General features: G+C 35.7%; 1 protein-coding gene and 1 long non-coding RNA gene across 2 annotated transcripts; one reads left to right on the plus strand and one right to left on the minus strand.

Moving 5' to 3' along the window:
• Positions 1 to 17,334: 17,334 nt before the first annotated feature.
• Positions 17,335 to 32,692, minus strand: LOC141378288 (uncharacterized). Its single transcript, XR_015478602.1, has 3 exons — positions 32,564 to 32,692; positions 32,255 to 32,433; positions 17,335 to 20,461 (listed from the first exon to the last, which is right to left on the minus strand). It is a non-coding gene; the product is annotated as an uncharacterized LOC141378288 (long non-coding RNA).
• A 241-nt stretch (positions 32,693 to 32,933) lies between these two features.
• cdh18a (cadherin 18, type 2a) lies at positions 32,934 to 46,412 on the plus strand. Its single transcript, NM_001076735.1, is given in 2 exon segments — positions 32,934 to 32,981; positions 44,900 to 46,412. A coding segment is annotated over 1 exon segment (327 nt). The 5' UTR covers positions 32,934 to 32,981; positions 44,900 to 45,154; the 3' UTR covers positions 45,482 to 46,412.
• The last annotated feature ends 25,677 nt before the right edge of the window (positions 46,413 to 72,089 follow it).

Genomic DNA, 72,089 nt, shown 5'->3' on the forward strand with positions numbered 1-72,089 from the left:
GCAAGTGGTTTCACTTTCTGGCATATATATATTTGAAATAACGAACTGCTTGAGCTGATGAAGTGCTTCTGACATCCTTACAGAAATGAACAAGCGCGAGAGTGACGGGCGAAAAAGCAAAGGGGAAGCCGGAAAAAAACAAAGGAGCAAATGATCTTTTTAGCAACTAAAAGATGAACAAGCTGCCATGTTTAACTATTATCATCACCTTTTGGACTATTATGAACTTGGAATGACGAAATTACTTTCTAACAGAGTTTACATATGTTGGTGAAGATTAAAGATGCAGATAAGAGGTTTGCGCTGACTGTGGGCTATATGTTGCGTGCTGTTTTTGAACCTAAATAAGAAATAAATGTATGTTGTGTGTAAAAAAATAAATAAAAATAATAGTTTTTTTCTGTAATTTGTAACTGTTTGGAGACTATAAGGGTCTGCATCTAGTTATTTTACATAATTGCAGATGATAAACACTCAAAAAATATTGTGGAGTGTTGAGATCTCAGGACCATGTGATTTTCCTGAGTGGATTCACCTGTGGACTGATTATGATAAGACTCTTTAAAAGAGGTGTGCGGGAAAGAGACGCAAGCTCCGAGGTGGTGAGTTGTGGGTTCCGCTGGGCTGTCACTCGGAGGCAATATGCCCTCCAGAGATGAAGATAGTTAAACAGGGCTTCCTATGTAAGATAGTCGAGTTGGGGGTGGGGGGTAATAAATTATTAGTTGACCACTACCTTGGCCAAAGCCAATCTTCTTACCAAGTCATGTGTTGTGGTGAGTCGTAGAGTCCAGCTCCGTCTTCTCTCCACATTTTATGAATGAACGGAGTATCCTCCTGGCTATCCTCCATACTGCAGACAGACGAATCCTATAGCCGGCCTGTGGGAAGTCTTTTTGAACCTTTATTTGTGTGTATGCCGGTTGTATGTTGAGCGCAAGGCAGAGATATGTTTATAGGTGATGCCTCTTAATTAAAATGAGCGGAAACAACACAATTCTTGAGATTTCATTGGGACAGCTCAATTTTTTATGTTCAAACACATACATTTGTGGAAATTGTTAAGTTGACTTAATCGATTTGTGTTGTAACAAGATGAATGAATTGTGTGGAGCCCTGTATTTTTTACAATGCAGTAGGCTTTCATTGATCTCCAGTTAAAATCAAATATTGTTTATAGAAAGGTTAATAATGAACAATTATACACAAGTATTTATGTGTATAAAGCATGTTTTGTGAGAAGTGCTTCTCAAATGATATGTGAACGACCCGTACAGCTCTACTTTGACATTTCCTCGAGCGAGCGAGTGCATTGGTACCCTTGGTACCCTTTTAGTAGAAACGCCAGCCTGCTAAAAGGTGACCCATACCTTACCATACAGTATACTCTCAGAAATAAAGGTATGCAAGCTGTCACTGGGGTGGTACCTTTTCAAAAGGTACATATTTGTACTTAAATGGTCCATATTGGTACCTCAAAAGTATACATTAGTACCAAAAAAATTTAAGAGGAACACTTTTTTTTGTACTTTTTAGGTACTAATATGTATCCTTGAGGTATTGATATGGACCTTTTAGGTACAAATTTGTACCTTTTAAAAAGGTACCACCTCAGTGACGACTTGCTTACCTTTATTTCTGAGAGTGTGCCACGAAATGGGACACAAAATAGTAAACTCTGAGTGTTTTTTTTTTTTTTTTTTTTTTAAGGCTGTTAGAGAACTTACCAAATCAAAGCCAGTGAGTACATTACCTAGGTTGACAGCCGCACCGGAAACCCGATTACTGCTATTAAAAATGGAAATGATGAGATTTTAATGATATGTCCCCCCTTTAAATGTAGAAATGTGCTTTCTTGTCTTGTGAACTGAAAAGGCATTGGCTGATTGGCAGGCAGCTATAAACAGCTCCATCAATGCCCTTCATGATAAAATACATTTAGAAAGTCTGTCAGTTTAACAGTGACATATCTGTTTTCACACTTAATTTCTAATGGCAACCATAGTGTACTGGGCGGCACTTGACTCTGTTTGATTTGCATGAGGCCTTTCAAGGACCGAAGAAAGAGTGAGAGCAAACGCTGCCAGCCGTCTACCAGTGTGCCAAAGACATTGATCACTGACCTGTCTTGTTACGGTGACATAAACCTGCTGCCGCAGCCAGGGCTTAGCCTCTAGCCCAGATCAAAAAGCTCTCAGGCTGAACGCGCAGGTGATTAATGCCTTCTGTAACAGCGGACACTCTGGTCACTATGTCACTCACATGGACAGACACTTTGTCATAAAGTTAGAAATCCTTTGCTGAGGCACAATCTATAGAATGAATTAGGGTTGTAATCAGAGTTATTATAGGTAACAATATAAATAAAGCATTAATTTAACTGTTATCTTTACTACAAATTGAAGCCTGTTTCTACCAAAAAAAATGTACTAAAAATACTAATGAAATAATGTAATTTTATCTTTCAATTCTGAGTTTGTATCTCACATGTTTTATTAAATGCAATGGAAAATAAGCAATATATGAGCAATATCAAACAAGTAGCAGTGTGATATGGCTGTACAGTATATTGGCACTAGTGGGAAGCATGCATTGTCTCACCAGTAATGATTTACAACCATATTGCACTGCTGCGAGGTTGATATTGCATTTAAACAACAGTTTGACATTATATTCATGTATATAAAAAAGAAAATCGAACATGGAGATCTAAAAATCATTTTGTATAAGGAATTACTTTTTTTCTGCCACATTTACATCTGCAGCTGACAACAAAACAGCAGAAACTTACTAATTCACAAGCGTCTCTTTAGAGCTAGTATTTGAATGATTCTCTACTGTAATGTCTAAAGCAGATGACAAAACAGGTGACTTTGCTCACATTTTATGATTAAAAGTATGAACCGCATGAAATGTCATTAGTCTAGAGACATTTCCCAGTATTTCTCTGCTTCTATCAAGATATCACAATAATTAACCCTGAAAAAGCCAAAGCAAACACTAGCAGATTACTATGGTATAAATACAGCACAACATACAAAAGAGAGAGATCGACTTAGAATGTCATTTACCTGTTTAATAATGATTTGATCAGCTGTAGTTTGAAATTACGCTGAGTCTGTCTCTTCTAAGGGCTTATTATGTAGTCTCTGTTGCCATCTTGTGGCAGAATGTCAACCTGGATGCCAAAGCGCTGTATCTCCAAAATTATAAATATTTAAAATAGGCATGATCCTTATAAATAAACAAACTGCAGTTTATATAGTTGCAATCTAACAACTACATTCTTGCTTAAAAAGCCTCAAAAATACATTATGTTGTCCAACAGCTGCAATATTTGTCAAACTGTAGTGAGTTTATTGATCTGCTGTCACTCTATTTGGATGGAGTACAGAATGTTGAGGAGGGTGTACAAGTGCTGTTATTGCAGAATAATGCATGGCTTAAAGCAATCAGATTCAAGAACCCGACAGAACTGTTGTATAAACAGTATGTGCATATATATATATATATATATATATATATATATATATATATATATATATATATATATATATATATATATATATATATATATATATATATATATATATATATATAAGGAATAGACACTACAACTAAATCAGAATCTAGTTCCTTCTTAATTGTAAAATGCTAAACAAGTGCAACCAATTAGGACTGCTTGAAGAAAGTTTCGCAGAATTCCTTGTTAAAATATTCATATTACACAGTTACTGAGATGTGCAAGCTTATGGTGACCCATTTCTAAAGTATGCAAAACAGCTATGTTTATTTAGATGTGGTAGCATACAATATGTGCCCATTCATACATAAAATATATTGTTGTACAAATATTGTAGGTGAAGCAAATTATGTTTTTATCTTTCACAAAAAAATAAAGGATTCAAATGTAAAAGATTATTATTGTCTACATAAATATATAACTGCAACTTCATCCCATGCCTTCTTCAACTCAGAGGGCTTTAGTGGAATTGTTCCATAGATGGTCTGCTCGCACTCACTAGCTGGTTTGTTTTCTCACTAGGGAAGCATCCAGTTTTTCCTCTTACAAAGTTTGCCATATAACAAATCAGCCATGGTGTGACTGCATCTCTATCTTAAAGGGACTGGGTGATAAGTCTGTGGTTTAATGCATGTTACAACCAAAAACACATTCATTAAGATAATGCCAAACCTTTCAAATGATGCACTGGGCATGACAACGGTTTTTCCCCTCCTTAAAATAGCAAAAGTGGATTCAGACATGCGCAAAGTTTGATGTGCGCTTTAGACAATTCACTTAGATTGTTAAAATATAGCCCTTTATCCGAACTGTCTTGTCTTATCCTAACATCTGTTTGCCAGCTAATTGACCAGTCAGTTTGTCCTCCCTATTGTACTTTTTTTTTAGCATTTTATAAAAACAGGAGTTCAATCTCACTAAATGCAGTTACTGTATCTAAAGCATGAACATAAAGTATATCAATAGTTAGACCAGCCATAGATACTGCATATCACATCTCATACAATAACACTACAAAAAGCGACTTGTATTTTTTATTTTTTATTTTTTCCCGCTCTATCCAGTATCTGACAGTATTGCTTTATTATCCTCTAAGCATCGTCCCACAGACATCACACACTCCTCTGACATTTGGCCTGTGACAGGAGCAGAGATGAGGGCAGAGGAAATATTAACATTCTCCTCCACCTCTCCATCTCCTACACATCTGACAACAGCGCTGTGGGTTAAGACAAAGTGGAGTGACAGCGGGTCGAAATAGCAATTCTCAGACAAGGGAAAAAGCCACGCTGCTAAACAGGGAATGAAGAAAAGGGAAACGTTTGATGCACTGACTGAATGCAAGGTCTCCCTCAGGATTGGCATTCACAACAGCTTACTATTGCTTTGAAGCTCGTGTTGTTGGGGCAGACGGTGTGAGGACATTAGCGGGGAAGAAAGGCAGAGGGAGAGATTGTGATGGAAACTCTCAGTGAAATAATCAGCACATGTTCCACGCTGCCAGCAATGGAGCAAGAGAGCAGAGAGAACAAAGCTTCGGTTCACACGGGGCAGGAGAGTATGGAGGAAATGGAGTGGAAGGGAGGTCACTGTTGGCGTTTTCTTTTTCAGAACTGAACATCCAGTGAATAGTCTCATCTATGCTGTTTAAACACAGTAACATGATTTGGGTTTAAGTGTAGTGAAAGTCACAGCACGTCTGCCATTGATTTCCAGGAAACAACATTAAATACACAGTTGCTTTTTGAGTTTCAGATTAAAAACAACTATTTGGATCCTAATTCTAGTTCTAACATTATTGTATGTGTTAGTTTGGTTTTGCTTTTTCGAGGCAACTGAAATAGTCCTGTATTGACCAACTCAAGGCGTGTCTAAAGTTATTTTTCCTTTATTTAATTTAAAGATCACATTAGTGAAAGGCTGGTCCAAAATGTGCATATAGGTTGCTTATTATCAGCATAGGCTCATTCTGAAAATGTAGCCCTATATTTGTTTCTGGAGATCGCAAATTATTTAGCCAAAGCTACGTATGGCTGCATTTGTTTTTAAAATGAACCCTACAGGGCAGTATGATGCTGTTCCTTTTGCCGCTAACCAGCTGGCTGCTTACCTGCATGTGGATGGCTTTTCCACTGTTACCAGTTTGTCCGATGACCGTAATGACCAGGTTTGAGTCCGGTGAAGAACGGCTCCAAAAAGCTGGCAAGACAAAAGCAAAAGCCAAAAAACAAAATAAAGAAGTAAATAACAGGGTGAGAACATGGTAAAATCTGAAAACATTGCAAAAATCAGGCGAAGGCTTTTCTTTTTTTGGATTGCTGTTTAAAACACTATGGTTGGGTTTAGGGATCGCTTGGGGGGCATCGGTTGGTTGGTCTGTCAGTAAGTCATTTAGTAAACCGCAGCTTCTTGTGGATTTACGTGAGAAGAGCAATCTCGAATGGCACTTGTGAGAGATATTTGAGATCTCAAAAAGAATAAACAGCGGCCGCTGGTGGATTTGTGAAAACAAAAACTGCAAAAAAACATACCTCCTGGGATGTATTTTGCTCCCTCCAGAAATGTATATGAGGGTGAGTAATCAGAATGAGCCTGGGTTGCTTATTACACATACAAGGACGCATAGCACACACACACAGCTTACACCCAGAGGAGAGCATAGAGGAAATTAAGTGAAAGAGAGTTCACTGTTGGCGTTTTCTTTTTCAGAACTGAACATCAAGTGAATAGCCTCACGTTTGGATGCTGTTTAAACACAGTAACATGATTTGGGTTTGAGTATAGTGAAAGGCACAGCACATCTGCCATTGATTTTGAGGAAACAACATTAAACACACAGTTGCTTTTTGAGTTTCAGATTAAAAACAACTCTTTGGAACGTTCTTCTAGTTCTTACATTATTGTATGTATTAGTTTGGTGGCTTGCTTGAGACTATTGAGGCACAATTCCATAAGTCTGATATTATCATACAAAAGTGCAGGTAATGCAGCATTGGCATCGATCTAGATTCTAAGCATGTCATAACCACTTGCTATCTTGAATATGCCTACTTATATGCCAAAGGATTCTCATATTACCACTTGAATTGATTTGGGTCATTTGGGCAATATGACATTTAGCTGGTGATATTGAATCAGTGGCTCTTTAAACACTACAATTACTGTGTCCACATTTCTTTAGGACTCATGGCTGTGAACACTGTTTTTATGGAAGTAAACCAACACCAGTAGGGAACACGTTTTTTTTTTATTTTTTTTTTATTGTTATTATTATTAAAAAACCTGCAATTGAAACATATTTTCCCACATTTTAGGTCACTTCATGCAAAAGTCAAATGCATGATTACATGATAATTTCTTAAATATTTGACCCCTGTATGTGTTTATTTGTAGAAACTGCCCACACTGGTAATGACAACGCAGGACCTTTTTATTAAAAATATGGCTTCAGCATATTTGAATCTACCACATGCTACACTCTCAGAAATAAAGGTACAAGTGCTGTCACTGGGGCAGTAGCTTTTCAAAAGGAACAAATTTGCACCTGAAGAGTCCATAATTGTACCTCAAAGGTACATGTTAGGTAAATTTGGGTACTAATATGTACATTTAAGGTAACACTGTGGACTCATCTTTTTGAAAAGGTACTGCCTTTATTTCTGAGAGTGTATAGATTTTTGTTTCACTCACATTTTGGCTCTTGATTTCTATAAAAAAAAATGTGTGATCATCATTATATAATGCAAACTAACTAACTAACTAACTAACTAACTAACTAACTAACTAACTAACTAACTAACTAACTAACTAACTAACTCACTCACTCACTCTCTCACTCTCTTATAATATGTGTCTTAATTAAAATAATGTGTCACAGTCAAAGTATTGTAATAAATCCTTTTATGAGTCATGATTGCTATTTCAGCCAGCTGATTGTGCTCCGTCCCTTACATATTAATGTGTATATACTGTATATTTTCTAAGACTATCAAACATTTGCTCTGGTTTAAATAGGAGTTGTCACTGAAACTTAAATTTAAAAGCAAGTGCATCTGCCATAAGGTGGCATGTTTATGAAATATGTCTTACAAATATGACATAAATGTATCTGTAGCTTCATGTTGGGATTAAATTATGTAATTCCACTAGATCTGAGTGAGCAAGATAAAGTTTGGATGAGACTAGCAGACCACCCATTCACTTTGATCAAGAGTGTTACCCTTGGAAAACAAGCAGGCTGTACAGAAATAAAGTCCTCCTTCGATCCCTGTCACAGCCGCTGACATTAGAATCCATCACTGTCAGCAAAATGAGTGTCTGCATCAACACCATCCAAGGTTTAAGCTCAAAATAAACAGGGTATTTCAGTATTTCGAGATAATACCAAGACAGAAGAAATGCTTTCTTCTAAATGCTGAATACTACCAGGCAGTTTACCAGGGAGGTTTCATCCACAGTCATCTTTAACTCACTATTTGTTAAAACATAACATCACAGTATTATTATTATGCTTTATTTCCATGATAAGATGACAAAAAGTCATTAAACATTAAGTGTGACTATATCATGACTTAATATTGTTAACCTGTTAGCCGCAGCAATCACTTTTGGGGATTTATACCTACCTAATTTTAAATAGTAACAGTTCTTCACCCCAGTGAGCTTCAAACATAAAATATGTGTCATTGGAAAGAAGACACTTTGAACTTTACAATGGTCCATCTAGAAAGTTTCACGCTAAACATATGAAAAGTTCTACGTTATGAAGTTATGAGAAAGAAAAATTGTACTGTGTTCAATAATTATTTTTTTAATATACAAACACAAGACAAGATTATTGTAATAACAAATTGAAAGTCAAGTGTCTCATGAGTTTATATGGTCACACTTTATTTTGATGGTCCGTTTGTTGAAATAAGTTATATTGTATCTACATGCCAACTATTTCTCATTAGATCATAAGTAGACTGTTAGGTTGGGGTTAGGGTTAATGTAAGTTGAAATGTACATGCAAAGTTTCTTATAGTCAGTTAAATGTGTTGAAGTAGCAGTATCAACAGATATTAAGCAGACAGTCTACTAATACTCAAAGGTACAATCAAAATAAAGTGTTACTATTTATATTTTAAATTTGATGAAGACAGCATGTAAAATGAGATTTCAAAAGGTTTTCGCAGACTATATCGGTGTCCTTCTTTTCCTTACGGTCAGAGGCACTTTCTTAAAAAATGACCTTGCCGAACTAAAAAAGTAACAGTTGCTGAATAATTTGGTCTATATTCACAGCATGTATCTTTGAAAAGAAGACACTTTAGACTTCATTATCCATCTTATAGACTTTATAAAGCTCAAAATAATAAAAAAAAGTTATAGATGCTTAAGTAATGTAAAAAACTCATGATACTAGAGCATGTACATATTTAGGCTAAAAGACTGCTTTATTTATTTGTTTAATCCTACTTTTTTGTTCTGAATGTTTGTGCTTTAATTTTTTTGTCTTTTATTTCTTCAATTCTACTTTCCAAAATGAATCCTCATTGCCTTTAAAAACTTTACAATGATAATAAAGCGTCTTAACAAATTTTTTATGATTAATGAAGGAATCATAATGCTTTGTTTTATCGTTCATCTTCATTTACAAGTACAGTAGCATATTTACAGCTGCTGTACAGGCTATTTCTGTCCCTTTGCATCCCGTCCCTATGTGCCCCCTGGCGGCATTATCACAAATAGTGATCATAAATTTAAAACACGTTCTTACCTATTTAGAGTGGCGGCGGTACAGGCCACGGCGGCAATGGCCACATTGAACTCTCACCTACTCTACACTATTGCACACTCTTCAAAACATTGCTTTACATCTCCCAACAGACTAAAGATACATAAATGTGTAAATGCATTTCAAGTTGTACTTGTAGCAAAATTAGCTCACAGGAAAATATGAATAAATCATAATTATATGTAATCAGCTAGAAGTAATAAATTGATGTTAAAGAATTAAGTTTACAACTAGTTTACCAGGGAAAATTCAGCATTTATTCTATTAATTCTTAGAATGTTATTTATAGTGGCCTATGAATAATAACTTATCTTCATCAAAAGCTCAAGCTTAGAGAATGCAGCAAAAAACCAGAATCCTTACAGAATCCTTACAGCGACTTTGATGCAAGCATTTATAGACTAAACATTCATGTGAAATGCAAACAAATGTTTTATTATGCTAAGGTGATGAACAATGACTAAACAAATAGATACACAGTATCAAATATCCATTATAAAGAAAAGAATGTAAAAAATGGTTGAATGTAACTAAAATAAAGCAGCGAAATTAATGAAATAGTCACAAACCTTTTTTGAAAGGGCCTATAAGCTTAATCGAAACCTCTGTTGTGCAATACATGCCTTGATGGTTTTTGAACCTCTTTTTGGTTGAATAAGGAACGGCTTCATTGATGTTATTCTGACTCGATGGAAGAAGGGTGAGACCTGGCTGAAACACATGCCATTCACATGGTCACGGGCCAGCGCATATGACTTTTCATCCTGTGTTGTCTTTCTTTGTGCATCTCAACTCAAATCTTTGAAACTGCATAGAAGGTAAGGTTGTGCTGGGTAAAAGTACACTATATCCAATCTAAATAGTAAAAGTACCTTTGTTTGACTTTTGGCATGTTTGCGTAGTCAAAAATAAAGTCTTGAGTGTGTAAACTAACCATACTAGCATTGTTATACAATCTAGGCATAGGTGAAACACCAATGTACACAAGATCCCGAAAGGATTGTTTTAAATGTCTAACATACTGGCTCAGTGGTTAGCACTGTTGCCTCACAGCAAGAATGTCGTTGGTTTGAGTCCTAGCTGTGCCTTTTGGTATTTCTGTGTAGAGTTTGTATATTCCTTCTGAGATTGAGAGGGTTTCCTCTTGGTGCCCTGGTTTCCACCAAAGTCTGAAGACATGCACTATAGGTGAATTGAATAAACTAAACTAACGGTTCATTGCGATGTGGTGACTGCTAATGAATAAAGGGACTAAGCCGAAGGAAAATAAATTAATAAAATGAATGAATGAATAAACGAACGAACACAACAGGGACGAAAATACATTTTGTTGAATGTATTGGTTAATTCACATATGGGTCTGTCTATAAATAAAACAAATCCTGTTTATGGGAAGTGTGTTCCTCAATCATTCTTTCTGTGGACTGTTTATAAGAGTTTGAAGACAAATTTATTTAGGGCCATAAACTCTTGATCTTGATCTTTTCACATGGATCTTTCCATGGACCTAAACCACACTTTGTCTGGCAAGCGGTAGAACACCACACTACAATGAACAGGTTGCTTGTGAAATTTTTGAAAGACAGGTCTAAAGTAAAGTTATGTGTCTGTTATCAAAAAGTTATGCTTTTGTCAATATAAGGTTGCTAGGAAACAGAGCCATGCATATTGAAAGGCACAGGAAACAGTAGTCTACGTAGACATACATGTGTTCAATTTGACTACAGTATTATTGTCTTTCAAGGCAGAAATACTCAAAAATCTTCAGGGTACAATAGTTTTATGAATTTTATTGAAGGTGCAGTAGGTAAGTGATTGTCTTCAGAAACATTTTTTGTTGTGCTGGTTGAAAGTCTCTTCACATTTGAATAGTAATGATTAAAGTAAATGATCTAAATGTATTACTACGTATTTTTAAATTCTGGGTTACTCCTGCATGCTGGAGAAAGGATGACACCATATTTCGTTTAGATTAAATTATTTTGGTCACTGATGTAGATTTTGTTGTTTTACGAATGGGTTATATGCACAGAAGTGTTGTTCAGCCTCTGAAATCTTCAAGCACAAGATTGATGTGACATTTTTTTAAGTTTCATAAAGGACCTTTTACAGCATCGATAATTATTTGATTTATTGATTTTATTTGACAATTTTAACAAAAATCAGACATCCCAAGTCTCCCAGAAGTTGCGCAAATGAATGATTATCTCCTGGAAATCGCACGTCTCCCGCCCGGTTCTTTAATACGTTGCATACCCCTCTCCACCGCATCCCTCCTAGCTCTTCAGGTACGTCACACGCAACTCATCCCCACCACTCTTCAGGTACGTTGCGCGCAACTCACCCCCACCGCTCTTCAGGTAAGTTGTGCGCATAAAATAAATTTAGTTTAACCCAAATGTAAGGACAATTTATTAAGGCAAAACCATTTAGAGATTTACTTAATTTGTCTACTTATTTCATTGTCAATAAATTCCCTCCTCTCATGAGACACTATTATTGCTGCATCATCTACATATAACAAAAGCTTATTTGAACAAGCCATTTACATTTTCAGTTTAACAACAAAACATAAGTAAATAGCGCTATTCCGCTTAACCTGCTTTACTGAGGTGAAGTTGGTTTAAATTTACATTGGTTTATTTTTGAACAGTGACAACCTGTGACATGCTCCTATATTGTTTACCATGCTACTCTGAATATTTGATCTGAAATAGCATGCAAGTATGGCTTAGTAATAAGTCTAATTCCTGCATTATGCCGGCCAAGCACTAAGCATACAGTAGTCGCTTTAGGACAAAGCGCATGAGAGAGTGAGACCAGCGATCCTTGCATGCATGAAAAGCCGCACATTATGAAAAAGTATTGCTTGCTACACAGCTGAAAATGTGCTAGATATAATACAGTTTTTCGTTGGGAATTGTAGTATTATAAAGTACTGTAAAGTTTTTTAACTGGCGAATGACATGATCTAGTGCAGGGGTGTCCAAACTCGGTCCAGTAGGGCTGGTGTCCTGCATAGTTTAGCTCCAACTTCCTTCAACACACCTGCCTGCTTTCTAGTATACTTAGAAAGAGCTTGATTAGCTGGTTCAGGTGTGTTAAATTGGAGTTGAAACTAAAATATGCAGGACACCGGCCCTCCAGGACCAAGTTTGGGCACCCCTGATCTAGTGGGTCTCTATCATCTTTAATGAGTGTTCAATACATCAACCGAATCTGTTAGGCATCTACTTTTTTTGTGTACACTCACAATAACAACAAAAGTGTGTGCTTTTGCAAAAAAAGAAAAACTTACTAACCATGCATAATATATATAAATAAAAAAAACTCATGTACATCAATATTTCTCACATATTATTGTAGCACAGTTTGTGCTGAATACAAAAAAATACATGTTTGCCAATACTATGCAATAAGTAGCTGAAATAAGCACAAATGTCAGGGGATGTCAAAACATCTTAGGGGCCCCAAAATCACCTTAGACCCCTGAGGGATAAGTCAGTATTATATAATATTATTAAGAGAAAACTATGCTTAACTACATGTTGAGAGCTGTAGTTCCCACCACAAGTTTGCAAATGTTTGTTGGAACAATAGATTCATAAAACCCCAAACTATATTAGCAGAACTATATTAGTAATGACTGAACTGGTGACCACCGTTAGCTCGCCCCACTCTGGCTGTTTATGTGTGGAGCCTTTAGGTTTAGCAGAACTACTGATAGTTTGCACATTTAATGAGCCAGAATTAAAAAGTATAATGTTCTTCTCTTGGTCCAGCCCAAATGAACCAAGAAACAAACACACCCTATAGGGTTCACATTGAGACCAATTTGGCGAAAAAGACAAAATCCAAACATAATTCAGGAACAGCTTGTTGCTGTACTTGGAGTAAATTCAGTGGTGTGGTTTAATAGAGCTGTCGTTGTTCTCTGCATTGAGCCGTAGAGAACGTTCATTAGCGAAGTAACCATTTGCAACATTGAACTGGGCATTCCCCGAGTTCATTTCTAAAAGAGGATGGGTAATAAAGGATAAAGAAGCTTATGTAGGATGAAAGATGTCACGGCTGCTAACAGAACACCCAGCATCAAAAGCAATATCCTTTTGTGTCGACTGTGAATATAAGCAACATCCAGTAATACTCCAGCAGGGACTTGAGGTGCTTTCCTCTCTAGAAGCACAGGTCTAAACCACCACATGTGCCTACAGAAGAGCTTTCATTGCTCAGTGGTTTTGAATTCACTCCTCAGCCGTCTGAATGAATGAAAGGATTTCTTGAATGAATGGATTAGGTTTACTAAGTACTGCACCTTAGTTCAGTTGTATGCTTGCCTATTAATTGCATTACCAGTTCATAAAATGGTAAAATGCACTGAAAGCCCTTTAGAAAGAGCCCCACACATATATTTTTTTTTTTTTGTCAAATCCTTGAATTGCAACTATAATACCTTCACATTTTCTAAACATTTTACTATGACCATTTTTTGAATGAACTTCAATCCTGACCTTGTAACTTAAATGGCCACCAGAGTGACAGTGTCCAGATTAATGCTTCTTCTTTAGTGATCTCGCCTCTCAGAGCGGTTGCCCTGGCCATGAAAATAAATTACAAGTTGCCGCATCCATCCATCATGTTTAACTAATGCCAAAGTGTAGAATTTCAATGTGACACTTATCCCCAAATTCAAAAGATATGAGATGTGCGGTCTCCCATCTCATTATAAAAGCTCAGGAGAACAGCGGCCATAAACATACAACGGCATTTTCTTTCAACATTGACATTCAATCAATGTCTGAGGGGTGTACTTAGGACAAAAACCTGATTAAAAATAAACACAAGCATAAGCTGCCAAGCAAATTAAAAAACATTGTGCTGTCGCGTACTGTACATCATTTGTTTGGTCATTGAGAACATTTACTGGCCTGGTAGATACACTTATTTATAATATAAATGCATTTGTTTATCCATATCCCTTAAACACGTGAAATCTCAAGTATTTAAAAGATACTTTATTTTTTTACTTTAATAGTTTGATTTTAAACTTAGAAGAAATATCACAGTACTTAGAAAAAAACATACAATGAAACAAATGGCCCGTTTCCCCTGAGTCGTACAGTACTGTGTGGTATGGGTCTCCTTTTTCAGGCTTGCATTTTCACTGCCAAAAGGGTACCAATGATCCCTTTTGGTAGGCAAAGAGTACAACATAAAGTTTCAGTCTACCTCATTCTCACTTGAGGAAATGTCGTTCAGATATCATATTAAAAGCATTTCTCACAAAACAGATGCTTTACACATAAATACTTACTTGTAAAAATGTTCATTACTAACCTTTCTATGAACATGATTTGATTATAACTGCAGATCAATGATGGTCAATGAGTGCAAAACAGCCTACTGTAACGTCTGCAATTATATAAAATAAATAAATAAATAAATGCAACATATATGAACATACAGTCTCCGATATGCTACCAAATACCAAACACTTACAGTCTCCGATATGCTACCAAATACAAAAAAACTACACACAGCCTACATTTAGTCTTTATTTGGGCTCAAAAACAACATGCAACATAGCCCACAGTTAGAGCAACCCGCTCATCTGTATGTTTAAATTTCACCAGCACATGTAACCTCTTGTTAGAAAGAAATTCCGTCATTCTGAGTTCATAATAGTTCAAAAGGTGATGATAATGGTTAAACATGGCATTCTCATGGCAGTCGATCATGACTTGTTATTATATGTATATATTATTACGGTGTAATGTCTCGACTGTGTATTTAAAAACGGCGCTTCCTTGTTTTCATTTACTTTTTGGTACCTTTTGACAGTGGAAATAGCCATTAAAGCATAACAAACCGTACTCTACCGCTCAGAGGAAACGGTCAAAAAGTGCAAAGAAATAAAGAAACAAAAAAATTATATCTTTAGTAAAGCACATAATAACAAATCATTAATACAAAGAAAAGGCAGCACGGTGGCGCAGTGGGTAGCACAGCAAGAGTTATTTATTTATTAATAATTATTATTGGTAGTAGGAGTATTAGGACTATTATTATAAGCCTTTTGTCACCAGTTATGTTCATAATTTTTATGGAGAGAATTTCTATGCGCAGCATCGGGCCGGAGGAGGTGCAGTTTGGAGACCAGGATTTCATCTCTGTTGTTCGCTGACAATGTTTTTCTGTTGGCTTCATTGAATATGGACCTTCAGCATGCACTGGGGTGGTTTGCTGGCGAGTGTGATGCGGCTGGGATGCGAATCAGCACCTCGAAATCCAAGACCATGGTGTTCCACCAGAAAAAACGTGTTTTGCCATCTCCAGGTGGGAGTAAAGTCCTTACTCCAGGGAAGGATAGAACGTGATATTGACAGGCGGATTGGTGCAGCGACAGCAGTAACGCAGTCAATGTAATGGTCTATTGTAATAAAGAAGAAACTGAGCCAAAATAACACTAATTCTTACAAAAAACAAAATCCTTACATTTATATAGCACTTTTCTGGGCACTCAAAGCACTTTACACAATGGGAGGAATCTCCTCTCCCACCAACACTGTGCAGCATCCACCTGCATGACGCGACGGCAGCCATTTTGTGCCAGACCGCACAACACACACCAGCTGATTGGTGGAGAGGTGACAGAGTGATGAAGACTATTACGATTTGGGGAGGGTTATGAGGCCATGATGGACAGAGGCCAGTTGGAAAATTTGGCCTGGATACCAAGGCAATACCCCTACTCTTTTTCGAAGGACATTCTAGGATTTTCAACGACCACAGAGAGTCAGGACCTTGGTTTAACGTCTCATGCGGAAGACGTCGCTCACTGAGCAGTATAGAGTCCTTGTCACTATACTGAGGCATTAGCACCCACACAGACCACAGGTTGGATGCCCCCTGCTGGCCTCACTAACACCACTTCCGATAGCAACCTAGCTTTTTCATGCAGTCTCACATCCAGGTACTGACGGGGCGCAGCCCTGCTTAGCTTCAGTGGGTGACCATGTAAGAGCTGCAGAGAGCTAGCTGCAAATCTCTTAATTTACCGGTCAACCTACCTTCATACTCTCAACATATAATCATGTGCTTTGGGTCATGACAGAAAAGACAAGATCTCGGACACAAGCAGCCAAAATTAGTTTCCTTCACAAAGTGGCAGGGTGCACCCTTATAGGATGAGGAGCTCTATCACCCGGGAGGAGCTCGGAGTAGAAATGCTGCTCCTCCACATCGAGAGAAGTCAGCTGAGGTGGCTCTGGCATCTGTTTTGGATGCCTCCTGGATGCCTACCTAGTGAGGTGTTTCAGGCATGTCCCACCGGGAGGAGCCCTTGTGGAAGACCCAGAACATGCTGGAGGGACCCCAGGTATGTCTCTCGGCTAGCCTGGGAACACCTTGAGATCCCCCTGGAATAGCTGTCTAAGGAGAGAGAAGTTTGGGGTTCTCTCTCTTGAGACTGCTGCCGCTGCAACACAGGACCGGAATAACAGATGAAAATGAATAAATAAATAAATTGTTATACGCAAAACTTAATGATTTTCATATACCAGGGTGCCCAAACTTTTTCTTATAAAGGGCTAAAAACCAAACTTGGTTGTGGGCTGAAGATAGATATAGTTACCAAGGGTAAATTACCCATTTATTTTTAATAATATTTAAAAATAAATAGAAAACATTGCATTATATTAATTTATGCAGTATGTACATTTTTTTACATTTTATATTAAACTTATTACAGTAAAAACAAAAACGATCTCTTTTATAACAGAATGGAGTTACACTATCTATCTATCAAACAAATTGTATACAAATTGTCACTTTATTTTTCCCAAAATGTATCTGAAACACTTAATTAGATACTTTATTTGCATTTAATATGCTTTACATAAAAACACTTTTGTTAATTTTATTTGATGCAATAACCAATATAAAACATCTAAATTTTATGCCAAAGATGTTTCAGTTTCAGGATTGGAATAAAAACAGGTTTTAATACATAAATAAAAAGGAAAAAGTGTTACAATTTCCCCATCTCTTCCCAACTCTGTTTATTAGAGAACATGGCAGCTGCACTGCTATTTGACTATTCATTTTACATGCATTAAAACATAAAATGACATAAACCAATTTCTCTCTGCAACAGCAAAACACATCACCTTCTCCAGGTTTCTGAATTATAGCTTATATACTTATACCCTCCAGAAACAGATTCGTGATTTGTCTCCATATGCCATGTGATAAATGCTTAATGATGCTATTCAGTGTCTCTCAAAGAGGAAAGCGGAAGGGAATTTTCCCTTTTGCTTAACTGCAAACAGATCCTCTTCTCATCTTTTGGCTGTGAAAATGATGTTCATTTATTGGACTCATTCTAAAATGACATTAATGTTGCAAAGAAGCCAAGCTACTGACCGAGGCAAGGTAGAAGGTAGAAGTTAAAGGTAGAAGATAATCTGCTGAAGCATATAGACATGTATAAATATATACAAATACAGACAGACACACTGTGGATGAAATGAAAGCTCCATATCAGGATAAAAATGTTGATTTGTTTGTGAACACGGCATGATAAAAATCGTCTTTTTCTCAGTCATATATACACACCAATGTGTTCACGTATACAAGATGGGCATCGGCAGGAAATGAGAGGCTATCATGTTTTCCACTGTGAGGCTTTTCTCCATTTCAGCGCAGTGTAACACACACTGTTGTGATTGTCTCGGCAGAGCTTGTGTTTTGTCACAGCAGTATAGAAGGCCGCCAGTATGTTGTAGCGCCGAGTGCCCCCCTGAATGTCAATAAGGTAGTGGCCTCTGACTAGCCCACTGTCTAATGGACCATTACCGGCTGTGATGAATTCTGTGTCTATGTCAACACTTTGACCCTGCACACTTGCTGTCTTGCTGTGGCTTTTCACACTGTGTGGACTTTATCACATTCAAGAGTAGCAATTGTATGCAGTATTGTCAACAGCATGCATATTTAACAATTAGCATTAGCCTAGTAGACATGCTATAGTATACCTGCTGTTATTCTGAATAACGTATAACACAGAATACTATGGTAACAATTAAACAGTATTGAGTTACTTACATTTTAGTTCAGTCCATTTTTTATGTCAAAGAAACTATTTTAAACATTTAGTTCCAAACAAGTGTTCTCTTAGTGATACATATTATACCTGTAGCCCCAGACTAACATTTCAGAGCAGTAGCATTTATTATAATATTAAAGCTACCAAATCATCAGTAGAACAAATTGGCACTAACAACTGATTTGGAAGTTTTAATATTATTCTTATTTGAGGGACAATGTGGTGGCTCAGTGGTAGCTCACAGCAGGATGGTTGCAGGTTCGATCTCAGGCATTTGGCATTTCTGTTTGGAATTTGCATGTTTTCCCCTATGTTGGCGTGGGTTTCCTATGGGTGCTGCGTTTTCCCCCACAGACCAAAGACATGCGCTAGTAATTAAATAAGCTAAATTGGCCATAGTGTATGAGTGTCTGTGTGAATGAGTGTGTATGGGTGTTTCCCAGTACTGGGTGGTGGCTGTAAGGGCATCTGCTGCGTAAAACATATGCTGGATAGGTGGGTGGTACATTCCACTGTGGCAACTTTGATTAATAAAAGGACTAAGCCAAAAAGAAAATGAATGAAGGAATGAATTCTTATTTGAAGTCGGTCCCACTTTATATTAGGTGGCCCTAATTAATATGTACTTTTAATACAATTAATAAAACTAATAATTTTACAATGTAGGTATTGTGTAAATACACATTTTACAATTGATTAAACCTTTGTAGTAACATATGTAATAAATTCCTGCAATTACATTTGTAATTACACTGTTGACCAGCCCTTACATCTACCCATACCACTAAACTGTCCCTAACCCACTTCCAATATCCCACTTCAAGAGCACCAGAATTGTCCTGCAACACATTATGATCACAGTTGTATTTCATTTTTGAAGCAAGTACATAGTAGTTAGGGCCACCTAATATAAAATGGGACTAATATGGTAATAATATTACATAATACCTTAAGTAAATTGAATATACACTGTGTGCACAATTATAAGGCAAGTTGTATGTTTGAGTAGTAATTTTGATAGTGTACAACTACAGTGCTCAGTCAATCCTAAATGGTAAGAAACCCTCATATCTGAACAGAAACCTGAAGTTTGTCTTTCTTAAGAGAATATCTACATGCACACCATTATTGAGCAACTTTTGGTGTGCAGAATTATTTTGCAAGTGAAAAACAAAGATTTTCACATTTCACTTGTTCATTTTCACCTGTTAAAGTGAGAATAATAAACAAACTCAGAATTTATAAATAAACATTTCTGAAATTTCCAAAAACAAAACAAAAAAAAAACTCAATGATCAATAGTCACCCTTCTTTTCGATAACATTCACAAGTCTTCTTAATCTGTTTGGAATCAACTTTTTGTGCAAAAGCAACCACAGCTTCCCAGACACTGTTCAGAGAGGTGTACTGTTTACCTTGACTGTACATGTGCTGCTTAAGAAGGGCCCAAAAGTTCTCAATAGGGTTTAAGCCAGATGAAGAAGGGGGCCATGTCATAAGATTTTCATCTTAAAGGCTTTTACTGGCCAGTCATGCAGTGGAGTACTTTGACACATGAGATGGAGCGTTGTCTTGCATAAAAAAGTCTTTTTAAAAGATGCAGACTTGTTCCTGTACCACTGCTTGAACAAACTGTCTTCAAAAATTAGCAGTAGGTCTGAGAGTTGATTTTGAGTCAATTTCAACCCGAAAAGGTCAAACTAGCTCATTTTTAATGATCCAACCATGGGCCCATCTATCTGGTCCATCAAGAGTCACTCTTATCCAATCAGTCCACAAAACCTTTGAAGAATCTGTCTTAAGATATTTCTCGGCCCATTCTTGATGCTTCAACTTATGTGTCTTGTTCAGAGGTGGTCGTGTTTCAGCCTTTCTCACGATGGCCATGTCTCTAAAAACTGAACACCTCGTACTTCTTCACACTCCAGGTAGGCTGCAGTTGTGGAAGATGGCACTGGGGAATAATGGGTTCTTGGAAGCTTCATGTTTGATTCTTCTCAAATCTTTGGTTGGTGAATTAGCATCTTTTCTTCTCAACACATTTCTTGCAACCCTGTTGACAAAACATTGGATGGTTCTGTGATCACGCCCCAATTTCTTAGATATTTCAAAAGTGCTGCATCCCAGAGAAAGACTTTTTAAAATTTTTGACTTATCAGAGTCAGTTAATTTTTTTTTTTTGGCCCATTTTTTCTGAGGAGAAGAAACTGCCTAGTTCTGCGCACCTTGATATAAGGCGTTGATCTCCTTAGGCCACACCCTCCCTCGTTACACAAATACACATCACCTGATATGCATTAACACCAATAAGCATTAAAGTTTATACAACTTGGAGTTGAAAATTGTGATTAAAATGATGATATGGTCAAAACAATCACGTGTGCACTACTAATTGTGCACTCAGTGTATAATACATTAATTACATAACTCTATATGACTATGCCACATTTCTTTGTGGTTCCTTTTAATGCTGCTACAAGCAAAATCATAATAGTAGTTAATTTGTGGAAGTAAAAATCTGATCCTTTCATTTAGCTGTCAACTTAATTTGAATTTGTGTTATGTATCAAGAGATCTTGTCACAGCTCTGTTTAATGGCCATGTAAACCAATGTGCAGAGGAATCCGTTCAGTTTCTCATTCAGCGATACGTCTCATTTGAAGTAGACTGTTATTGGTTATTCCTGCAAAGCAGTAGTGGCACTAGCATATCCAAATCCAGAACTGGCAGAAAACTTATCATAGTTATTCATAAAAGGTCAAGTCATTGTCAAGTCTTTCACCTAAGAGTCAAGTCTCAAGTGTCACTTTTAAGTCACCTAAAGTCTTAATTTAATCAAACAAGTCACAAGTCATCAATTTTGTCATGTGAGTCATGTGACTTGAGTCCAATATTAAAATCCTTAGGCTATCACTTAATATGAATTAAAACACCTAAGCTAGAAATTAACAGTAAGCATCTGTTTTCTTTATCAAGAAAAATGAACACAGATTAATAAATCCTGTAACAAATGAATAGCTCATTGTTTGTTAATGATATATTACGCAAAAATTACATCACTATTGTAAGAACTGTCACTCTTTGAAGAACACAAACAGACAGGATCTAAAACAGACAGTGGCAATTCCTAGTGCTGCGTGTCTATGCATGAACACAGCCAGCCAAATTTAAGAAGAGGAAGTAGCTGTGGTATAATTAATTATAATTAGTTCCTTTTCAAATATTTTATTGCAATTTACCTCTATCTTCAAACAAAAATGTAATAGGCAATTATACACGGTTTTATTTAAAAAAAATCCTGCCACTGATTTTATACTGCTTGAAAACAAGTTTATTTTTTATATTTTGGATTTGCTTCGAGGATAAATGCTCTCTGACACTGTGTAACACAGATGCCAGATTAAGAGATCGGATAATGGGCCCCTGTCAAATCTGCTCATTTTAAGTCATCGCTATGGCTGGAGGGTCTGGTTTAACTTCGCTTGGAAAGTATTGGGATGTCAGATCCCTTTATATTTAGCCTAAAACATACTCCGATCATGCAGCCAAATGTATTTATCATTACAGACCACAAACTGCAGACAGCGTCGGTTACAATGTAATCAGTCACAAAACACTAAACTTCTGCAATTACATTCATCTTTGAAATTAATCAAGTTCTGTAATTGTAAAAGTTCTAACAAATGACATGATAATGGACCATTAAATAATGTTGAGATCTGAAAGTGTATTGCTTAGTTTTTGTCCTTAAAATGCTTTTGCGTGTTGGACTGGCAAAATATCAGAATTTGTTAAATACTGTAAAAAGTCGGAAGTGAAAGTTCATTATTACAGTAGATTCCTGTAGTGTAAACATACTATATTTCATGAATCATATTTGAGATATGTTTGAATTTAATGCTGGTTCAAGCCCTGCAATTACGACAAGTGACAAAGGTTTTCGATTTTTCTTGCAGAAAAAAAATAAAAAACATTACCAATACAGAGAGCTGTTGAGTGTTTGTGGGAAACAGCTCAGATAATACACTGAAAGGTCTAACCTCAGGGTCTGTGAAGTGATTTATGTGGCTCTTGGTGCCACTGTCTCACACTACTACTGTAATAGGAAAGAATATAGTAATTAGAGCCACAAGGCCACATGACCCTGCTGAAAATGTATTCACAACAGACTGAGATTGAAATTGAGTCAAGAATCTGACTGCTGCAGAAATGAGGTTCCTCGCTGTGCAAAATGGAAATGATGTCCATTTGCAGAATACATTTACAGCAGAGATGTGTCGATAGACGGCTTGAAGATGGCTAAAAGCTGTTTGCATAGATGGCCCATAATTGTAATAGATTATACACACACATCTTTAAAAATAGGAGGCCAGTTTTATTGCTCTATTCTATCACACAATTCATTCATGTTGTCCCAACACTTTTTGATTAAGTTAACTTAACACTTTTAACAAGTTTATGTGGATTGAAATGTATGTGGGCAGCATAAAATATATGTTGTCCTAACAAAATCTCAAGAATTGTGTTGTTTCAGCTCATTTTAAATAAGTAGTTTTAAATAATATTTTTGGAGTGTTTTTTTTCTTTCTGTCTTTCCTGTTTAGATATAAATGGACATGAATTCTACATTAACATTTTGGAGCTGAATTCTAAGTTCATTCCTGTGAAGGATTTTGATTTCTACCTTCCAGTCCTTCTCAGCATGGATCAACGTTTATCCTTTTCTCATTATCATGTTTCGCTTTATTTTTTATTAAAGATGATTATTGAATAATGAATGAAAGTTAACACATTGCTTAATATAAGAATGTTCAGTGCATATGCCTTTCTCTTTGTAACTATTTTCAGGAGCCACCAACTAGGTCAGAGGTGAGACCTCGAGTGGAACTGAAGGGCTGAGAACTTGAAACAAGTTCAGTTTCTACTGTTATTTCGAGTTAATACTATCTAAAATGTCTTAAGTGATTTAGCTATTTTTTGAGGTAATTATTTTAAAGTGATTTTACTTTTTATTCAGGAGAGACTTTGTGTAGTAAGGATATAACTGCCTGAATGTAGATTATACCGGTTTTTAACCAGTTTTGATAAAGAAGGCTGAGAGTACACTCAGCCTTGGCTAAGAAACAGATTGTACTTTAAGCGTGTGTGTGTGTGTGTGTGTGTGTACTATTTAATTGTGGATCCTTTTCATAGGTCTCAAGTCAGCTCTAAACAGTCTAGTGGGTGTCTGATGTTTATATGCTTATGATATTGTTCAGAATTGTACGCACATCATCCACGTGGAAATTACACCTATATGTAAGATGCTGTTAATGACGATATGAAAGAGTATTATTGATGTTGATTTGTGATTGTAAGTGGAGCGGCCTGTAGGAACCCATTGCGAGTGTTGAAGCTGGCTTCTGCTGATGAAACTGCAAACTATCTTCAGTAAACTTTATTTATTTATTTGAATATCTGACTCCAGCTCTTTTTCATCTGACAGACTGGTCATTCTTTGGGTTAAAACTGTAAATAATCCATACACCTGCAAAAAAAGCATACAAGCAAGGCTCTTGTATATGAATAAAACACGACTTAAGAAAACCTGAATCTGAATCAAATGCAGATAGAGATGTTTTGACTGATGAAACCTGAAGAGAAATCAACACAAAAGTATTTATCTGTGTTCAACCTATCTTGGGTATTTTACAGTTTTTTACAATGGCTATGACAGTTTTTTCAATACATTTAGCAAGTTTGCTAAACTCTTAACGCACCAACACACCTAAAACACACAATTGACAAAACAGTTAATTTCATGCTCAAAATCACACATTGTAAACTAAACCTCTAAACTACTTTTCAAAATACAATAATAAACAAACACACTACACTATGTCTAACAATACACTACAAACATGTTTCAAAATGACATAATTGTTCAAAACACTAACACATGTTCTCTTCCAACAGACACATTCAGTCAATCAGAAAACACTGACAATAAAAACACTAGCATCAGTTAAATTTACAGAAACTGCATTAGTTTATGTGTCAGCTTTGCCCCTATATTTTAAGACTCTCTACATTTTCATTTTGTTGGGTTTAGTAAATGCATTTTCTTTTTTTTACTGCAAAAGTTCAATACAAAAATAAAGAAAAAAATTGCTTTATAAAATTTACAGTTGATGTTAAAAAATACAGACACAGAATTGCTGCAATAGACTTTATTTGCAAAAGGAAATCACTGCAAGATATACAAACAGAAAAAGCATCACAATTATAATAAAAAACTAAATAATTTTCTATACTGCCTGGTCTTCTGCATTTGCCCGACTTCTTCTCTGGCCCGGCATGGTAACGATGGCACTTTGGCCTATTATGTTTCTCTTACGTAAATATAATATATACATGTATGTGTGTGTGTCTATATATATATATATATATATATATATATATATATATATATATATATATATATATATATATATATATATATATATACATACAGGGAATATATTTGTGTTTCAGTTGACAATATGAACAGCTGTTTACTTTAGTTCTAGCCTATTTAGGTTCTGTTTAGAACATGATGTTATCTGTTCTGACATACTTTGTGAAAGCATTGGTAAATTGGACTGTGAAATTACATAGTTTTGGTTTTGGTTGAGTTTGTGTGTAAAAGAAGTTCAAGCATTTTAAATTTGTGTTAACTGGATGCATTTTTTGTCAAAGCAACAAGAAATGTGTTAATTGTATAGCCCACGAAGACGGATGTTGTGCTAACCGTGTTAAGAGTTTAGGAAACTTGTTAAATGTATTGAAAAAAGTGTCATAGCAATTGTAAAAAACTGTAAACTCATCTTGGGTATCATAAATATAATTTATTTACTATTAATAATATATACTCTTAACCCCAAATCAGATAAAGTTGGGACAGTCTAGAAATTCCAAACAGAAAAGGAAAGTAGTGATTTCCTAATTTACTTGTATTTCATTGCAACAATATAAACACAAAATAATTCATGTTTTGTCTGGTCAACTTCATTTTATGTCAACTCCTTTCCTGACACTCAGACCCGCAACACAAAGAAAGTTGGGACAGAAGCAATTTAGGACTAATAATCAGGTAAATTGGTTAAAGGATGCAATTTGAAAATGGTGATGTCAAGAAGTGATTGTAATTATGAATTGATACCAAGGCATCCAAAAGGTCTAATCCTTTAGGAGCAAAGATGAGCTGAGGATTGCCAACAAATATGTGAGATACAGTAATTATTGAATTATTTAAAAACAATGTTCCTCAAATAAAGATAGGGAGACAGTTGCATATTTCACCTTCAACAGTGCATAAAAATTAAAAGATTCAAGGAATCTGTAGGAATTTCAGTGCATAAAGGACAAGAGTGCAAGCCTAAGGTGGACAACTGTAAACAACTGTAAACTCAAATCCCTCACTGCATCAAGTATCATCATTTATCTACAAGCCATATCACCACATGGACTAAGTTAGCAAACCTTGTCAAGTATCACAAGTTACATCTAAAAATGCCAGTTAAAACTGTACTGTGCTAAAAGGAAACCCTATGTTAACAGTGTCCAGAAGTGCCGTCAACTTCTCTGGGCTCTTAGACATCTGGGATACACTATCAAACTCTGATAATATGTACTGCGGCCAGATACATGAGTATTTCAGGTATTTTTATGAGAGAAATGGACACATGTGCTCTGGACCAAAGAAGAAAAGAATCATCCAGACTGTTACCAGTAACAAGTCCAAAAAGCAGGGTCTATCCTAGTATGGGATTGTGTAAGTGCCCTTGGTAACTTGTGTCAGTGTCCTTGGTAACTTGCACTTTTTTGTTAGCACCATTAATGCTGAAAAAAAACATAGAAATTTTGGAGTACAATATGCTGCCTTCTTTTCCAGAGATACACACAATAACAAACATAGAAAACATTTTTTTATTTATAAAAAAAAAAAAAACTCAATAAAAACCACGAAATTGCATATTAATTAATTTTTGTTGCATTGTCTGTAATTAAATACAAGTCAAAGTAAATTTATAAATCACTGCTCCTACTACTACTACTAATAATAATAATATTATTATTTATTAATATAATAATAAAATAAAAATAACCAGTATAAGTATAAGTATTAGTTTACAGAACATTTATACTTATGCATGAATAACTTATTTTATTGTTGTTTTTAATTTTGCAGACTCTTTGTCAACATAAAAATAATAATACAAAAAGAACAATTAATATTTATTTATTTTTGTACAAAGGGTTTGCTAAGCACACTAAGAATGAACGAACTGACTAAGTGCTTAATCTGCTATGGAGCTAATGGCTTCTCACTGCTGTCTACTGACTGCGCGGGTCATTAACCAGCTACCTGTTTAATGGATTTATTGTATGTAACACTTGCTGTGACAAGTGTAGCATTGCTTTAGCATTTTTATGCGTTTTCAATTTGTATTAGTTCACTGAAAAGTAGCACAGTTGTTGGTGTGGTCAAATATAAGGGTTTATTTTGTTACAGAATCTTCAGACAGAGTTCATTTCCAGTTGAGGACTCAAAATAAATGGTCTTTAGTGCTTTTTAAAGCATCTCTTAGAATAGTATCAGGTCACTAAACTTGCACTTAATGCATTTACCTTTACTGCCATTACCACACTGACACAGTTATTACTCAGAGTTGGTTACCCCAATATAACACATCCTGTTTTTCATCTGGATGTTCAAATAGATAAAAAGGAACAAGGGATGTAACTGAAATCTTAATAGCCATTTTCATTAAGTTGAATGAATGAAGTGTAGAGACCATAGATAATTCTTTCAAGAATAATAGAAAAAGAGGCAGTCCATCAGTCTTGAAAATGAGGAGCCACCGGAACCTTCGTGACAAAATATAGTCCTTTGTTAGCAAGTCATTTTCATGTTGTGTGTCATATTCATTGCAAAGAATCTCACTCACTGCTTCTCATTGTTGCCAATGCAAACCTTTTTAAACAAGTACAGTAAGGCAATGAGGAAGCAATGTGGGTTTTTGTTTTGCTAGTCCTTGTTTGGTTTTTCAGGCTTTATAAGGTGACATGTGAAAGCATGTGAGGACAGACTCCAGAATAAATCCTCTATCCCAACACAATTAAACATTCATCTCAATCAAGCCTTGAATGGAGAGAAGGCATTTCAGATATTGGATTGCGATGTTTATATCATATTTTGTAAGCAGAAGCATAAAATCTGCTTTTCTCTCTCTGGAATGTGGCTTGCGTTTGATGCCATTTGCACAGTGAATTAAGATGCTATTTTTTTTTAAATCATAATGCTCTTGCAGGTTGCAGGCATCTCCATTCTCAAATACTGTCAACAGGTTATAATTCAAATAGAATCCAGATTTTTTTTACTAATCCTCTTTTTGTAAACAGAGTTCAACAGTTCTGTTATGTTCTTAGATTTGATTGGCTAATAGCCGTGAGATATTCTGCAAAATCAGAACTCGTACAGCCTCTTCACCCTTGTGTATTACACCACCCACATGACAACCAGAGGAATGAACTCAATACGGTTTAAGAAACACTGCAGCTGTTGGACAACATAATGTACTTTTGAGGCTTTTTTAGGTGAGAATGTAGTTGTTTAGATTGCAACTATGCAGTTTATTTATAAGGATAGAGGATAGGCCTAATTTTAAATATTTATAAGTAGCCTGTCATTGAGTAGAGCATAAAGGGTTGACATTCTGCCACACAATGGCAAATGACTGCATAAGTGCTTAGGGGAGGAAAAACTGCATAAATTTTAAACTACAGCTGATCGAATCAGTATAAAACTGGTAAGTGACACTTTAAGCCGATCTTTCTCTCTCTTTTGTATGTCGTAGTGCTGTATTTATACCATAGTAATCTGGTAGTGTTTGCTGTGCTTTGGCTTTTTTAGGGTTAATTGTTGTGATCTCTGAATTGCAAGAGAGAAATAATGGGAAATCTAGACTGATGGCATTTCAAACCATTCAGCTTTATAATCTTAAAATGTGAGCAAAACTGACCTGCTTTGTCATCACTCCAGACATTACACTAAAAAATCATTCAAATACTAGCTCTAAAGTGACATTGGTGAAGTAGCAACAGTTTCTGCTGACATCAGCTGCAGATGTGAAAGAATGGTGGAAGAAAGTAGTTGCTCGTTCAAAAAGACTTTTGAGACTCTCCATGTTTGATTTTCGTTTTTATATACACAATTATGCCGTCGAACTGTTGTATAAATGTAATATCACACTTGCAATATCATATTATGTAAGCAGATGCATATATATATATATATATATATATATATATATATATATATATATATATATATATATATATATATATATATATATATATATATATATATATAATATAAATGAGCAATATCACATGAGAAGCCGTGGGATATTTGTATATTGGCACTGGTGGGAGGCGTGCGTTGGCACGGGGCTTTTAATCTTGTGAAAAACATTTTTAGGCCAATTTTTTTAGCCCTCTTAAGCATTTTTTCCCGATTGTCTACAGAATAAACCACTGTTATACAACACACCTTGCCTAATTACCCTAACTTGCTTAGTCAACCTATAGTTAGCCTTTAAATAGCACTTTAGCTGAATACTAGTATCTTGAAAACATCTAATAAAATATTATGTACTGACATCATGGCAAAGATAAAATAAATCACAAATTTGTTATCAAAACTATTATGTTTAGAAATGTGTTGAAAAAAAAAATTGAGGAATAAAATAAACAGTTGGGCTACTAATTTGCCCTAAAATGTAAATCAACTGATTTTAATTAAACGTTTCTTACATTTGCATTTATATTTAGTCATTTATCAGACACTTTTGACCAAACCGACTTACAAATGATAAACACATAAGCGACTCATCATACAAATGCTATTCACACAAGAAGTGCTACTTACTACTGGTACCGATATTGTTTAGAAAAATGTACTCAAGTGCTTGTGGAAGAGATGAGTTTTCAATAGCCGTTTGAATGTAAGCATGAATCAGAGTGAGATTGGGAAGATCGTGCCAACGAGAAACAGTTTTGGAAATGGTTCTGGAAGGTGATTTAGAGGCTGGAATAGTATCATGAGATAGTGCTCACTTACCGACAGAATACTCTGTAAGTGTCTTGTTATGTGCAATGTTTAAAGATTACTAAAATGGTAATTCAAGTTCATGGAAATTTGTTGTTTAACTGAAATGGGTAAATTGTATCTATATGCATATTCAAACTGTGTAACGTCTGTGAATACCGTTGAATGTAATATACAGTATTTGAAAAAAATAAATAAATTCAATATACGTACAAGGGAAATAAGAAGTGAAAAGGGAGCCCAACTGAAATCTGTGAGTGAATGTGGTCATTTATCAGCACTCCTGACACGCACTCAGGCTGAAACTCCTAAGAGTTTGACAAAAGATTCATCCAAGTGCATAATCTATTTTTTCCCACAATTTGCTGAGCAATGATCTGCTCTATTCAATATCCAATCTCCAGTTTGCTGTCTTATGCATGTCTTCACAAACAGCATTAATGCCCATACTGTAATAGTTAGTCAGCTGTTGGACTGTCAATGTGATGTGTGTGTATGTGTGTGTGTGTGTGTGTGTGTGTGTGTGTCTGCATTATTATCTCATAACACTTACAAATATGACTAGTTTTACATACAGTATGTTTCCTATGTTTTGCACCTTTTCTGGCAAAACTGGGTTTATTGTAGCATTTCACACAAGGTCATTAAGTTTTAGTTTTAGTTATGTCATGTTTGCAAAATAATAGTTTTGTATGTTCTTCTCGTGTTCGCGTTGGTTTTTTCTTGGGTGCTCCGGTTTCAAAAGTTTCAAAGTTTAAAGACATGTGCTATAGGTGAACTGGGTAAGAGTAAAATAGTCCATGCTGTATGTGTATGAATGAGTGTGTATGGGTGTTTCCCAGTTATGTGTTGCAGTTGGAAGGGCATCCGCTGCTTAAATGCACTGGATAAGTTGGCGGTTCATTCCGCTGTGGCGAACCCAGATTAATAAAGGGACTAAGCTGAAAAGAAAATGAATGAATGAATGAATGAATGAATTATATTATATTAAATTATATTATATTATATTATATTATATTATATTATATTATATTATATTATATTATATTATATTAATTATATTATATTATAGTAAAGCTAGGTGACACGGTTAGCACTGTCGCCTCACAGCAAGAGGGTTGCTAATTCGAGCCTCTGCTGGGTCAGTTGGCGTTTCTGTGTGGAGATCTGTGCATGTTCTCCCCGTGTTGGCATGGGTTTCCTTCCTTCCCTCTGGTTTCCCCCCTCAGTCTAAAGACTTGCAGTACTGGGTTGCAGCTAGAAGGGCATCCATTGTGTAAAACATATGCTGGATAAGTTGGCGGTTCATTCCGTTGTGGCGACCCCAGATTAATAAAGGCACTAAGCCAAAGAAAATTGAATGAATATTGAAGCTAATAAAAACGAAATAAATACATTTAAAACAAAAATTATATATATATATATATATATATATATATATATATATATATATATATATATATATATATATATATATATATATATATATATATATTGTAAGTAATTGTAGTTTGTAATAGTTTTTTCCTGAATTTTTATGCACTATCTTTCTGTTTCTAAAGATGTTTAGTATTTTAAATGAATAAAAAATATAAATATTCTATATATATATATTGTGTGTGTTTGTGTGCACGTGTTTTATTGTATGTGTGTTGATGAGTACACTGTAAAACCCAACAGTTAGCTTAATCAAATGAAATGAGTGTAGTTGACTCAATTTACATAACGTTAATTCTACTCATTTGGAAACAGTTTTGAACTCAGTATTGAAGGTAGTTAATTTAATACCTCATTACTTCAACTTAAATGGATTAAGTTCACAGTACTCATTAGATTTTTTTTTTAACTCAAGTGTTTTGTATCTGTTTCCTTAAATGGTTTGAGTTGCCTAAACTTATTTGGTTTTACAGTACTCAGATGGTTTAAGTTCTCTTCAGTTATTGGGTTTTACCATGCTCAAATTGCTTCGTTTACTCAAATGGATTAAGTTCAGTTTACAGTACTCATAAGGATTAGTTTTTTAACTTAAATGGTTTGTTGCAATCAGTTTCCTCGAATGGTTTGAGTTACCTTAATTTATTGGTTTTACAGTGTATACATACATAGTTACAATTCTCATAGCAAAAGGTTTGCTGGTTTTAGCCCCGACTGGGTCAGCTGGCATATCTTTGTGGAGTTTGCATGTTCTCACCATGTTGGCGTGAGTTTTCTCCAGTTGCTCTGGTTCCCCCACAGTCCATAGACATGCGGTACAGATAAATTAACTAAATTGGCCGTAGTGTGTATGTGTGTGAGAATGTGAGACTGCATGGGTGTTTCCCCGTGATGGGTTGCAGCTGGAAAGGCATCCTTTGTGTAAAACACATGCTGGATTCATTCTGCTGTGGCGACCCCTGTCGAAGGAAAATTAATGAGCAAATGATAATGCATATTATAATTATTGCGTTCAAGGTCATACTTTTAATCAATTTAAACTACAGTTATAATATAGTGGAGTATTACAAATTATGTTGTATTACAAAACAGATTAAATTCAATTTGTGTACTTAAATTTACGATGAGTATACTTAAAAAACTGCATTTGCATAAGCCCATCCTCAAGCCCACCTGCACGAAAACGTCGGTAGGGGAGAAGGTAAATAAATAAACACAGTCGAAAAGATAAATCATCAACCTGCGCTGAGGCAGAAAAGAAAGAAAGAAAAGAGGGGAGACCTGGAGGTAAATGATGGATGGCCTCCGAGAGCGAGCTGAGAGTTTGATGACTTGGAGTTGCGGTACATAAAGCTCCTTCTTCTCCCTCAAGGCCTTCGTTTTATCACATTTTCATTTTACCTTTCCACCCGATCCTGAAGCCCTCTGTTATGGTGGGAGAAGACAGGGTAGCCTTCCTCCTAAAAAAACAACAAAAACGGGGTAGTCTTGAGGGGCTTCACATACTTCACATCTCTCTTGCTTCCCGCCTTATTATTAATTAGGTTTCCTTCTGCCACATCATTGCCTAAAACCAAACCCAGCTCTCACCAGTGAGAACGCGCGCGGCTCTCCTGTCTGCAGAAAGGAGGAGGAAAGAGAGAGACTTAAAGAAAAAGTGAGAGAGCAAGGCAGAGTCACAGATGTAAAGCAAAAGAAAGAGAGGGAGTGAGCTCGAACGGATAGGAAATGTGAGAAGAAAAAACCGGCTGAGTTTCTGTGCGCGGGCGCGAGTTTGTGCGTATGTCTGTGTGTGTGTGGATATGACAGCGTGCGCGGCCGGCCAATCAGCGTGCTCCTCCTGAGCTGCAGCAGGCTGGCAGATTTGGGAGCTCTAGCGGTTCTGTTCTGGACTGGATTGAGCTGCTGCACACATTACTCTCTTGGTGGCTTTAAAAATGTGGAGGAACATTTGGAGCCCACCGATGTATTCCAAAGCCTTGTCATCTTTTAAGGAGAGATTGAGAAGGTAAGAAGCACTCTCTCTGTGTGTTTTTTTCTGTTTACTCATTACTCACTGCTGATTGAAGCTTAAGTGCTGCCTCTGTTTGTCTGGTTCGCGGTGAGGCGGAAAGTCTGAGAGTTGGTCTAGTGTGTACATGTGGTCGTAGACAAACAACGGAGCAGCGGGATGAGGGAAGGAAAGCAGCGTCTGTCCATTGATCTGCGCCTCTTTCATTACCCCGGCACTTTATCGTGGCCGCGTTCAATGCTTCAAAAGCTCCGTCTCACTTTCCAATGAACAAACAGCACAGCAAGTGAAGCTCTTGAAAAGCCCTTGTGTTTGATTCCCCTGTGCTTCTTGATTGGCATGAGAAAAAAAAAAACATCTCGCTTCCCTTTTTTCTTATTACAACATTATTGATGTATTTGTTTGTTTATGTTTTTGATTTTTTTATGCTTTACGAACAAATTCTTTTTAGCCTATATATAAATTTTTTAAACATTTTTAAACAAACCTCACTCTCTAAAACTCTTGATGGCGAGCTTGAATATAAAAAATTATTATAAAAGCATGTGTGTGCATGCATATATATATATATATATATATATATATATATATATATATATATATATATATATATAGATAGATAGATAGATAGATAGATAGATAGATAGATAATTTTAAGAAGGCATTATTTGGAGTATTATTTGTTGACGTTTGTATTCATCTGACTGGTACTGAGGGTTGTATGATAACAATTAAGTTATTGGAGCAGGCTGTATCTGATGCATGGGGGAAGTTGTGGTGTGCTTGATCTAATGCTTCCATGCAGTGGACATGCCAAGGTGACAAACGCACATCAATGGATCCCTGGAGTCCCTCCCTCGATATTACTAATCATGTAGCAGGCAATCAGTCTCTGCATCACCTTCCCTTCATGCCGCTGGATTGAGTGCAAACGGCAGGGAGAGCTTTGAGGTTACAAAACCACTTCAGGTCTATAAAAAGGACTGCAATTTAGTGCTGAGAAGTGAATAAGACATGAGAAGTAGAGGGAAAAAATATTAAATTGAATAAAGTGGGCTGAATCAGCTACACTGGGGAAATTTTACTGCTTCATGTCTCGAAGGTTCTTTCTGTTGCGTGAGCTGACTTCAACATTGAAGGAGTATTTTGGGTTTAGTGCAAGGTAAGCTCAGTCCACAGCACTTCTGGTTTAATTTTGACTCCAAAAATATTCTGACATCTCTTGTTTTCTTTAAAGAAAAATAATAAATGAAACAAAACGTGCTGCTGTGAGGCACTTGAGAAGTAAATGGTCCAAAGAGCCAGTTTGATGGGAATTTAATAGGAAATTTGAAACTTTATGATTTTAGAACTTTATAAAAGGATTGTGTTATTAAGCTTTAAAACAGTTTTGTTCTTTTATATACTAATTTCAGATTGCTGTTTGTGTCTGTGTGGTTGTGTACATCATCTGTGAAAGTACTATAGCTACAGCATTTTTGTCCAATTGTTGCATTCGGGTTAATAATGCCTCACTGTCTGCCTATTCATTAGCATACTTCCACACAATGTGCTCACCAATGGAATGCCTATGCATATATTAGACAAGCTTGAAACCTTTAGAAAAGAAAAATAATAATAACTGCTAAAACTAATACTCTGGCTTTAATGGTTTCCAGTTATGGAAACAAGCAGCTGCTTTTTTTATTTATTTATTTATTATTATTTTTTTTTAACAGATGTCAACAGAGGAAAGATTTTAGTACTGTGATGGCAGTCTGTTATAAATACATTGTTATGTATACTAAAGGATTTAATGCAGCAAACCATAAACTTGCAGTTTAACAGAGCAAAATGTCAAGCATAAGTCTTACATTTTTCCAGGATTCAAATTAAATATTGTTACAAGGATCAATCAAAAGACTTCCTGTCTAATGCCAATCATTAACAGTTACTTCTGTCTGTGTATTACAGCATCTATGAAACTGGCTAAAGTCAGATGTAAGCATACTGTACATATGCATACTGTACATACAAGTTTAAGGTGTACATACTATACCTAAGAAACACAAATGTGTTGGCTACTTCATGGTACATTAAATGTACTAACACAGTGATTTTTGTAACTTTGTTTTTGAGCAGTTTGGTGCAAATAGATTGGCAAATAAATTTGCTTCGAGGAATTCTTGTTGGTTGTTGAGTGACATTATATATATATATATATATATATATATATATATATATATATATATATATATATATATATATATATATATATATATATATATATATATATATATATATATATATATATAATATTTAAATAGTAAAATTCATAATGAATGAATTATCCCAAATAAACAAATTCTCCCAAATGATGTTTAACAGAGCAAGAAAATCTTCACAGTATTTCTGATATTTTTTTCTTCTGGAGAAAGTCTTATTTGTTTTATTTCGACTAGAATAAAAGCACTTTTTAAAAACATTTTAAGGTCAAATTTATTAGCCCCTTTAGGCTTTATATTTTTTTCGATAGTCTACAGAACAAACCAACATTATACAATAACTTGCCTAATTACCCTAACCTGCCTAGTTAACTTAATTACAGTAGTTAAGCCTTTAAATGTCATTTTAAGCTGTATAGAAGTGTCTTGAAAAATATGTAGTAAAATATTATTTACTGTCATCACGGCAAAGATAAAATAAATCAGTTATTAGAAAAGAGTTAATAAAATTATTATGTTTTTATGTTATTATGTTATGAAATGTGTTGAAAAATAAAACTTCTCTCCAGATGAACAGAAATTTTGAAAAAAATAAATAGGGGGCTAATAATTCTGACTTTAACAGTATATTAGTATATTAGTATATTAGTAACAGTATATTAGTATATATATATATATATATATATATATATATATATATATATATATATATATATATATATATATATATATATATATATATATATATATATATACATACATACATATATATATATATATATATATATATATATATATATATATATATATATATATATATATATATATATATATATACATACATATATATATATATATATATATATATATATACATACATATATATATATATATATATATATATATATATATATATATATACATACATACATACATACATACATATATATATATATATATATATATATATATATATATATATATATATATATATATATATATATATATATATATATATATATATATACATGTATAGACTACCATTTTAGTTTTTAGCTATAATTAAATATGAAAACCTTATTATTGCCATTTACGTTGCTGTTTTGGGCCTTTTGGGCCTATTGACTTCCATATTAAGTTTTTCATTGTGACCCAGATTTTTGCTTTTTCATATTAAAGTTTACACAAATTGTGTGTTAACTGCTATTGATTGAGCCTAACTTGCACTGAACCGAATACATTTTCTGTTAATATTACCTCACAATACAGAATGACTCCAAGATTGGAATGACATGAATTTTCCATCAGTGGCATTTCTTTTGACTTGCATGTATAAAACCATTAATTCAAGCAATGAGTGGGATAGAGGAGCTGACAGGAATAAACATGGAAAAATGTCATTGTGAGAAGACGCCTCTCAGCCACTGTTCTATCCGCGCCTCACTCCATTCTAATTAGCATCCTAATTAGCTGCACTGGATTCTAATCAGTATTACAAATTTGTTTTGAAGACCTCGAGAAACCTGCTTGAATCAGTCGAGACCTTTATGCTCTTGAAGAGCAGAACAAGGGCAGGTGTTATCATTGGCTCCGATACTGCTGTGATTTCAGATGTTGTTGGGTTTTATTCACATGTGCAACACCATTTATATTGTAACCTTTAACAAACCAAGGATGCAGTGTTTTGGCATTATGTGAATCTCAGCTTTATTGATTCTTTCAGTACTCTCCACAAAGTTTACAGATCCCCCAAACACACTTTTTAAAAATACTTAGAAATTGACCATTATACAAAAAGGTTACATGTGGAAAATTTCTGTAGACTAGGTCCAAAATAACAGATAGATGCAGTTTGCATGACAAATTGAAAGGATAAGAATTCAGCAGCTGAACTTCAACAACTGTCTGTTTTAACATAAACCACTGGAACAGCATGAAAGGAAAGGGAGCTGTCGCCTAGTATTAGTCAAAATGCACTCAAAAAGCAATTTCTTTTCAAGGCGGCACAATAAGCTTGAAAGAGCGAATAAAGGCTTTGCCCTCCCTCCCCTCTTGAAAAATCTTCAGCAAGACTCAGTAAATAAATTGCGTTTCTGATTGAGCAGATGGACATTATTCTGAATGAGAAGCTGGCATATTCATTTCCCTTCGAAACTACACTCAGGCCTCTGTTTTTATTAACATAGTCTGAAAAAAAAAGTATTTTTGCTCTCTTTCTTCCGTATTTAGCCAGTAAATGCAATCCCATTCATATGTTTTCTTTTAAAAGCACAACTGGCTAACATGCCAATTTTTATAAGGAGTGCAAAATGAATAAAAAAAAAAATTTTACATAATTTAAATTAATTTGTGTGTAATTAGCATACATTAATGAAACTGGGACTTGTACACTGGCTTTTCTGTATCGTTCTGAGACAGCAGTATCCAATCAAACATTTACCCTCTTGTTCCCAGTATTTGAGGTACACGGTGTCAAGCAAGATAAGTTTCCTTGTCTTAAAAATCTCAAGATTCAATCCAGTCCCTAGTGACAAACTCACTGCCCTGTAGCTTGAGGCCAATAGTCTGGTAATTCTTATCAGACCGGTGCTTGGAGTTGCGTCAACCTTTGTGAGTTCAGTCAGGCAGGTTCACATCAGTTGCGTTTCACAACACAGATGAATGCAGATTCACAATTAAATCATTGGTAATTAAATCGTTGGTAAGCAATATTCAATTATGCAGGATACAATTAGTTGTCTCATTGACATTTAAATAATCTACTCAACAGATTAAACAAAAAAAACAGAGTAGTTTCTAAATCTTTTATATTTAATTTTATTACCAAAAATGTACCTATTAAAATTTAAGGCTCTGAATTAATTCAATATTGTTTATATCGAACAGTTGTTCATCCACAATCTTGCACTCATAGTCATCATGTATCATGTAAGAAAATAAAAATGCTCCAATAGTTTACTGCCATTGATTACTAGAAGTTCCTGCGTTCAAAAGCAACAGTACACAATTTTAAAACAGGTTTATGGTATCTATAAACTGCTTTGATTTAAGGTGTGCAATATTTCTTTTACTGCAGTTTATGAACGAAAGAGTTATTGCACCATAGCCATTGACTTTTGGCTATAGTGAGTTAATAGTTTCAGTTTATAGTGAGTTAAGTAATTTCAGTGGAATGGAGGAACTATGTTTGCATATTCATTTTATTTTAATTTAACCTTCTTTCAAGTATCACAAGTCAAAACTCTGTTTTAGTGTCTTTCATGTCTTTGACTGAAAAAAAAAGAAAATGAAAATCTACTTTACTCAATTTCAAAATTAGGTCATTAATTCAATTGCTAGTTAGCTTTACAATATTCCAGCTTTTGTCAAAAAAAAGTATTTTCTTTTTATTTTTTAAAGACATAATTGACACAACATTCTTGAAATTGGTTGCTGATATTCAGCATCATTTCTTTTGATTTTTTTTTCAGTAACATCTCTTGCTGTATCATAAATTTAACTAGAATATTTTGAAAGTATTTTCAAAGTATTCAGACCCCCTTACATTTTTTTTACTCTGTTATATTACAGCCATTTGCTAAAATGTTTCCTAAAATGTTTCCTCATTAATGTACACACTGCCACAAATATTGAGAGAAAAAACTGAATTGTTGACATTTTTGCAGATTCATTAAAAAGAAAAACTAAAATATCACATGGTTTTAAGTATTCAGACCCTTTGCTGTGACATTCACATATTTAACTCAGGTGCTGTCCATTTCCTCCGATCATCCTTGAGATGGTTCTGCACCTTAATTTGAGTTCAGCTTTGTTTGATTATACTAGTTGGACTTGATTAGGAAAGCCATACACCTGTCTATATAAGGCCATTGAAGCTCACAATGTATGTCAGAACATATGAGAATCATGAGGTCAAAGGAACTGCCCGAAGAACTTTGGCAAGGCACAGATCTGGCCAAGGTTACAAAAACAATTCGGCTGCACTTAAGGTTCCTATAAGAGCACAGTGGCCTTCATGATCCTTAAATGGAAGATGTTTGGGATGATCAGAACCCTTCCTAGAGCTGGCCGTCCAGCCAAACTGACCTCTCAAGAACCCAAAAGATGACTGTGGCTGAGCTCCAGATATGCAGTCGGGAGATGGGAGAAAGCTGTAGAATGTCAACTATCACTGCAGCCCTCCACCAGTCGGGGCTTTTTGGAAGACTGGCCTGACACATGAAAGCCCACATGGAGTTTGTTAAAGAGCCCATATTATACATGAAATAGGGTCATATCTTGGTTGTAAGGGTCTCCAACAACAGTCTAATATGCATGCAAGGTCAAAAAACACTTTCATGGTCTTATATCCTGCATTTATTTTTACCTAATTATCCCAGCGACTCCTGTATGAATCGTCCAGTGATTCATTTGTTCCCAAACCCCTCCTTAGCGCGAAGCTAATCTGCTCTGATTGGACCGATGACAGCCTGTTGCGATTGGTCGACTGCCTTAAGTCAGAGTGAAATGCCAAACAGCTAATCAGCAATATAAAAGTAATCACAGTTCATACATGCTCGATAGTGTAGGCGTGGATTTTAGCTGCCAGTGGGTCAATGTAAATACAGTCGATGGACTTGAAAATTCAGACGACTATTTTATTGAGCAAAAGGAGATCACATAGCTTGTCTCACTCTGCTCTTTTCTCAGACACAGACACACACACACACACACACACACACACACACACACACACACACATTGCCCTCGTCCTTGCGCGCGCACACACACACAAAAACACACACACACACCTCCGGACGACAACGCACGCGCACACACACACACACAAACACACACACATACCTCCGGACGACAGCGCACGCGCACACACACACTACCCTCGTCCACGGAGCTCCGTAAACAAAGCAGCACGTGTCGCGTTTTTAACGTGACTTTGCACGCGATAGGAGAATATAGCGAGTTAACCTGATACAGTACACGCGGTTACAAGTAACAAATCACAACTAAATACATTTGCAAGCTAGAGTCAACGAGGCAACAACTTTAATCGCACGTACTTACACTTGAGAAATGGAGGAAGAAACTAGGGCTGTAACGATACCCGATATGAAATCGAAATCGCAAAACTCAGATCTACGATCCTGTGTCACTGTGTGATAAGGGAGAATCACGACACACCCCGTGTATACCTTTCCAATAACGTCACGCGTGCCTGCAAAAGTTGAGGTAGTTGAAGAAGAACGTGAGGAAACACTTTTTCGTTCGCCATTTCGAGCACTGCTCCGTTTAAGCCCTCGCAATATGTGTTTAGCCGCGGGAGAGCTCGCACGGAGCTCTTAGTAAGGGACCTTCTGAATGTGTCAGGAATATCAAAAACAAAACCAACTTAATCCCCTCTTGACAACAGACAACGGCAGAAACATTGCCAATGCTGTCAAAGCGGCCGGATTTTCACCGCTACCATGCTTTGCTCACACTGTTAATGTGGCTGCGCAGAGAGGGATGGGCGTTTACCAGATGCCCTGACTCCGCAGAGTAACGAAAGTTGTCACGTTTTTTCACTGCAATGTTGACATGATGGTGTTTCTGAAGAATTTTCAACTCCCTTAAATCAAACGAGTTTGGTATTCTTGAGAGAAATAAGCTGTTTATTTGTTTAATGTTTACTTGACTTGTGGTTTGCAGCACAGGCACTTTTCTGTAACCGTGCTGTGCGCTTTCTGTTTGAACCTTTGGGAGTGCTGACTGACAGGTGCGCGATGCGTGAGGTCAGGAAACAGGATGAAGCTTTCAGTTAAGATGAACACAGTTTCTACAGTTATACGTCATTCAGAGATAAAGGTATATGGCTCTGCATATAATCACTCCATCTTGCTGGTGTTCATAGCCGTTTCGCTTTACTTCAGGACGCGTTAATGCCGCTCTGAAGGTCTAATCGCTGTTTTAAGTTATCCAGAGCTGTATGAATGTACAAATCTTGAATATTACAATAGTATTAAATATTACAATTGTAACAACACAGACAGCAACACTTTTGCACAATCGATACCCAGCTGATTCAGTCGTTTCATAAAAGGACCGCGCTTCTTATTTTTTCCTTGTCAACATAAAGGCAGTGAGATGCGCCTTATTTTCGGCCCCTTGTTTAACTGCAAGGCATACTTAATTTGCGGGACGATAACGGATAACCCGTGCCTACAGACACATTTGCCAATAAATGCATATTTTCCGTGAAACGGGCAATTTGAGGAAGTCAGCTATTTTTATTTGACGGAAGAAAAAACATGATTGGAAAAAAACAGCGTGCCGGTTATTAAAAAGAATCAGTCAGTATTTTCGTTTTGTAATATAAATTAATTATTGAAGTGAAAATAATTTAGGGCAGTCCTATTTATTTTATTCATTTTATTTAGATTATTCTGCTCTTCTGTGCTAAACACTGCAGGTGCGTGAAGATGCTCAGTTGTTCTGTTCTGTTATTAATATGCTAGCATTTAAAAATAAATCAGTAGCCTATTTTAAAATGCAATATTTAATGTGTCAGACACAAAATAGACATGTCAATTTGTTTAATATAAAATTAATAGTAATCTGACCAGTTAAGCGTTAATAACCGATTAATGATCGGCGGTTGTCGTTAGCAAAATTAACTGAAATGAGCATCCCTAGACTTTTTCTATGTAAGAGAACTTGATTGAAAAAGAATTTTCAACATGCTTGAACCATCTACACAATGGAGTTTAGTTCTGTTTGGTTTTTCGACAGTATTTTGTTACAAAGAAAACAGAAGTGATATAGCTTTGGCTATTTATTTATTTTATACATGGCTATTTATATTGTTAATAATTTGCATAGTTAATATTGTTCTTTGATGTTCAGTTTATATAAATTTTTAATAAAAAAAGTTTTACAAATCTTTTTTTTCCCAACCCCCACAAAAAAAAAAAAAAAAAAATCGTGATACAAATCGAATCGTGGGTCAAAAATCGTGATACGAACCGAATCGTGGGTTTGGTGTATCGTTACAGCCCTAGAAGAAACCCATCCTGACGTCCAGCAGTAAGTTACTCTTTACTGATCCTTCCTTTAACAAACGCCAATGAAGTATTCTTTGTAGCATGTAGTTTGCAGAAGTTTCCAGTAGTTTCCAACTGCTTGGTTATAATGCTGAGGTTTCATCTTTGGGTAGACCCTCGATAATATCCATCTGCAGTGTGACATCAATCGACCGGCATGTTTGTGTGTGTGTGTTTGTGGGTGTGTGTGTGTGTCTGGGTTTCTGCGTCAGAGGGCGGGGCCTCAGGTTTGAAATCTCCCGGGTTTGCGCGTGCACGTGAATAACTTGGTTTCGTTCGTACGTCATGGCGAAACACCTAATGACTCGGTATCAAGGCAACTCGTTTGAAGCACTATGAGTCGACTCTTTTATAGATGAATCAACCGTTTTAAACACTGTACTCTTACAGATTTAAGCCTTAGCTGGATACTTCACTTCACTTAGAGCTGTGTTACACACTACATGGAGGGGAATTTTCAAAAACCCATAATATGGGCTCTTTAAGAAAACACAAGTGAACACTTGAAAAACACTTAAAACACTTGAAGGACTCCAAGATAGAGATAAGTAAGATTCTATGGTCTGATAAGACTAAGATAGAACTTTTTGGCCTTACTTCCAAGTGCTAAGTGTGAAGAAAACCAGCCTCTGCTCATCACCTTTCCAATACAGTCTCAACAGTGAAGCATGGTGGTGACATGCTGTGGAGGTGTTTTTCAGCTGCAGGGACAGAATGTGGCTGTACAGAGATCTCTTTCTCTAGAGTGCACAGGACCTCAGACTGGGCTGAAGGTTTACACACAGCTAAAATAATGGAGTGTCTTCACAACAACTCCATGACTTTTCTTAAATGACCCAGCGAGAGCCCTGATTTAAAACCAATTAAGCATCTCTGGAGAGACCTAAAAACTGCTGCTCGCTAACGTTTACCAGCCAACCTGATGGGTCTGGAGAGAGGAATTGCAGTGGATCCCCAAATACAAGTGATCCAGGTATGAAAAAACCTGTTGCATCTTTCCCAAAAAGACTAAGGCAGTATTAGATCAAAGAGGTGCTTTAACTAATACTTAGGACCATGTGATATTTCAGTTTTGTCTCTTTTAATAAATCTGCAAAAATGTCAAAAATTCTGTGTTTTTCTGTTAATATTGGGTGCTTTGTGTACTTTAATGAGTGAAAACAAAGAACATGAAAAAACACTGAAAAAAAAATATTTTAGCCAAGCGCTGCAATATAACAAAGAGTGAAACATCTTTCTGACTATTTACCATTTCCATTGTACCAGTTACCTTTGACAGATGCATGGTCTTCGACATGACGAACCTGCTAATGACTTTCTCAAACTATTCCTTTGTAGTAACGCTGTTTGTAAGAATAAAAAATAGAAATCTCCTCCTTGTGCGTTAGGGCCTTGGGGATTTAAAATGATTCACTCAGCATGTTCATTATCTGATATATCTGTGGCTTTTTCATTGACATTATTTAACAACACTGAATTTTAATGCAATTCTTAAATAAACATGTTGCAGTTTCATCCATTAATTTAAGCCATTTCTATTTTTGCAATACCAAGGGTGTCGAATTCAGGTCCTTGAGGGCCACAGCTCTGCACGGTTTAGCTTAAACCCTAATTAAACACACCTGATCAAACTAATTGAGTCCTTCAGGCTTGTTTGAAACCTACAGGCAAGTGTGTTGAAGCAGGATTGTAATAAACTCTGCAGGGCTGCAGCCCCCCAGAGTTTGACACCCCTGGGCTATACTGAATTATTGACCTATGTGGGTTAATTAAAACACATTCAGACATTTTAAAATGCTGAATCTTAGCACCAATCAAAAAAAAAAAAAAAAAAACTGTTGAGTTTAAGGAGGTTAATTTGCATTTACATGCCACACTGCCATCTTCACTCACAAACAAAAGTGAATTTCTCAGATATCTCAGTGTCAGTTTGTGTTGCACCATGCAATATTTATTCCGGTCATATAATGTTAGTCCCCCAGGACATGACTTCAGCATTACTGTCACTATTGGAAGCACATCTTGGAAATGAAATGTTCAGATGTAGCTAAGGTGACAGGAAATGCCCACCCTGCGGCATTTCCACTGTCATTTGTTTATTTGTTTAGGGCTTTTTTTAGAATTCTGACATAGCCATTTCCATTAGTTCCGAGAAAGACCAACCCTAAAGCACTAGGTATTTCACTCAGCCATGTCAGTATCCCTCACTCCGTTGAGGAATGAAGTGTATGAGGGAGTTTCTCCCCAAGTGATGAATTTGAATTGACAGGATGGCTGAGGAGTCGAGAGCTCTCAGCTTCTTTACCGAGGTAACCAGGGACATGCATTGCACACCACTGATGCCGTTCAGCCTTTTGAATAGACTCACCACACTGGAGCTCTCATTACACGTCCCTTGCACCAGCAGTCATGATCCCTGATATTATACTGGAACAGCTGTTCCATCAAAAATGTATTAGATGTTTTACTGAATGGCAAACAGCAAGATCACATTGGGCTTTTAAGCCAATTTTCACATCTCAGATCTTCACAGGCAGCAGCTAATCTAAAATTTCTTTGGAATTAAAATGTAATCGCTGGCTGTGTTTCATTTTGCCCCAGTGAAAGTACAGTTTGTCCTCTTTCCTTCACACAGATGTTTCGTGGAAAACTGCCATCGCCTCAAGTGAGTTTTCAGTGGACGACGACGAGTCCCTTACGAATCAACACGTCTCGCTCTCGGCCCACGATGTGAGTGCTGCCCGCTGGGTCTCTGCGACAACAGGATTTTAAACCATGGCCATCTGCCAAGTCCTGCGAACTGGTTCGATTGGCATCTAGAGCCGCCCACCACAGGAGAGAGACCTCTGGGTGAGCGAGAGCAGGAGTTCAAACATTGCGACTCTTTAACATGAGAGCAGCCAGCAGCCCTGCCTGTCTGTCCCCTCTGCTGCTGTGCCTATGTGTGCTCCAGAGGAGCTATGGGACCCCTTCTCCACCCAGCCCCACATTCAGCCACAACCAGACCAAACTGCCCAACGGCGACAAGGACTCGCACCATCGCCCCAAGCGAGGTTGGATCTGGAATCAGTTTTTCGTTTTGGAAGAGCACATTGGGCCAGATGCCCAGTATGTGGGGAAGGTAAGAGCTTTTGTTGATTGTTTCGATCTGTGCTCAGGTGTGCTTAAACCATGCAGGCGAGCTGAGCTGCTGGGTCTCGTATGGTTTGTTAAGTGAACTGTTCCTTGAAAGAGCACAGTTTTAACCAGAGACAATTGCTGCGCATCATGTTTTTGGATTGTAATTGAAATGCACCATGTCAGTGTGTTCCTGTAATGATATTTTCTTGGAAGCGAGTAAATAGTGCAGGTGACTAATCAGAAGCAAAATCCATGTTTCTCAGAACAGCATGTTTTTGTCAGAAAATTGATTTGGCTTGCAAATTAAACACTGACCTATGACATCCTTCCCCGTTAATAAGAACGTAATTTTTTGCCACTGTCGACTACAGCGAATTGAAGAGATCCAGATGTCTTTTCCCCCTCTGTTTAATCCATTGTCTTCATAGACAAGGTTTGAGACAGCTAACACATTGTTATGATAATCATTTGGAGCACCTTAAATTCTGCAACTCTGGACAAAATCCAGAGATCCCTCTGCGGCTTATAAACGTCAACAGTGGTACAATCAATTATTTTGCCCATTTCTTTCTGTGAAGACTGGCCAACCCTGTCAGCTAAGATGAAACCGCTGTGTTTCATGGGTTGGAATAATACAGGGTGACACTGACAGCTTCTGACATTGGCTCAGTGAGGTGAAGGTTAAAGTAAAGATAGCAGAGTTTATGAAGAAATGGCTGAGCAGCCATCAATTGTCTACACCTACATCCCTTAGGAACTGAGCCAAGTGTGTGTGTGAGTGTGTAATGGGTTTTACCTGTGGACAGGCTGCTTCAGATCTGCCCACTAGAGTGTAAATACACGTGTGCATGCATGTTAGGGATTTGAAATTAATCCACTTGCTTAAGAATTATTCCACTTGTTACCATTAGCATTTTCCTTTTTAAGAAATATATTTAGGAAGAAAAATTGCATTTCCATTTGATGATTTCAATAAAATTATATCAAGAATGGCTGTTTGTAGAGACAACATACCATTTGGACTTAGCTTTAAATAAAAACATTAAACAAACAAATGAGTGATATCAATCATTAATATTAACATTTTGATAGCAGATGTACAATCTTCCATTCTTGATGGAATGACCAGATATGCCAATATGTCTTCTAGACACAGTCCCAATTTTTTGTTGTTTTGTTGCAGATTGGAGCTGTTTGAATTAAGCAATAAGAATAAACAAAACATATTATCCTCACTTTTGAACACATTGGCCCTTATCATACACCTGGCACAATAAGTGAATGGCACGATTTGTTGCTATTTTCAGACCAGCGCAAACTAATTTTAACATTTTGCACCTTTGCAATTTTGGTCTAAAGTCCAGCACAGCAATTGCTCACACATTGCTTAATCCACACAGGATGTACAGCATTACACAAATATCTTTACATATCAAAAAATTTAAGAAATTAAATGTTGCAAAAACTCTTATTTACTACATAAATATAAAACCACTACCTCTGCTTTCTTCATCTTCATCTAGGCATTTTTTCCGTTTATGCATGACAATTCGCAGTTTTATTATAATGTTATTAATATTAGCAGTATTATTTATTATAGGTTTATTTAAATTTGTTTTAATAAAAACAAATTTAGATTTATCCACCTGTCGGGTTTTGGAGACGTATGCTTCACCATATGGGGCATATGAATAGGACATGTGTTTGAACATAACTCAGATTTTTCATCACACTTCATTATCATTGGTCATTTATTCATTTGCTATAAATTAGAAATGAATTTAGAAATAGTTTTGCAACAAATCTTTACGTTTGACAAACAAAATTATGAAATGATATAGATTAATATATGTCTTCAGTGGAGTGAGTACAACACTGTTTCCTTATCCACAAAAGTAAAGGAGTAAAGAGTAAAAGTAAAGTAAAAAGGCTGAATGGAGAAGGCGCTTTCTTTATCCTCCCTGCAGATTGTCTGTTTAACTGTTTTTTCCTACTAGTGAAGCATTCAGTTTTTCCACTTACAAAGTTGGCCATGTAAATAGTAAATGCACCATGAAGTGACACAACGGATTGTTAAGGGGAATGTGAGATAAGACAGATTGGTTTTATAATTGGTTTAATTAATTATGCATACACATAACTCATTAAGAGAATAAGCGCAACCCTTTTAGACCATGCGCCAGGGCACAGAGCATATTTTGGATTCGGACATGCCCTTAATGCTTTTGTGTCATACGCTTTAGACTTTGTGCCTAGATTGTCAAAATAGAACCCATAGATGCTCATAAATGAGATTTCAGTGCTATTTGTACTACTGAACTAGAAAATGTAGTCAGTATGCATGTTAGAAATCCGGTCACCATATCCTAAGAGGTATTCATCTAGTCTAAAAATTGGCCAAATTTGTTTGTGCAAATAGATTTTTTTACAACTTGGTTATTTTTTAAAGTTAAGAGTCATCTAGCTGGTGTAAAATAATGACATTTAAAGTGTTTTATTAATCAAAATGCAGATTCAGTTAAATACAATGTAGGGCTTAATTCTTAAAGCCAGGGTTGATGTTATTATTCACATATTTGCGGTTTCTCTGTTGCTGGTTGGATTACTCTGCATTTCCAGTTATAAAATACATATAGTATACCACTGAGTAGGTCTTTAGATGTTTTAAGCCTTACTGTTTTTAGTGTGTTCTTTTTTGACACTTTTTTGTTGTCCAGTGATCAAAATGTATTTTTAACATAAGGGTTTTTTAAACTTCTTGCTAGAAAGCAAACCATTGTGAGACCCCCTCTGAAGTCTGTCTGCCTGGGATGTACATCATTAATCTTGACCTGAGGCAAATCTTAAAGGCAGTGACTAATGCCTTTTTGACAGCTGACAGTTAACCAGAAATGCCTGAGCTGTCTAATAAAAAAACATGACATAGCTCTGCATTCAACTACAGTGAAAGCTTTTGATTCACTTGAAAGAACTGGCTCCTAGGAGAAAACTTTTTGGCCTACACTAGTCCTACTTTATAACTTTAGTATTTAAAAATCAGTTGAGTCAATTGAATGGAGTCATCATCAGAACTCTTGCTGCATCCGAACATAAGAACAGACCTGCTTGGCCCTATCTGGTATACTTTGACTGGACTGAATTGCAAAACATGAAGCAAAACAGGGCTCTTGTTCTTTCTGCTCACATGGGTGCCACTTAATTTTGTGCCGCTATGGTGTGACCTGTCTGTAAGAGATTTGAGTGAGCTGATTTTTTTTTTCTCTCAGGTCTTCTTAAACTGCAGTGACAGAAATGGGTTGAGGCTCTCAGTAGCCTCCTACACTCTTCTGCACTCATTTTTTTTTCACACCTTCTCCTGTCGGGTCCCTCCAGACCACCATATTTTCTTCTCTCCACTTCAGTGGACAGACAAAAAGAGGTTTTGGGGGCCCAGACAGACCTGTTCTACTAAAACCATGCCTGTCCTCAAATATGTAGTGATAGGAACATAAACTGTCACTTCATGAGAAATTTCAGCGGGACTAAGTTTGGTGGCTTAGAAATAGAACATACACAAGTGACATTGGGTTAGAAAATCACAATGATCAGAAATGTGCTTTGGCTAAAATCGATTTTGGACATTAGTATGTTGCTGTTCTATATTTCATTTTTAAAAAGCAGTATGGTATACTACTAAAAGCAAATGCATAATGTATGATTTTAAGGTTCCCTAATTATATATTGCATAACTTAACTAGGTTGACCATAACTAGGTCAAAGTTTTAGTTTTTTTTCTTTTTGGCTCCCTCCTTTTCCAGGGGAAGGATATAAATAGGGATAAATGTGCATATTTGTTTTAAAAAAATAATGAAATTATTTAAAATATAAAGTATATTTATAATTTTAGTCAAATTATCAGTAAATCATTTAAAGTATTCATTAATTAATTTTACTTTGGCTGAGTAATAGGAGTCGCCACAGCGGAATGAACTGCCAACTACTCTGGCATTTGTTTTACACAGTGGATGTCCTTTTAGCTGTGAACCAGTACCATGCTGGGAAACCATTTACAGTGTTGTAATCAACAAAGTACAATGGTACAAAGAAGCCTAACTATATGGTTACTGTAGTTATTTTTTCCATGAAAAAATAGACCTCTAAAGACGTACATTGTGCAGTAAGTTTTTTTATTTTTATTTATTTATTTTTTTGTCTTCATTTTGTTTCATTTAAACCAGGAAGATGTGTGGTTTGCATTGGAGACCTCTGCATCTAAACTCAAACACTTTTCAGTGGATCTCACATTGCTGTTTAGTGTGTAAAATCCTGGTTGGCAAGTAAATGCGTTCTGTATAATTTTACACGCTTTGGTTCATAGATCAAAGAAGTGGCATAAGTAGCACCTTTGCAGTATTTAGGATTTAATATTTCTCATACAGTACATAACAGAAGGGTGGTGCTTATCAGTTGGGTAGTACCATCCGTGCACCTTCTACCAAAATATAGTCACAACAGCAAAAAAATAAATAAATAAATGAATAAATAAATGAATAAATAAAATGAAATCCTTGACCCTCTTTCATCACAGTCTTGAACTCTGTCTGTGAACATGTAGCAGGCTAAAATCAAAGTCCTCTTAAAATTAAAGCTTCGATTTAGAATATAGAATCTTCTTAAAAGAAATGCTTCACCCACAGCACATTAAAAGATGTTAAAGCAATGACTAAAGTGTTAGTTGCTAACACATACTATATTATTCATGATGACTGGCACAAATAATGCTCTACAGGAGAGAATATATGTAAATAATTCTTTTGTTTGATTTGAATGAAGTCTGACTTCAGTGTGACATGAACCTCTGCAGTGTGGACACAGTGTGCTCTAGTCTAGAATAAATACATGGCAGCAGAGAACAGATCGACACAGTTCTTTGTTGTGAAGACACCATAGAGGAGATTAAGCCACACACAATATATGTCCTCTGCTTTATAAACAGCACTGATGAGGTGAATAATGGCATGCACCACAATTTTCAAACTTTACAACATGAAAATCTTGTTATAATTTACTCACCCCTCATACAGTTTAACACTCATAACAGCATGACTATACTGATGTGAACATTACTTTTTAAATGGGTTAAATCTTATAAAGTGATTTTTGAAAATAATTAGTTAGTAAGTAGTGTAACAATGTTGAAACTGAAATGTAAAAACTATGGACGCCAACCTCAGTATGTAGCTTTTTACTATCTTGGCATACTTTAGTCTTTCATTAATCTTTAGAATGCAGCAACTGTTCAATAAACCTGAGAGATTTCACAGAAGAAATACATCAAATTATATACACACATAGTATACATATTGTTGATATGCAATTGTAGTTTTGTAATAATCGCTAAATTAGGTAATTTATTGTATCTTGTAAATGCAAAATAAAAAAAGTTTACTAGGCATACATCAAAATTAACATACAATTTAATAAACAAAGCAAACAGAACTAATCTGGGTGTTGTGTTTTATTAATAAATGGAAGAAACATTAATCACTTATTTCTGGCTCAGACAGAATATTTACATTGCTTCATAGCATTGGGATTAACCCACATAAATAGCATTATGTTTAAACGTGACCAATAAAGAAAATCTAGGTATAATAATTGTCGAATTAGTCAAATAATAAGAGATTAGTACATGGAAATGGTCAAACAGTGAGCCTCAAACAACATTGTTTCCTTTTTCTCATGTCATTTCCACGAGTGTAAAACCCTGGTGAAAAACAAGCCAATCAGAACAACACAATACACACTTATGTGTTGCACTCAGGGCACACCCTCCAGATTTGCATGTTCCTTAGGTCACATTTAGGTTACGAGCAGCTGTATCATTAGGAGATCATCAGCAAAACCCGTTAACACTTTACAATAAGGTTCATTAGTTAATTTATTTGCTAACATGAACTAATCATGAACAACATATGTACAGCATTTATTAATCATAATTGAACATTTACTAATGCATTATTAACATTCAAGTCCATGCTTGTTAACATTAATGCACCATAAATTAACGTACTAACAATGAACTACTGTATTTTCATTAACTAACGTTAACTAACATGAAAAAATAAAGTAGTAAATGTTTTATTCATTGTTTGTTCATCTTAGTAAATGCATTAATTAACATTAAATAATGAACCTTATTGTAAAGTGTGACCCAAAACCCAAACTGATATATTGTACATGGGTTCATTAATATGCACCTTCCTGATCATAACAAGTTTATCAAAATGTATAATAACTTGTATAATAAACCATGTTTGGGACTTTTATTTTCAAACTCAGCCACACCAGTTTGTTTTTATGCATTACTCTTCTGGTGAGAACTCAAAATGCTGGATTTACAGATTATAAATTTGTTTAGTGCCACACCGAAGAGGCATAGAGTATAATTATTTGTGTGTGTGTGAATATATTTATATATATGTTTATAGGGAAATTTAACTATAGTAAACAATAGCTTACTCCAAATATGGTTAATTAGGACCTTCTGATTCAGTTTTTTAAAAAGTAATAAATCAGCATATGAATCCATTTCTGGACATTTTTTTTACTTATCCAAACCACATACACCTAGATATGATAAACAAATTTACTTATTGAATCAATGCAGCATAAAATATGACAACTCTAAGTTGTTTTTCTGAACATCCTTGTAAAAGAAGAATGGGTGTAACGATATTCAAACCGAACTGAAAAAAACATACATATATATATATGTAAGTTACTCTTAAGTTTGGTGGCTTAGAAATAGAACATACACAAGTGACATTGGCTTAGAAAATCACAATAATCAGAAATGTGCTTTGGCTAAAATCGATTTTGGACATTAGTAATTATGTTGCTGTTCTATATTTCATTTTTAAAAAACAGTATGGTATACTACTAAAAGTATGGTCAACTACTAAAATATATATATAATCAACAGCTATATATATGTATGCATTTATGATGGATTCTGTATTTAAAAACCCCTGATAAAGAGTAACTTACACTGAAAATTTCAAATGTACTGAATGGTAGTATAAAGTAATAATCTATAGAGATCAGGTTATTACGCTAAACAGAAACATGGGAAGCCAGTGTAAAATTTTATAAATTAATGTTACGGTCCCTACTTAAATATGACTCATGATCCTAAGACAACAAAACATAAATAAACAACAGCCAAAGTGCTCCAACTAAATTATTTATTAACACAATTTACAGGAGCCCAACAATTTAAGCCCAACAACTTAATAAATAGCAACCAAACAGGGCTAAAGCAGGTTGGGACTCCCCAGTCCACAAAAATCTAAAGGAAAGTACTGTATAAAGGAGAACACAACAATAAAGCAATCAGAAACTGGTGGCATGGAGGAATGAGCGAGAGCCAGAAGTCCATTTTACAAGCCTGATGTCACCAAATCAACCAATAGAAAACTCAAAAAGGAAAAAGACAAACAAGATCAATTTAAAGGACCATTTATGGACAGGACTGAACACCACACTAACGATTAACAAAGTTTTTAAGTTTAATTTTGCTATTAATATGACACGAGTGTATCTAGCGTTCCATAACAATGCTTGTGCCACACCACAAGTCCTGCCCCCTCAGCAAACAGAACCGAACCAAACCCTACCATACTGTTCCCCCAGTAGCCTACCGTGAACTAACCAAACCATGGCAATGGTGTAAAATTACACCTCTACAAAGGCACGATACAGTACATGAGTGGCATTCATTGGTTGCTCAGTCTAAACAATAGCAGACAAAGTTTCTGGCTGAGTGAGAGACACAGCACTCTCACAGGGTTCAATTGATCCACTCTCTGATTCATTTCACGCTTCTCTTTTATACCAAATGAATAACGTGAAAATGTTGCCAGCACGCACTCAAGCACTTCTTCAGCTTTAAAATAAAAAAAAGCAAAAGAGGAAATATTTGTTTAGTATATTTTTGCCTAGCAGACACAATTTGTTCTTCATACTGTAGATTATTGCTGTGGTAAATATGCTCCCTTTTCATGTGGAAAAACACACATGCACACACAAAAAGAGATGCATACACACACACAAACAGCTTAAGCTTTGAAATTTGTAATAGAGAGCTAGCAGGCTGCTGGCGCTCTGGATAGTCTCTTTTTCTGTTAATCTCTTTACCAGCAGACTGGTGGCACACATTAGTGAGAATGTGTGATAACTAGAGAGCGTCTACAGTAGAGTAGTCTTTGGAGTGGAGGAAGATAGATAGATAGAGATCAGTCCGCTCGCTGTCGTTCAGTTGGAGCCAGTCCGGCTGATGAATATCTGTCACTGCAGCTTTTAAGATGGAGGATTACATTAAACTGCTCACCTCCTTCTCACTAATGGCAAATTACCAAACTCAGTGCCGCCCATGCACGATTCCTTATTCTGACGTGAAGGGCTCTTGGTGCAGTGTAAAATTGACCTTTCCATCAGCACGCCGGCTTTAATTTGCGGTTAGCGGCGAAGGCTGAGCCCTGATTTAATCAGTCCTTTCCTTCTTGTAGCGTGGGCAGTTTATCAAGCCCCTGCACAAGGCAACCTGTGCTCTCAGGTCTGCGGCAGCAGTAACCGCAAACCCTGCATCATGATCATGTCTGCAGAGGGAGTTGCTTTTTCGTATACATTCTTTCAAAACATGCTTAATGTAGACGTTCTCATGAATATTAAAACGGCTGTCGGAATGAGGTCGGTGGAAACGAGACACCTCTAATGAGGGGCTTGTCTTGACAACATAGGGTGTTGCTTCAAAGTCTCATTTACATGTTCACTTGCTAATGTGGACTCTTAAAGGGAAAGTCCACACACTCTAGAAGGACAGTTATAGCTGTTTGGCAATACGCTTTCTTAAGTGGTCTTGCATCCTTGTGCTCACATCCAACGTCAACATGAACCGGCAAAATTCAAGAACTGAGGATGTTCAAAGTTGAAGAACATGAAAGAACCCGGATGTGTTCTTGATATCGATGATGAATGGAATGCAGAGTTGAGCGCAGCCCTTGCTCGAAGTCCCAGAAGTCATATCAGCTAAATACAGAAGGAAGGAAGTGCAGCATTTAATATTCACTATTATTTACAGTTCAGAGATATAGCTTGCTTTTTCACAGGAGTTTTTAAAAATGGTGAAAGTAAATGTTTTAATGAAATGAAATTAAAATAAAAAACATTAATAAAGGCATAAACACATGGAAGTGGTTATTTGGACAATAATAATAAAATGGTCTCTATGGTCTTTATAAGGCCTTTTTCAGGGTTGAGAATGTGAGTCTGTTCTCTGCATTCTTGGTATTGAGAAAGTCTATGTAATGGTATTGAAAAACAGTCTATGTCTTTTACTTGACCGTTATCTCCTAATTCACTCAACCTCAAGCCATTTGGCATTTTGGTCTTTCAGGTGAACGCAAAAATAGTTATATTCACAAATTGATTCCCTCTAAAATGAAAATTGTGTTATAAATTATTCAACCTATATCAATTACATTACATCACAATTATATTCAATTACTCAGGTCATTTTAATCCCTTGAGAATGTCATTTGACTTCAGAAAACAAATTCAGATATTCAAGTTCAAGAGCTATCTCTGAAGGTTTTGAGACCATTGTTTGTTTGGTTTTTTTTGGTAGACATTATTAATCCCAAAGGGTAATTCACATGTCACAGCAGAGCTCTCCATACTAAAATAGATAAAATTAGGTAAATATTAAAAAAATAATAATAATAACAAAATTATATTCATATTGCACACCTTAGTTTCAAAAAACGGGCAAACAATTGTCCATATTTAATACTATTACAATCTAGCATAATTTATCTAGTATGACTTTGGTTTTACAATCTTTTCACTGTTGGTAAATATGACTTCTTGTACCTTTCTCTGTAACGTCGGGGTTGAATTAACCTTGCACTGAAAGAGCTTGCGCATGCTTGGACTATTCATCAAAAAGGGATGATTTTCATGGTTCATCATGCTGACAAATTTGTCCATCATTCGACCATCATGTACAATCTCTTCCGTACAGTTCCTGATAAAAGTCTTGTCACTTGTGTACAAATTGACCTGAAGTGTCACTGAAATATATTTCTAAACAATCATGAAACAATCACTCAGATCTTTAGGATCAAATAACCTAGAGGTTCCAAGAGTTCAGTCAAAGCAGGGTGACTCAGCTTTCAGCCACTACGCCCCTCGCTGCTGGAATCAGCTTCCAGAAATGATCAGATGTGCTCCAACATTAGGCACATTCAAATCAAGACTGAAAACACATCTGTTTAGCTGTGCCTTTACTGAATGAGCACTGTGCTGCGTCCGACAGATTGCACTATTATGTTTTTCTCTTCTTCTTCATTCTTTTATGTCACATTTTACCTGTTTTTATGTTTTTTACTCATTTTTATTATTTGTTTTTATTTTACTTGTTTCTTTTATTCTTGTTTATGTAAAGCACTTTGAATTGCCACTGTGTATGAAATGTGCTATATAAATAAACTTGCCTTGCCTTGCCTAATTAAGATTTTTATTTTATTTTTTTTTTTACAATAAATGGCCCATTTTAATCACAACAGTTTTTGTAATAATGTTTTAGTACAAAATGAAACTTTCAAAAAGTAAGTTAGACCCATTGAGGGATTTTTTACAAAGACATAAGTGTTGTCACCTTGTCATATGAGCTTCACCTGTGACTAATAATGGATTAATAAGGTCTCAGGTGTGTATAAAAAGAACCCCAGTACACTAGACCTTCAGTTCAACTGCAATTAGACCTCGGCAAACATGCCTAATACTCACCCTGAGACTAAAGAGTTGATTATCAAGAGGCTGAAGACCAGATCCACTGCTGATGTGGCAGACACCTTCAATGTGTCTCAGCGTCAAGTACAGAGGATAAAAAAAAAGATTTAAAGACACTGGAAACGTTTATGACAAGCCCAGGTCAGGCAGACCCCACAAAACAACTGCTCGAGAGGACCGTTTGTTGGCTCAAATCCAAGGTCAGCCTATTTTCCACTGCAGCAGAGCTCCACAAGACCTGGTCACCTGAAGTCCCTGTGTCAACCAGGACAGTTTGTCGGATTCTGTCTCGAAATGGCGTCCATGACCGAATCAATGCCCAGAAGCCAGCACTAAACAAAAGACAATTAAAAAATCATGTGGAATTTGCCAAGGCCCACAGCCTGCTAAAAGGATGGACGCTGGAAAAGTGCAGAAGGTGGATTTTTCAGATGAATCTTCTGTTGAATTATACCACAGTCGACGCAAATGTTGCAGGAGACCTACTGGAGCCCGCATGCATCCGAGATTCACCCAGAAAACAGTGAAGTTTGATGGCAGAAAAATCATGGACTGGGGTTACATCCAGTGTGTGAGTGTGCGAGAGATCTTCAGGGTGGAAGGCAACATCAGTAGTCTAAAATACCAAGAAATCTTTGCTACCACTTTTATTCCCAACCATAAAAGAGGCCAAATTCTGCAGCAGGATGGTGCTCCATCGCATACTTTTATCACCACATTAAAGTTCCTCAATGCAAAGAAAAACATGATGCTTCAGGATTGGCCAGCCCAGTCACCAGACATGAACATCACTAAGTAAATGTGGGGAAGGATGAAAGAGGAACCATGGAAGACGAAACCAAAGAATATTGATCAACTCTGGGAGGCATGCAAGACTGCTTTCTTTGCTATTCCTGATGACTTCATCAAGTTGTATGTATCCTTTCATATATATTATTCCAAACCACATGGATGGAGTCCTTTAAGCTCATGGAAGTCTCACAGCACCACTGCTTAATTTACTGACACACACACACACACATATATATTATTATTTTATTTATTTATTTTTTTTTTGGTATTTGGTATTTGCTGTGAATTCGTTAAATTTCTGTAAAGTCGACAAAACTTTTGATTTGTCAAAATTTGAACTTTCTGTTTTGATTAAATGATAAATCTTTTTACAGTGAAACTAATTTATTTCAGAGCATTAAACATAAAGTGGGAGGGTTTTAGCTTTTCATGTGATGAGATATTTCTAACACCAATTGCTTAATTAAAGGTCAGGTTAATAGCGGGTGTTTCAACGAAATAGATAAGTGACAAGACTTTTGTCAGGGACTGTAGAGGGTAGGACATACCCCACAACAGAACCTGCCCTTTTTATAAGCTTAGCTTATTGCTGCCTCTAAAGTGTCAATGTTGGACTTGGCAATAAATTGATTTTATAGTTTGTGTAGTTTACATAAATTTGTTTGAATGACAATTGATTCTCACTGTAATACATGCAACATTCGCCTCTGAGCTCCAGTGGTTCCATGCACTTTGCCATAGAAACACATAAACAAAATGGCAGTGAGCTGAGGAGAGTTCGAAAAAAAAAAGCAGCAAAATTCAGAGCTTTCACTCACACATTCACCATGAGAGACACTCATTTGAACCTGCTCACACGCCACACTTTGTATTTCGCATGGTGAGATGTAATGAATAACTAATATCCGGTGTTGTGTCAATGTGTTGATAAACAAGACGTGCATATGGAAGGAACTGTTACCGATCGGATGTTTTTAAATTTAACACTGCTGTTTCTGGGTAATTTACATGTCCCAGCCCCAAAGACGTGCGCTAATATGTACTGTAGATGCCAACATTGTGTGACAAATTTCACTCAGTGCACGAGTCTACCAGATGAAGTGGTTCAACACAAATAAAAGCAAAAAAAATGTGACCCACTAACTGAAACTGATAAAAAAAAATGAGTAAACCTCTGAATGTATGTTCATTTTCAATTAAACATCAGGCTAAAACATACTAGTTAAATAAAGCATCTTAAAAAAGTCTTTTTACCACACTCTTTTTTCAACACTTTTTAACAAGCATTATCAGTTTACTTTCACTGTAATTTTAGAATTAAAAACATTTACCTGCTCAAAGGGCTGTTGTCAACCATCCACATGGTTAATCAGCTACAGATCATGCTGTATATGGCTGCGGCCGGAAGGTAAAGAGAACTATTTATATTATTTATAAAGTTTTCCATTTAATGTATTTTATTAACATGTAATGCTACCACAACCCTAAACCCAACTGTCACAGTAATGTAAAAAAACAGATCTGGATCTAGAGTCTTCTCTATTAGCATAGCTGGTTAACCATGTGAGTGGATGGTAACAGCCTTCTGAGCCCACCAGTAGGTGCAGATGGACCCTACTGGCCCATTTCTATCAGCTGATAACCACTGATAATGTCCATTCAATTAAGTGATAAAATTTGAAATGAGTCCAGTATTTAAGTCATGGGGGAAATCAATTAAAATTGTAAATCAGATTTTATTGTGATTATTTATTTTTTCCTTCATTGGTCAGAAAAAAAAGAAAACAATAACTATTATTAAACATTCCATGTGACTTTAGTGATTAAACTGTAATTATTCAAAGCTCTAAAAGCACACACAAAAAATAATAATCTATTGTAAAAATGAATGTTCACCTATGTATTATATGTCAGGTCACGTTTTCCATTTACTATGCAAAATGACACTTGGAAGACTCTAATGGCAAATACATCATACTGCTTAAAGTAAACACACACCCTGACCTGATAGCACATCAATACACTATACTTTGTTACAGATTCTGCTGTGAAGCTTTATACAGCAGCTGCCAAGCAGTTTTTGAAGATTTAAATATGGATATTTTCATTCAAAAAAAATTTCTTTGATTTAAAAGGTATTCTGAAAATACTGCAGTTGTTTGAGTGACTTGCAGTTGTTGATGAAATTATTAGCTAAAGCTCATGTGACATTTTTGCCAAGTTATGTTTAATGGAGAGAATTTTCCCCCACATTTTAAACATTAGCTATTTTACCCTTTTTTCAATATTTAAGATAAGTGTTTTGTGTCTCCAGAATATTTAAAGTTTCAACGTAAAACACCCATCAGATTATATATAATAGCTATTAAAGTGTTGGAATTTTCTTCTCTAAACACATTGTAGCTACTTTTGTGGCCTATACTTTTAATGTTATAGTTCACCCCACCTACCGTTCCCACGTGCCTATCAGAGTGTGCCTCAATCTCCGCCTCGGTTGTGTCAGATAAACAGCACAGTGACAGACATGAAAGAAAGCAGATATCACTAACGTTTGTGGGAAATACTACAGTATAAGAACTTTCTCAATGATCATTTGATGCATTTGTTGTGGAGTTAGTTCACACACACACATCGGACATGCACACACTCAGCACGCATGTTTAACTTTGCACTGTTTTTGTACGGCAAATGTGACAGGTTAATATGCACTGCTGTGTGGACATCTGTTTGTTAATGTATAAAATAAACCTGATTTAACATCCACAAACTGGAATTGACGCATCTTTTATAATTGTACTGACATGGGGCTGTGGTGATATGTAAAGCTGAAGTAAATTGCTGTAATTTATTACAAACATGCACTGTTTTTAAAATGTTTTAAACTCATTCTTGATCACATTTGATGATGATTAATAATCACTGCGAGCTGAACAGATCTTTTAATTCCGGTTGCTTTGCACACATCCTGTCTTGTGTATATGATTATTCTCAATCAATTCAGTGGGCAAGGAAACCACACTCCTACATCACGTTGTGCTGGGCCTCAAAATGGGAGGGGTCATTTTTATCTCTTTTTATCTCTTTTTAGATAAAAAAGAGTCTTTTTATCTCCACAATATGACTATGGAAACACTTTACGTACACACAGTTCTGTCCAAACAGCTTTAAAAAAGATGATTTTCACATGTGCCCTTTAATAAATATTTTTTTTCATTATTGCAATTAATTTATTTTGTCTATGCCAATGATGACAGTACATAATATTTTACTTGTACAAGTCATTGTTCTGTAGCCAATTAAAAGAAAAAAATCTAAAAGGGGCTAAATCGTAAAATAATAATAATAATAATAATAATAATAATAATAATAATAATTATTATTATTATTATTATTATTATTATTATTATTATTAATTGTTGCTGTTATTGTTATTCCTGTCAAACTAAAAGAGATCAACTGTGAAAAATTCAGTTGGTCTGTTAAATATCATTACAATAATAAACATTTCAAAGAAAGGCTAATATTTTTTTTATTCTTTCATGTTTAAAAAACTAATGGTATAATTATTATTTTTTGACTAGTCATTTGAGACATTTAAAATCGATTTGACAGCTATTTTGAAAAAAAAAAAAGGTTTTTAGACTGACTCAAGGTAACACATTTGATATTATTACACTTAATTAGTGTACTAATGAAAAATTGCAAATCAATCTAATTTAAATGAACAGTTTTAAAATGGCGTAAATGAATTCTCTTGTTAGACATCTTTGCAGAAAAATACATGAGACTGCTGAATTTGCATCTCGTAACCTTGCATTTTTTTGAAATTCCACTGCTGGTGGTGTGTCAGTACATCAGATGAATATATAAAAAATAATAATTTAATCTGCATAATATCATCATGTTTGTGTTCTGCAAAATAAATTACATAAGACTTAGGATGACATAATGTCAACGATATAAAGGAAGCTTTTTATTTTGGTTAGACTGTCATTTAAAAGCACTAAAATGTTCATGCTGCAAGATTCAGTGCATTCACCTTCTAAAATGCATACATTAAAAGGCTACTGATCTATAATAGGTACTCTAATGTATCTAAATGCATCACTTTAGCACTGCAATAAAATGTCTTGGAGCTCAGAATGAAGCATTTATGAAAGTAGGTGTGAGTTTGCATGTGTTTGACAAGGTGTGCAAACACTTAGTGGTCACTGTTATAATTTAACAGGAGAATATATTTTGAGCTGGATCTGTCTGCTTAGCATGCAAGATGTGCAGCACACCCAGTTTGTTTCAAACGGATAATGAGTTTTCATTGTGCTCAAGTGTTTGCTTTCATTCATAATCCTATTAATCACATTTGATGCATTTGTTTTCTCTAGGCTGGCTGCTCTCAGATTTGAGTCTGGCAGGTTTCGCAAAGCCTTTCATTTGTGTGATAATGTCGTGCAGGGGTAAAGCGTCACACCTTCTGCTGGACGAGTCAATGCATTCTGTCTCCCACTCATCTGCCTTCTCTCCTCACTAGTGTGCTTTTTCCCTTTCTTTTCCTTTTTTTCCACATAGGATGTTGACTCTCAAAGTCTTTTTTAATGGCAGCCTGCATTCTAAACACGTTTGAAACACAATGGCTCTTCTCTATTTTGAACATTTTCATTTCTAATAGAGTGCTGCAGCCTTGTTGACAAAACCTGGAGAACGAAGTCACTATTGATTTCTTTCTGATTTCCCCATTTATTTTTTATGACGTACGCTGTATCAGTTTGTGCGTAAATGAAATTCTGTGGTAAACATAACTTGATCAAAAATGATGAAATAAATAATTTTTGAAGCAGTTATGTTTATTATGTAGTAGAAAAAAACACATCATTTATCAAATGATGGTTACCACACTGACCATCTTTAGAATTATAATTAATTGTAATAATACATTGCAATAAAATGTAAATTATATTATTATTATTATTATTATTATTATTATTATTAAGGATGTAAAGTAAGATCTTACTTCATAAGTAAGGATGCACCGATACCAATTTTTGGGAACCGATCCAATCCCGACACCAAAATTCTGAGTATTGACAGACATTTGATCTCGATACTGTGCCATTTTTTAATTATTATTATTATATAGATATTTTTTTTGTTTACATAATACAGTTTCTATAGTTCAGTTGATAAACTTAACTTATATATCTTCTTTAGTGAAAATATAATAAACTATAGGCTACATCAACTGAGCATTCATTATGACATTGAAATAATTAGTTTTGGTCCAGCTTATGTTTCTTTTCTTTTTAATATTAAGATTTTTCTTTATAATTTGGACCATAAATTATGTAAACTTCAAAAAAAGCAGCAAAAAGGGAAGAAATCAGTGTGTTGAGGATCTGTCCAATGTGTAATTGAGCCTTTTCTAATTTTAAAACTTCAGGTAGACCTACTTTGTGTGTGAAGAGCAGGTAATAATTCTCTCTACTTCAGTGTTGTGAATGCGAACTGACGTAGCACAACATGATTTAGAAACACCTATGAACTCTTTGTTGCAGGTCAAAATGAACACATTTAATGCAAAACTAAATTCATTTCTACACTTATTATTTAAACTAATAGGAACAAATATTCTTGGAGAAAGTTTTATGTATTGTCATGAACGCGACACAAAGTTTGAATTGTGAATGAATGGAGAATGATTGACAGGCGCAGTGGAGGAAAGTGTTGAAGTGAACATGAATTTAACCATTTGAAGATTCATCTGTGCTTCACATCAAACTATAGAAGGGCTTCAGAACATTTGAAATGTAGTAGGTTTACATGAAAACTTTCTAGGGCCTTATAATAGGCTACCTTTATGGCTTTTGTTGGCTTATAAATTATACAGAATATAGCGCATGCGCAAGATTTGGATCGGTACCAGCTGGCCAATACCTGATCCTGCAAAAATATAAATATCAAATCAATATACGATCCAAGTATACACATTCTAATAAACAGATACAAGCTCAAACTACCATTAAGTTTAATACTATTATTATTATTGTTATTATTATTATTATTATTATTATTATTATTATTATTATTATTATTATTATACAGTAGTAGTAGTAGTGGTAGTAGTAGTAGCAGCAGCAGCATACCTGCCGACACTCCCGCCAACATTCCTGTTTTTACTGTAATTCTCTCGTATTTTACACCCATTTCCCGTTACCCTCTCACTTTGTTATTTCTATTGGGTAAACTCCTGTAGTTTCAACCCACCCACACCCCCGTCTAACTCCAAAGTTGATGACCAGGAGGGTGTTGGTCTAATATCAGATCACCACCTCTGCTGCCCAAAACCTAGTCCATGGTAGTTACCAATGACTGTAAAAAATATGGACGACGCGACAGCCCTTTTTCCCATTGAACGCCTTGAGGGCAAAACGCCTGCTTGACGGGCACAAACTGTCGCAAAAGACTGCTGAAATTGGAGCCAGACATGCGCAGAAGGATTGTCTGATGGAGCCAGAGGAGGAGCCGCGAAAATGAGCAGAGTCGAGCTTCCAATCAAACGCTTTATGTAAAATCAACTACGCCCCCCGAACTTCTCAGCATGCGTTTGCTGTCATATCAACACAAATGGATGTAATAACGTTAACAAATATGAGGGTTTTATATATTCAATCGCGCCAGCTCCAGGCCGCAACACATAACTTACTCGCGGTGTCGCGGGCTGATTCCGGCTCGCATGCGGCAGCGCCTGCTCGCTCGGCCGCCGCATCTGGCTCGATTGACTCGGACTGGAATTGGGTAGTGAGTCCAGGCATCCGGAGTAGGTCCAGCAGAGGTAACATTAGTCAGTCTGAGCTCTAAGAGATAAGTCTCCGGCAGGCGAGAATCTAGCCGGAACTGTGTTTTGCTATCTGGGTGGCTAGGCGTATCAGCAAACTAATAAAGCCCGAAAAAAGCCCTGAACTTAGCGAATAAACAGTGTTCCACCAGGATCATGTATGTCAGAAACTATAGTTTACTGCTGAACTCATTTTGTCATAGTAAAATATCACAGAAATCAAATAATAACATTTCAGTCTACTTCAGTCTCCTGCCGAAGCTCAGACGCCGCGCTTTGAGAAACTGTCAATCACAGCTGTCAATCACGATGACACGCCCAGCATTAAATTACTGCTAAAAACAAACTGTTTACAAAAATGAAGATCTGCACCTATTTCAGCACAATAACCAGTGCCTTAATCGACCAGAACTATCTTTCGGGACATTTTATTGCAAGTGTAATATTTTTTTTTATTTGGGCTCAAGTCTCCTTCATTAACACGGAGGAGGTGGGCTTTATGACTTGTACTGCAGCCAGCCCCCAGGGGGCGATCTAACGGCCGAAACCTTCACTCAAACGTAGGCTTGCAGCACACTTGGTAGTTACTAACACTACAAAAAACGCACCACCCCCTGGTTGTCAACTTTGATACTCAGAGGACGCAAGCAAATTGCCAACCCGGCACCCCTTCCAACCCCCCTAACCCGCACCCCAACACCTTATCGCTGGAATTTCTGAGACAAATGTCGGCAGGATCAGTACTAGTGGTAGCAGTAGTAATGAAGAATTAATAGAAATACTACTGTATGTAATATGTAGTAATAATAATGTCTGTATATTGTCGCTCTCTGACTGTATAGTTTATAAAATAAATGTATTTGTTTTGATTTAAACAAAACATAAACCTTAATTCCACCTATTTCATTTCAGATTGCAAAAGCAAGATTTTCTTATTAGGAATAGCATGCATAAATCATTTAAAGTAAGACCAAGTTCAGGCAGTAGAGTAAATGGAGTTCATGCAATATTGCAGATATTGTAAGATCTTCACAGTCAGTTTAGTTTGTTTGTATGGCTAATGTATCTTCTGTTCTTGATTCAAATACTTTCTCTGTCACTGGGAATTGTGTGTATTTGGAGAAGTGAATGGTCCTTCCTTAAATATATCTGAGGTGAGTTCAAAACAAGGGTCACTGTTTTTCGAGTACAGTGTAGGAGGCTTCTTCAATCTTTTATTCTGCGGGATGCAGAAGGTGAATATGAGGACACAGAGCAGGATGAAAGAGGCGGACATGAGTAACTTCACAGAGCATTTGGGACTCAGTATAAAGTGTGCATATAAGCGTATGTTTAGTCGGTTCAATGCACAATGCTCTGGTGTGTTGTGTAGTGTTTTCATGATAGGATATCTTTAAAAAAAAAATAAAAAATTCCTGCTGGGTCTACATACTTTTTGGGCCACTTAGCACTTAGCAGACTGTCATGTTTTTCTCCCTAAGTGATTGACGGTGCTGTGAGCTGTCACGCTCTGAAAGTAAGAGGTTTCTTTTCCGGACAGAGCAGCCATGTGACTTAATCTGCAGCCCATTGGTTCTTTTCTTTATTGACATTGGGCTGACCCAATCAAAAACTTCCATGTTAGGCTCTGTGTAACATAGGTGTGTATTTGTCAGAATAGTCGAGAGTCATGCCTGTTTCTTATGCGCGGGTCCGCAGGAGAAAGGTATTTGCCTTTCTGTCTGCGTTCTGCAGCGTGCAGCGAAGCACAGATCAATATATTCCTGTCTATTCTATCTAGTTACCTATCTGTCCATATAATTATACTTTTTTTTTTTACTTTTAATCTGCACCATGGCCCGCAGCAACTTCCTGCTATGCTGTTTCCTTAACCTGCAAGTCTTTATTTTACAAACTATGAAGAATGTCTGCTTCTCAAGCTCTATAAGGAGTGTCATTCATGTATTTTAAGATGCACTCGGTCCGAAGACAAGCGCATGAGATATCATGACATTGTGTTTTTGATCGTCAGCATGATGTAGGCTTACAATAATATTTATACAATATGGTTATTATAATAATATTTATACATGACCAAACTAGTTTGCAACTTAAGCAACTTTTTTTTACATTTAGTTTTGTAGTTCGGGCAGAAACAAATATTTGTTGCATTTTTCAATTGTTAAGTTAATTTGATTGACAATGTAAAATCTTTTAGCGACAGTTGATATTTCATTGTTGAGTTAAACATTATTTTAGGGTCTCTGATACATTGCTTTTATTATTTAACTTTGTTTTATTAATCAACATTAACTGTGTGCGTCAGCAGGCAGTTTTTGTTATGTTCATTATTTATTAGGCTCCCTCAACACACAGGCACCCACATTTCCAGTCTGGATTATAATTGTATTATAATAATACATTTTAAAAAATAAAGTTTTTAATTTGTCAACTCACGTTATTTCCTACAAATGGCTTTTGTACTTTCATTGAATGGGAGTTGGTAAACATATTTAAAGGCGTGCACAGATGGGAAGCATTTTGATTGATCTATTGGGCCGCTCTGGCCCAAAATGCCAGGGACGTTTTTTTTTTTCTTTTGTCCCAGTCCAGCCCTGCAATGAGTGCAATTGTTTGTATTCAATACTTTATTAATATTATTATAATTTTCTATATCTGTAATACTTGTATTTTGGCATTTTTTTTGCAGTCCACTTAGAATCCAACATGGAAATCAATGTTTTCTTTATTGACATTGATTGTTTTGAAATTCAAATAGCTTTAACATGCCTGTGTTTTTATTTCTGTAATAAATATGGCTGTCAAGCCAAGATCTTGATGTTTTATTGTGGGTATGTTGTTTACATGAAGACATCTGTGTTACAAGTTAAACAAAAATTCTAATAATGAATCATATTTTGAATTTAAATGGTATTTGTCTTGCATCCAAATTCCATACTCAAATCCATTTTCAGTACCAGAAAATATTGCCACAGCATCTATTCAAATTCAATATCTATGCTATTTATTATTTCTTTTATTTCTTTATTTACCAGTGTTAAAATTATAGGTGAGCATAGATAATTTTTTAAATCTTTATTAATCTCACTGTAATCTTGGAATTAATCTAGATTAATCTAGATTAAAATGGCTCATTTGAATTCTGCCCAAGGCATTCAGAATATGTGTGCTACCCAAATAATGACTAAAAGTAAGTCTTTGAGAACGGGTTTCTTAAGCCAGATGGTGCATTAGACCAGGGACTCATCTCCTGTTTCCAAAATGCATTACAAACTTGAGAAACTGTTCTATGATTGTTCGATAAGATGTACTTGCTAGATGTGTTTACTGTTTATTCATAACTGAACAGAAATGGAATTAAGACATATGGAGTATGCTTATATTAGTGGCATTATTGAAGTAAACACTGCAATCAAACTATTACAGTCATGTAGGACTTTTCGTCATATTTATGACAAGATCCACACACGCGGCTGTCAGTTAAGGACTGCGCACACACACACAAACCCATTGCGAATTGGGTTTTCTTTCCATTTGGCATGCGTTATTAAATTCCATAACACTCTCGTTAGTCCCTACTCTTTATTTGTGTCTAATACGCCAGTTTGTCACGGGGGGATGAATGAAATGTTTATAAGTGAATCTGAAATTACCAAGCTGCAGGTAAAATCACCCAACATTACAGGAACTCTTACATAAAAGCACATCACGCAAACACCTTAATTATATTATTGTCTATTAAAGCAAATAACTAGATTACAGATGTCCATGTAAGTGTAGTCAGTAGTGTCTTTAAAGTAAGTGAAAGATCCAGAAGGGCATCCTGCTGATTTGGGTGTTTTTTTGTCAGACGGCTCACTGGTTTGACTTTCATTCACTGTCATTTATTTTAAAAAGCACACAATTCGTTTTATTTGTATATGATTTACTCAACCACATAAACTCTGCAGATGCCTAATAGTTAGATATGGAGCTAACATTAATCAGATTCACTTTAGTGAACTGCATCCATGTAAGCACATCATGTTTGATGTAGTATTTTCACAGTACGAATACACATTGGTTCGAAGACTCGTTCTCGCCCCCTACAGTGCAATTAGGCCAGAAAAACATCAGAAATACAATTATAAAATGTGAATAGAGCACAATTTCAATTTCAGTTTAAAGTGACAGTCACCAAAACAGCACAATTTGGATCAAAGACAAAAAGGGGCCAGTTTCCAAGAGTTATAAAAAATATGTCTGTGGGGTATTTTCAGTTGAAACTTCACAGACTCTAGGCACACCAGAGACTTATGTTACATCTTGTAAAAAGGGGTATAATTGGCCCCCTTTAAGATATTTACTTTCAAGTTTATTTACAGAACTGCAGTACGATAACTGTATGTAAAAAAAAAAAAAAAAACATGTTTTAAAGACATTTTAAATGTTTAATTGGCTTTAAAGCACAAGAACATGTAGAGAACTTGGCATAAGAGATGCATAAACAGCACAAGAATTGAGTTCTCTGGCACATCTTGCATTTGATCTGTTGAACTGTTGAAAAATAAAATATGTGTGAATAGTTTACTATATCAGCCATGAATTGAGCCACTGAAAACAGGATAAAGTGAAACTGTGGTGCAATAGAAATTGGAGTGGGCCATTACAGCATAACAAAATGCTTCAATCAGCAAATAAGAAGATGGCTGAATGAGTATGAACTCACTATCAAGGATAGTGCAGCCACAACTACAGACAAAGTTTTGAAATTAAGGAATAGCCTCAGAAATAGTGTGGTTTCACGCCTGCCTGACATATATATCTGTGAAGGTGAATGTCCCTCTTAGCCAGGGGGAAAAGGTTTGGAAGGTGAACGTCATTCTGACTAATTGCTCACTGCGGTGGGATTACACAAGCTGCCAAGAATTATGGGAACACAGTGGGAAAAAGAAAGCTGCTTGAATAGCAACCCCGCAACATGCCAAGCAATGTTTTTATTTTTTTTCTTTCACACCAAGGGCCGTGCTCTGCCAATTCTTGCTGCTCTTTTTTTTTTCCTGGATCAGACTCGATGCAGGTTTTTTTGAGGACACATTAGTGATCATTAGCAACTGAAATGGCAGCATTTATTGTTGAATAAGTGGCCTGAAAATAGATGTGAATCAAGCTTTCTCTAAAGCTGAAGCAGTTTTGTATGCAGTTTAAAAGAAAAAAAAAATGTTGATTTACTTACATGGTCCTGGCATGTGTGATGCTAATGTAGTATGTGTCACAGATGGTTTCATATATTGATTTTGCAGTGAAAGCTGACATGAACAGAAGTGATCCTTTATACTGCTGTTCTGCTAACATATGGGTCAGTTGTAAACAGGAGTGTTCTTGCCGAAGGAAAATGAAAGGAAAAATCCTGTTTAAAGCACGTTCTTAGACGTGCTTTGAAAATGTTCTGTACCGTTTTTTCACAAACAATTTACTGGGGTGAATTTAAACAATCAAATGAAATTTAGTAGTGTTAGTTAATTAAGCCTAAACAAACTGTTTGCAATGACTTGGCTTAAAAATGTTGTAAATCCAATGAATCATTGTATTTTCAGAGCAATTTTTATTCTGTTTCCGTTCTAATGTCTAAGCATTGAAGCAAAACTAAAAATAATAAAATGTGATTAACAATTGAAACATAATAAAATACAAATTTCAAGGTAAAAATATTTTTAACACATATCATCTGTTATTGTTTAACAAATCATCACCTTGCATTCATAAAGTTCTATATGCGTTCTGAATAATTTTGAGATATTGAGCTTCAAAATTGAGCTTGTAACATTTGGTCTTTTAATAAATAAAGTCTTAAAATGTAAACAACTTATAAAAAAACATCCCATAATGTAAATAAGTTGTCATAAGAATGTCAATAGTTCAATTTTGACAAAAATGTCAGATAGAACCTCATAATTCTAAGGTGACGAAATATCATTAAAGTGTCAGTTTACTGCTCTTGTCATTTTAAATTCATTAAAAATTCATTCATATTCCAGAACTCAAACCTTGATGCATCTGTTAATGCATTGTGTTTCCCTCTGGAGCACTGATTAGCATTTAATCAGATATTATTGTTGGTTTAAGTCCCATAATTGTTGTCAATTTTAAAAGATAGATCTCAAAATCACACAATCTAATCAAATATGCTGGAAACCAAAGGAATCTATAGGTCAATCAGGATTTTCACGATTTTTTTGTCATAAAAATTACTGAATTTGTGGTGGTGATTCCCAGAAAAAAATTCTTATTTATCTGACACAATGACAATGACACAAATCATAAAAATAAAGCTTCTTTACTTTGGTCTCTCGTCAGGAAAAGATCTAAAACGGTAGGGATTAAGCCAAAGGGAGGTTGTATAACTCTTACTTTATTCACAATCTTACTCTCCCTCTCTTTCTCAGATTTTAATCACCGGAGCATCTGACGTCCATCACTCAGGACATGCATTAGGGCTTCCCCTCCTGTAATACACCTAAAACACGGATTGCCGTAAAACTCGTCAATGGCAGGGAAGCATTTCCATAATACCAGATCATAATATGCAGATCATAATACCTGCCATACATGTAAAACAAAAATAATGTCCTTCAATTCAGTCACATCCAGCGGACCAAATCCTTTAACTAATCTCCATCATTGTAAGATGTTTGCTCCAACTTTCTTTTGCAGTCTGAAGCACGTCAAACGCACAAAATGCCCGATTCGCACCACAGGATGTTTAATCTTTGCATTGACTTCACATGTAATTCACTCGTGCTTCATCCACGTCTGCTTACTGCACAGGTTGCAAAACAATCCCCTCCCCTTCCATGTAATGTAATGACAAATTAATGGTGAGACATAATTTTTCAAGAGACAATAAAAGTCATGTAAAACAAATAATTGCAAACAAACTTAAATAATAATTATTGTATGGTTTGAAATTGGATGTTTTATTAGATTATTTACAGTTTTTTGTGATTATTTTGTGTTTAATTACACTGTAAAACTCAAAAACTTAAGGTAACTCAAACCATTTGAGGAAACCGATTGAAACAAACCATTTAAGTTCAAAAACTAATCCTAATGAGTACTGTGAACATTTCAGTACATTTTCATTTCAGTAAACGAAGCAATTTGAGCACAGTGAAACGCAATAAATGAAGAGAACTCAAACCAACTGAGTACTGTAAAACCCAATCAGTTAAGGCAACTCAAACCATTTAAGGAAACCGATTGCAACAACCCATTTGATTACAAAAAACTCATCTATATGAGTACTGTGAACTTACTCCATTTAAGTTTAAGTAATTAAAAAATAAAATAAAAACTCATTACCTTCAACACTGAGTTCAATACTCTTTTCAAATGAGTAGAATTAACTTTATGTAAGTTTTGAGTGAACACTGATTTAATTTGATTTGAAGTATTTTGAAGTTAAAAGGGTTTTACAAGGTAAAAATTTTGCAGGATCGCAAAAATTTGCGACTTTTGTTGATTTTGCGATGGATTCAGTGACCGCAAAATCGCAAAAAAAGAGGATGTCTGGTATGTATGTATGTATGTATGTATGTATGTATGTATGTATGTATGTATGTATGCATTAATTTAATTAAAAATGTTTTGAAGGTACAGAGTTTTGTACAGACTTTCATTTCAGTTCCAGGACATTTTGTGAGTAAATGAAAGCCTGTAGTAAACATATTGCATGTTTCAGGACATTTTTTATAGGTCATAATTTCAGTTTTCAGACACAATTTCTCAGATTTTATGAAAAATGTGTAAATGTTGTTCTAAACATAAACAAAAGCCTTAAGCCTTTAGAATGAAATGAAGATTACATGATGACAGAATTTTAAATCATGCATTTGTGTATTTGTACCTTATTTTTTCAACTCTAAGTTTGCTTTATCCTATATGTTTTAATTTATTTAAAAAATGCATGTAGTTGTGCTAGATTATTTTGTTGTTTAGATACTTTTCTAATCTTATACCAGTGGTTGATGTGAATATAAAATTAGTAGCCAGACATACGGTAAAGTCAACAGACCAGGGGCTGTAACTTAGTTTGCTAGTGCATAAGCAAATAAATAAATAAGCGAAATGAGGTCTTTGAAGGATCAGCATAATAGCTCTAGACTGCATATTCCCCCATGCAAATTCTAAATACTTGTTTGGATATTTATACATCACAGAAAACTCTTACCTTGGGGCTGTAAATGCAATATTCTGTTAGAGGATCTTTTAT

Source organism: Danio rerio, chromosome 2, assembly GCF_052040795.2.
Source record: "Danio rerio strain M-AB ecotype USA chromosome 2, GRCz13ab, whole genome shotgun sequence".
Classification (NCBI taxonomy): Eukaryota; Metazoa; Chordata; class Actinopteri; order Cypriniformes; family Danionidae; genus Danio; species Danio rerio.